This window comes from Carlito syrichta, unplaced genomic scaffold, assembly GCF_000164805.1.
Source record: "Carlito syrichta isolate Samal-C Ts95f unplaced genomic scaffold, Tarsius_syrichta-2.0.1 Scaffold308266, whole genome shotgun sequence".
NCBI lineage: Eukaryota > Metazoa > Chordata > Mammalia > Primates > Tarsiidae > Carlito > Carlito syrichta.
Window position 1 is genome coordinate 255397 of NW_007252362.1, and position 72089 is coordinate 327485.

Consider the following 72089-nt stretch of genomic DNA (forward strand, 5'->3'; position numbering starts at 1 on the left):
GCGACAGAGTGAGACTCCAACTCAAAAAAATAAATAAATAAATAAAAGTAAATATAGAGAGATAGAGAGAAAGGAGATTCACCTCCCAAGGTGGGGGAGGGGGCCAAAGACAGGAAGCATCGTGACAGCCATAGCTCAAAGTGCAGATGGCCACACCATTGGATATAATTGACCCTTTTGTCACTAGGAAACATTACCAAAAATAATCTTTTTAAAATTTTTTTATTTTGAAGATGTGGGGTACAATTCAAGGTTAAGTATACAAATATTCATTACGCCGATGTGCTTGTTGATGAGGTGTGCCCTCTCCCCAGCAGCTTTCAACTACTGCCAATCCCTTTCTTATAGTTCGGTTATGAGTGAGAACATGTGGTACTCAGTTCTTTGTTTCTGTGATAGATCATTCAGTGTTATAGACTCTAAGTTCATTCAAGTATCTGTAAATTTCATAATTTTGTCCTTCTTTATGATTGCATAATATTCCATTGTGTATATGGACCGCATTTTTTTATCCAGTCCTCTTTCAATGGGCAGCATGTTTGGTTCCAGATTTTTGTTACTGTGAACAATGCTGCAATAAGCATGCGTGTACAAGTATCTTTTTCATAGAATGATTTGAATTCCTCGGGGTACATTCCCAGTAAGGAGATTGCGGGGTCTTAAGGGAGATTGATTTTTAGATCTTTTAGGGATCACCACAGTTTTCTACAGATGTTGTCCTAGTTTACACTCCTACCAACAGTGTAGAAGTGCTCCCTTTCACCACATCTTCTCCAGCATCTGTTGTTTTTTTTGAGTTACTGATGATGGCCATCCTAACTGGAGTTAGGTGGTATCTCGGTGTGTTTTTAATTTGCATTTATTTGATGAATAGTGAGGCTGAGCACTTTTTCATGTATCTGTTGGCTGCTCGTATGTCTTCTTTTGAGAAGTGTCTATTCATATCTTTTGCCCGCTTTAAATGTCAATTAGATTCTATAAGTTAGCAATGTTGTTCAAGGCTTCTATGGAACTGTTTGCTTTTTTCTTTTTGTCATATTTGAGTTCTTTGTAGATCATAGATGTTAGGCCTTTGTCAGATATACAGTTGGCAAATATTTTTTTCCCAGTCTGTGGGCTGTCTCCCCACTCTCTCAATTGTTTCTTTGGCTTTGCAGAAGCTTGTCAGTTGATGAGGTACCACTTGTCTATCTTATTTCTTATGGCATGGGCACTTGGGGTTTGGATCAGGAATTTGTTGCCAGTTCCAATTTCCATAAGGGTGGCTCCTGCATTTTCTAAGGTTCTTATAGTTTGAGGTTTTACATTTAGAGTTGATTTTTGTGTATGGCGATAAGTAGGGATCTTGTTTCAATCTTCTGCATGTGGTCAGGCAGTTTTCCCAACACAATTTACTGAATAGGTTCTCCTCTCCCCATTGGTTGATGGTGAAGGCTTTGTGGAAGATGAGTTAGTTGAGAAATTGAGGTTTGGCTTCTGGAATCTCTATCCTGTACCATTGGTTTATATGCCTGTTCTTGTTCCAATACCAGTCTGTCCTGATTATTGTAGCTTTATAATGAAGTTTAAAGTCTGGGAGCATGATACCTCCTGCTTTTTTTTTTTTTTTTTTTTTTGCTGAGGATTGTTTTGGCTGTTCATGGTTGTTTATGTCTCCATATGAATTCCTATATTGTCGTTTTCAGGTCGGGGAAAGAATGCTGCTGGTAATTTAATGGGTATTACGTTAAATCTTTAGATTGCCTTGGGTAGATGGAGATCTTAACAATGTTGATTCTTCTAATCCATGAGCATGGAATATTTTTCCATTTGTTTGTGTCACCTTTGATTAACTTTAAGCAGCGTTTTGTAGTTTTCATTGTAAAGGTCTTTCACTTCTCAGGAAGATACCAAAGTATTTCATTTTTTTGTGTGGGAAATGTGAATGGAATTGGGCTTTTTATTTGGGTTTCTGTTTGTTTATTGTTGGTGTATAGGAATACGACTGACTTTTGCACATTTGTTTTATACTCAGAGACTTTGCCAAAGTCCTTTATCAGTACAAGGAGATTTTTGATAGATTCTCTTGGGTTTTCAAGGTATAGAATCATATCATCTGCAAAGAAGGTTGACTTAACTTCCTCTTTTCCTATTTGGGTACCCCTGATTTTCTTCTCTTGTCTGATTGCTGTAGCTAGGACTTTCAATACTATGTTGAACAAGATGGGTGAGAGTGGACATCCTTGTCTTATTCTGGTTTTTAGGGAAAATGGTTCCGACTTCTGTCTGTTTAGCAGTATGCTGACTGTGGGTTTCTTGTAGATGGCTCTTACTATTTTGAAGTATGTTCCATCTATGCCTTGATGTTCAAGGGTTTTTATCAAGAAGGAGTGCTGGATTTTATTGAAAACTCTTTCCGCATCTAATGATATAATCATGTGGCTTTTGTTTTTACACATGTTGATGTGTTTCATTATGTTTATGGTCTTGCAGATGTTGAACCAGGCCTGCAACCCAGTTATGATGCTTACTTGGTCATGGTAGAAATGTTAATAAGACCACCTTTTAGTTCTTAGTCACCAAGTATGGCAAGTCAGGCAAAATTCTTCTCCTGGAAATGCCCACCCCCCTTGCCTGTCAAAGGCAAAGAGATGGCAATCTCTCCACAGTGGTTACCTGTGCTCCACTTTCTTTAGCATATCAATTGTTGTGAAAATATATTTAGCTTTTATATAGTGCAAAGGCACAGTCTTTCTTTTTGACAGACTTGCCTGTGCTAGCTCTCTTTCTGGCATAAACTTCCTTCCTTTCCTTTTGTACTTTCACTGGTAAACACTGTTTTAAAACTTCATTGGCTGCTCTGAAATTCTTTTCAGTGTCAAGTTAAAGAATCCATGTGTTTTGCACCTCGACCCACCCAGAGTCACTGATATCTACTCTTCTTTTTCCCAATCCTTTTCCTCCTTGATCTTTGGGTGGATGATTTCTATTGATTGAACTTCTAAATCACTGAGTCTTTTGCTATCACAAATCTGCTATTGAATCTACCCAGTAAATTTTTTAAATCTCAGTTATGATAGTTTTCAACTCTAAAATTTCCTTATGGTTGTTTTTTGTAGTTTCTTTTTCTCTGCTGAGATTTTCCATTAATTAACTCATTGATTTTCTATTTCCCTTCAATATTAAAACAATTTTTTCAAAATATTTATAAAACTGCTTTGAAGTCTTTGCCTACTAAATCCAGCATCTGGGTTCCTCAGTCAGTTTCTATTGACTTTTTTCTGACTATGGGTTACATTCTTCTGTTTCTTTGCATATCTAATAATGTGTGTGTGGAAATTAAACATTCTAGATAGTATATTGTAGCACTTCTGCATTCTATTGTATTTTTTATGGCTCATTGTTGTTTTGTGGTGTGTGTGTGTGTGTGTGTGTGTGTGTGTGATTTGTTTCTTTGTTTTAGTAGCTTGCTTGTACTCTAACTACATAATATTTATTCCACACAATTTGAAACCAATGTCATTTTTTTGCTCAGTTTTTTTTTTCTTAGTCTTACTTCCTTGGGGCCACCCTTGTGTCTGCATAGTTTAGTGATCAACCAATGATTTCAGCAGACACTTCTGAAATCATTGGTTGTAAGTTATGTAAGACTTTCCCATCCATTTCCTATTGAGCTAGTGTGGATTGAAGAACACATTCAAAGTTGTAGCCAGTTCTCAAGTCCATTTTGGCTTTCTTTTTTTCAAGGGCACCCTTGAGTTTTACCCACAACTTGCAGTGTTTAGAAGATAGGTGGGAATGTATGAAGACCTTATCTCAGCCCTGATATGTCTCTTACCATTAAATTTATTTCTAGTGGGCCATTCATCCCAAACCAGATCTACAACTTTGAACTAGCAAAACTGTGGTCTTTTGCTGTTCATCCTGAATGGAGACAGCCACTTTCAGCCAGCAATGCACGGGTTTTCACATGTTACCCTTGCCTGACTTTGAATCAAGTATGCCACTCTACCAAGCAATGAAGAGTGCAGGACAAAAGAGGGGAGGGAGGGAGAATGAGAGCAGCCCAGGCCAGAAGGACATGGACTATTATATTCTTGCCTGGAACTGTAGCAATTTTCTAAGAATAAACATTTCTCAATGTGTTATTTGCCTTTGGTCAATTTCCAGATAGTTATTGTAGTCATTTTACCCTCAGTTTTCCATCTGTTGTCTGCTAAGGAAAATCCTATAACCTCTTCATACCACCATCACCAGAAGACCTCCCTTCACTTGATTTTTAAAACAATAATTTAAAAATTATTCTGATTAAATTCTCTGATTAAAAAAATACAGAGGTCGAGCTCAGTGGCTCAGCCTGTAATCCTAGCACTTTGGGAGTTCAAGGCGAATGGATTATCTGAGGGTTCGAGACCAGCCTGGGGAACTTGGTGAGACCTCATCTCTACAATAAATCAAAAATTAGCTGGACGTGGTGGTGCACCTGTAGTTCCAGCTACTTGAAAGACTGAGGTGGAAGGATCACCAGAGTCCAGCAGGTCGACACTGGGGTGGCCGTGAGCATGCCACTGCACTCCAGCCTGGGAGATGGAGTGAGACTCCAACTCAAAAAATATATATATATATATATATATATTACAGAGAATTTGATGACAATTTTTAAACATGATAGTGGCTACATATTTTCTATATAACTATTGTCTCTATAATTAAATCTTTATCTAAATATATATGTATACCTAATCCTTCTTGTAAGCCAATTATCATTATGATCAATGTTGAAACACCAGAAAGATTCCCAATAGTAAGGGGTTGTCACTTTTTTATGAGTAGATCCTTACTATTTTCTCAACTGCGTGAGAATTTTTCTGTTTAGACATCTCTTACAGGCACTTTTTATAACTTATATTTTTCTAAAAATCATACCTTTCAACTAGGGCTTCAAATATAGTTGCCTGGAGTTAAACAAAGCATACTTTTAATCTTGTCAATTTCCTTTATAAATTACATTTTACTTTTCTTTTTTCTTGAATTGGGATCTCACTCTGTTTCTCAACCTGGTAGAGTGTAGTGGCATGATCCTGATGATCACAGCTCATGGCAGCCTTGACCTCCTGGGCTCATGCGCTTCTTCTCCCTCGGCCTCCTGAGTAGCTGGAACTACAGTGCCATAGTGCCTGGCTAACTTTTCCATTTTTTTTTTGTAGAGATGAGGTTTCACTATGTTGCCAGACTGGTTGTGAACTCCTGGGCTCAAGCAATCCACCCATCTTGGCCTCCAAAAGGGCTGGGATTACAGGCATGAGTCACCATACCTGGCGTTGCTTTCTTATTTTGCATATTTGTACTTTCCCATTGTAACTAGTTTTGGACAGCCGATAATTTATCTGTTTCAATATTGGGTTCCCCAAAACATTTGTTAGTTGGAACATTTTTTTGTCTGCTAATTCATTAATGATTGATCTTATTTCGATTAATTCCTATTTTTTTTAGATTTATTTTGTAGATCTATACAAACTTATTGAGTTGGGTGTTTAATGCACTGATTTAATTGTTTTTTATTTATCATGGTCTTACAGTCATAAATTTTCTTCTGTGCTCTAGTTAAACCATAGCACATAAATTGATAGCACAAAGAAGTCCCATATGCCCTTTATCTAAATACACCAGTCATATATATGTATAATTTACTCTGTCTTCCCTCTTTTTTCTGTGTATGTAATGTATTTGGAAGGCGATTGTAAATTGCAAAGATGATGCTTCTTTATCTCTAAATCCTTAGTATATATTTTCTAAGATCAAATACTTTTTATTCCATAAGTACAGTACCATTATCAAAATCATAAAATTTAACATTGATATAATACTGTTATTTACCTGAGTGTCTGTATTGGAATTTTGGCCATAGTCCTGATAATGTTACTTATAGTTATTTTCCCCTCATAGCTTGGGATCCAATGCAAGATTATGCTTTGCCTTTACTTGTCACGTCTCCTTAGTCTGCTTTAATCTAAAACATTTAATCAGCATTTCTTTGTCATTCTTGATCTTGGGGTGTTTTGAAGTACATTTCAATATTTTGTATTATGCCACAGTTTGGGCATGTCCAATACTTCAAGATTAATTAAAGTTTGCAATTTTCAAAATCCTTCTCAATTCACTATATTTGGAGATATATGATTTTGGTTTGTTCCATTACTGCTAATATTAATTTTGATACCTAGTTAAGGTTATATCCACTAAGTTTCTCTACCATGAAGTTAATAGTTTTTTAAAAGTTAATAAATAATTTGTAGGGAGACATTTTGAGACTAGGTAAATATCTCTTTGTTCCTCATTCACCTAATAGTTTGGTAGCTACTGGTAAGATTTTTCTGGCCAGGCTCGGTGACTCAGCCTGTAATCCCAGTATTTTGAGAGGCTGAGGTGAATGGATTGTCTGAGCCCTCAGGTATGAGACCAGCCTGGGCAACTTGGCGAGACCTGTCTCTGCAATAAAACAAAAATTAACTAGGTGTGGTGCACATGCCTGTAGTTCTGGCTACTTGGAAGGCTGAGGTGGAAAGATCACGGGAATCTAGCAGGTCAATGCTGGGGTGGCTGTGAGCGTGCCACTGCACTTCAGCCTGGGTGACAAGTGAGACTCCAACTCAAAAAAAAAAAAAGAGATTTTTCTGAATTAGTTACTAATTTGATTGTTGCAAAAATGGTAGATTCTCTAACTCCATCATTCCTTCCACAGTTTTTAGTTGGCATTCTTAGAAACAGTTTCCTCTTTTCATTTACTCAATTGTTTGTTTACCAAAATGAACTCATAGATTCTTATTTTTTTCTTTATTCTTAGTGTTTTCTAAAGTAACATTTACTAAGATATACTTCAGATACAGAAAAAATTCACTATTTAAAATTTTCCTCTTACAATTTTCCTTGTGTTCTTTTGTAGTCAGTCTCTAGCCCCCAATCCTACTGATCTCATTTCTCTTCCTATTCTAATTTCAATTTCTGATTGTTTGTTACAAGTATAAAAAGTAAAATTAATATTTTTGTTTATTAACCATGTAGCCTAACGTTCTGCTACACTTGCTAATTACTTCGAGGGGGTTTTTTAATTTTTATTTTTTTGTGGATTCTGTAGAATCATGTCATCTGTAAGAAAGTTTTACATCTTTATTTCTAATTTATATGCATTTAATTTCTTTTTCTTATCTTGTTGCTTGGGCTAGAACCTTTGGTAAAATGTTGAATTAAAGTGGTATGAGTGGATATCCTTGTTTTGTGCCTATTTTAGGAGAATAACATTTAGTATTTCAGTATTAAGTACAATGTGAGTTGTAAAATTTTGTAAGTATTCTTAATTATGTTGAGAATGTCTCTATTTCCAGTTTCCTAAAGTTTATTTCTTTTATACTCATGAATGCACATTAGAAATCTGTCAAATTGTTTTTCTGCCTTTATTGAGATGATGACATGCTTTTTGATTGTTTCATTTTAGTCTGTTAATCTGATGATTTACACTGATTGATTTTCTAATGTTGGATTACCTTTATATTTCTGGGATAAAACACACTCGATAATGATATATTATCCTTTTACTATATTGTTGGATTAGCTTGTTAAAATTTTGCTAAGAATTTTTTGAAATTTCTGTTTGAGGGATAATCTGTCTGTAGTTATCTTTTTATGTAATACCCTTGTCTGACTTTGTTACTAGGGTAATACTGACAACATCAGCATCTAATACTAACTGAGCATTTCACATCTACTAGTCACTAAGTAATTTAAATATATCTTTAATCTTTTATTTGGACATAATTTCAGTCTTCACCAAACAATTGCAAGAATAGTACAAAATATTCTTATATATGGCATCTCTCAAGTAAGCCAGGCCCTGAATGTGGGAGGAGACCAGGAGGTAAGAACCAGTTCAACAGGAAGAAAAAGCTGCCAGATCTAATATTTCCTAAAATATATATTTCATAGCAGCAATTCTGCAAAATGTTTCAAAATAAAGGGATGTTACTCTCATGTAATATATTTTTTAATACTGCATGGTATATCCTTATCCTGAGAAGAGAAATTGCATATTGGCTAGGCTATGATAAATCCTATAGTAAATAAATCTATTTTACTAATCAATTTGTGTTCTAATCAATTGTGTTTCAAATAAGAACAAAATTTATCAGAATGCTTAGCTTTGCTAATAGTATTTCTCCTACAACATTGCATAGAAATCAGTATAATGAGGCAAAATTATTGTCTTTTGTAAAGCGTGGATACTTAAGATTGTCACATGTAGGAAAATTGATTATATATGCTATTAGAAATTTTCTTTGGCTGCTTCTAAATTTTTTGTTATCTATTCTTTTATTTTAGTGTTTAATTTGTCAAGAATTCTGGTCCTATAAGGCTCAATAAGTGTAACAAAAAATCAAAGAATCTTATGCCAAATCTATGCATTGTTTATTGTTTTTAACTAATTTTTATTTTTTTATCTGAATAATTATGCTTTCTGGAGGGCTTTATAGTCTAAACTCAATAAAAATATGAATCATCAATATAGTCCAATGAGATAAATTGCAACCTCATAACTGATTTTGAATAACACATTTTAAAATAGCATAATTGATATCATAAGTGGTCCCTCCCCTCTTTCCTCTTATAAAGTTATTTGCTTACTTTGTACTAGCTTCAGTATGACTATAGAGTGATTTAACAGAATAAAAAATTACAAACTGATAAGTTCTGTTACAATAAAAGAAAGGTATTCTAAAGAGCCTTTCAATAAAGATATGTCTTTTTTTCTAATTATAAAAGTAGTGTGTGTTATTGTAAGTAATTTAAACAATAGATACATACATTTATAAATATATTATAATACCTAGTCAACAGTTTGGAATCCTTTGGAATATATATATGTATATGTATATTTATATATATATGTATATATATAAATATATATATATGTATATGTATATTTATATATATATAAATATATGTATATATTTGGAATATATAATATATGAAAATATGAATCATCAATATAGTCTAATGAGATGCAATGGCAACCTCATAACTGAGGTTATATATATATACATATATATACATTATATATATACACACATACATAAACATGTATCTTTTTATATATATACACATATATATACTCAGACATAAGTAAATGCATTATAGTGATAAAATTAATTCTAAAAATAATAGATTATAAAAAAAGAGGTCTGAAAAACTGGGCCTCTGTCTATACTCTGTGGCCCATTTTTCTGAAACTCTGAATGGCAGTTGCCATTTTGACATGTTTTTCATTTTCCTTTGGCAACAAAACCCCAATTTTGTTGGCCTTAGGCAATTTGACAGGTGTCCATGAAAACCTCCCCCCCAAAATTTCCTATAGCATTTCTAACTGCTTCAAGTTGTTGGGACATTTCTACTTAGTCTAGCTATTTTCTAAACTTTATTTTGATAACCCATCTCATTAAAAAGTACTACAGAGGCCTCATGTTTATTTATTACTTGAACATTGCTCCTGAAGTCATAATTGAAATCTCTGAATGCACTCACTAATATATTTCATAACAAACATATATCTACAGGCATTTTTGTGTTCTGATAATGTCTCCATGTGCTCAGCAATCTATAGTCAATGAAAAGTTTTTTTCCTGACAAATTTCAAATATCTGTGGAGCTATCTAATGTTCAGGCATGGACCTCCTAGACAATCTTGTTATATTTCCCGATTATATAAGTCTATGGAATGTGTAACATTCCATAGATCTGCCACTGTTTTATTTATTCAATCATTATGAGAATAGCTATTGAGACCTACAGTGTGCCAGGCATAATTCTAGGTTCTGGAGTTTTAATGATGAATAAGGGTTAGGAGTGGGGTTAGGGTTAGGGTTATTTGAGTTTGTGAAAGTATTGTCCAGAACACTTATATTAGACTATTGTAGCATATAAAATATTTGTATGTTTTTAAATGCATGTGGAAAATCTGCTTGTTAAATGCAGATTCCTGTGCTTCCTCTCAAATACTCTGTTTCCATAGGGCTCAGGACTGTAAACGAGTGCATTTAAAGCACTCAAGCACACCAGCACCTAAGACTTCTGATATTGAGACTCTGGAATGGCGATTGAGAGTTGGAGCTTGTTGCCAGGTGAATCCAGGTAGGGCAGAAGGACCCCGCCTAGGGTTGTCAGGAAACAAGGCAGGCATGTAGTCTCCTGGTGGGATAATATACAGAAGCAACCCACACATAGTAAGTACTCAAAAAGGATTAATTTTTTCCATCATGTCTTAAGGAAAACACAACAGCTGAGCACACCCAAGGGTTGCTTATTCTCTGCTTATCAGATTAGTTTATTTTACTTTGTTTCTGTGTGAGTTAACTCATGGGAAGATAACTGAATTCTCTCCAGAAAGGGAAGATCCTTCCTAGTTTAATTCATACTTTGATTTACTTATTTTTCAATTAGACTCAGGTATTGATAAAAATTCAAAGCCAGAGTATGGAGGTGTGTGAGATTTTTCTTCCCACGTTACACAATTTAAGTCTCCTGTTTGCAGATCAAAACTCTAGAAGCCTCCATCACCACATTTCCTGTTTGTAACTGAACAAAGTACACACAAAAGACTTTAAGAAACAGAAGAGAAAAAAACCCTGAGGCACCGATAAAGATAAGTTTTACCATCATGCTGCTTCTGACACAACAGAACAACATTATTTAGAAAAAAAGTTTGTGGGAGCATTTTAATCCATACATTTGTTTTATGGCTATATAAGGATTTCTCTGACAAAAGAAGCATGTCAGGTAAGTGGCATCTTTAGTTCTTTTGTTCTATTCCTATGCCTAAAAATTCACTTAATAATTTCTAAATCCTAAAAAAAGACCCTTAATATTTAAAAAGTAACTAGTTAACACTACCATTTTTAAAATGAGAGATGACTTTTAGTGTAATCAGAATATATTTTGAAATATATTCATGAATATACATTGACTCTTTTCTCCTGAAAGAAAAAATATGTGGCAGTGTTTTATAATATAAAGCTGTTGTCTCTTTTCAGTAAGTGTTCATTGATAGTCATGTCATTTGAAGTACTTGTTATTTTTAAGGGAGCTTTTGTTGACCATGCATATTTCTCTTTAGTTTAGTTTAGATATGAAGCAGGATAGGTGCAATTCTAATTCTACATTCTAATCCCTCAAAGATTAAGCACTATAGTATCTTCCCAGCAGTCAATCCAATTGTCAACATTCAGAAAGATGACAATTGGGAAAATGCCGGTGAAAATTCAACAAATTGTGCAGTGGATTGTGAGGGTTGGATCCATCCTGATTCTTTGTTGTGAATCCACCTTGTTGGTACATCCTCTTGGATTCTTTTATGTACTTTTTTCCCTTAAATAAACATCTTTTGAATGTAAGGGAAAACATGCATATTTTATGCAAAGTGGGAGAACTGTGAAATATATATATAAATCTTACATATTTTCTATCACCTTAAAAAATATACAATATTATGTTGTATTTCCTTCCCATACATTCTGCATAGTTTGTTCTTCATAACTGAAATAATAATCTACATATGCGACTTTTTTTATTAAGATTATAACAAAACAATTTCCCTTTTTATTATAACTTCTGCCTAGTCATTTAAGATGAATGCACAAAAAAATGACATCTGTTGGGTTAATCATGGCTTACTCAGTCATTTGTTTACTGTTGGACATTTATGTTGTACCTAGTTTTATCTATATTTTAAATGACAAAAGGATGAACAACCCTATATCTTTATTAAAAGTTATTTTCTTAGGAAATATCTCTAAAATTGAAATTATTGAATAAGAGGTTATGAGCATTCTCATCATTCTGTCTCATCATTGCCAAATTGCTTTCCCAAGAGTGATGCCAACTCACTCTCATCCTAGCAGTGTTTTCCTTTAACTGACTGGTCTCATTTTAAAAATCTTTACTAATTTCCTAGACACGACATGCTAACCCACCGTTTAATATGCATTGCTTTGATTATAATGAGGTTGAACATTTTTGCATGGGTTTGTAATTCTATCATTCATGAATTGTCTGATTAGATCTTTTGCTTAATTTTTGTGCTTATAGTACTTGTAATATCCATTGGTACGGGTCATTTATAGAGAGAAGATTTTATGTATTACAATTTCTGTGAATTTGCTTCCTATGTTTTGATTGGTAGATCTTAACACCAATTGATTAGACAAATCACAAAAGAAGCATGAGACAACATATGATTTTTATACCTCTCCTTATTTTTCCTAGTTCATGTGTTAGCAAAGCACAAAAACAGTTGTTCCAGTGTTGGTAATAGTCCTATATACAATTGCCATGAGCTAGTAACGATGGACAACTCAGAATGTGTGAGAAGGCTAAAGGAAGTGAACGCACTTTTAACTATTTTCAGGACAAATTAATTCTAAATTTAGAAGGAATATAATAAAATTTCCTTCATACCATTTTGCAGTTGAGAGTTCTCCTTCAGGTATAATACAGGAGCTCTTCTATTGTCAACTAAGGCCCTTTACAATTTCACAAAAGAGATGCAAATATGAAGGACTTGCCCTCAAAGCCTCATTGATATTAAAAGCCGAAATAAAACAAAATTTAATTTGAAAAAAGAAGAGAATCAGATGATAGTTTTTTCTTTATATTTAGATAGGTAAAAGAAAAAAGAAAAAAATTGAACACACAAAATTATTTCAAGTTAAACAATAGAGAAAAACAAAAGCCCAAACATTTTCTTTTTTTTCTATCTATATGTCTGTAGTCACTGCATCATCAACAAATGTTCTGGTATTATAATTCCTACTGTGTTTTTGCATTTATGTAAAATTAATATCAGCTGAATCAAATGGTGAAAACAATGCCTTTAGGCTATCATTACTTAATTAATTTAATATCTATAAGAGGGTATGTTATTAAATTAATTACATATAATTAAATTAATTAAATTAATTTAACTATGATTTACAATTTAGTTTACACATTGTTGCATTTTTGTTTTTGTTTTTTAAAAAGGAGTCTCATTGTCTTTACTCAGTTTTGCTTCTATTGGAGTTCATCATTTTTGAGAATGATGAAAGCCTTTCGCAAGAGACTGGATAGAACTAACCTACAAGTCATCTTTGAAAGTAATATGGGTCAAAAACAATGTTAACGATGGGTCAATGATAATGCTTCTCCATTAAATTTAGGTAGTATTTGGCAATTATTTTGGCAGTGATTTTTTTTTTTAAAGTCAGTTCAGGAAAGATTATCACTTAAAGATCACAGCTCTGAAAAATAAATGCCCACAAGTTGCTAGTAAATAATAGATAACATCATTGGGTACTTTTCTAGTCATTTTTTATTTCATTCAAACTTCTCAGCATTCCTGAATTAAAAGAGACCCAAAAAATGAATTAAGTCCTCTTGAAATGGTAAAAGAAACAAAGTAGTTCATTGGAGAAATGATTCCACACAACAATGCCGTCTTCAAAGCAATTTTCTAAGGTGTTTCTCTAATAAGAAACAATAAGTACATATGAAAAGTAGAGTAGCTAATACAGATAGAGAGAGGTTCTGAAATGTTGGTAGCACTTTAACCCCAAACGAATTTTGGAAGTGTACCAATCTCCTTTAAAGTTTAATTGTAGAAGCAACAAGGAGTCTAGCATTGGAACGATCATAATATACTCCCTTAAAAATCTGTCTTTCACCTTAGTCCCATATGTATACTTTCTTCAATATTAAATTCAGTTAGCATTGAGAGGAATCATGATGTACTCGAAAGAGGTGGCCTGATGTCTCACAGATGAAGATCTGAACTCGTTTTATTTAGTGAAGTTTAGTAATTTGCCCACAACCAGCCACACATCTAGTGACTACTCTCATTCTCTTTCCCCACACTGTCTGAAAACAGACATTCCAAGTCATTATTGCTATTTTTCCCTCTTCTCATCACAACCCACTTCCCCAAATATACCATTACTTCTCAACAACTCTCTGTTCATGAGATACTCATTTAAGGTCTATGGATTTCAAATTTGCCTTAACAACAATATAATATTTACCCCAAAGCCTGGAACTGATTTGAGAGCCCTCTCCCAGGTTAATATCTATGATTCTAATGCCTTTTATTGATGGGGTAATGGGACTGGATAGTGGTGATTGGGACTGTGGGAGTAGTGATGACTTGCCACATTCGGAAAATCATCAAGAGTGTGCTTTGTTGAGCACCAAACCATCACCATATTAAGAGAAGCTCATTTTACAGGTATACCTATGGGGATCATAATACCATTACTTTTCTTTGAAACTTCTGGATACCTAAAATAAATATACGCATTCATGCAATGCAAAGAGATGTTCACTGCTCTGACAGAGTTTACCAGCCAAGCAAGCCATTACAAGGAACTATATGTTACATACTATAAACACTCACACTTACCTCAGTTAACTATAGCCTGAAGTAGAAACAATGAAGCCATTATATTTATTACTTTTTTCCATTGTTAATTGTTTAAGTAAAGGCTTCTGTTTAAGTCAAAACTGCCAGCAGAAACACATTGTATTTGCTTAGCTGGGTTTCCTTCCAGAGCATATGTAATTGTGAATTTCAAATATGTAGTGCCTGCCAATTATTGTTGGCTTTAAGGGAGTCAGATATCTTATAATTAAACCTACCACTATTAGCCCCTGGAAGTTGGAAGCCAGATAGAATCTTAAATCATGATCTTCCTAGCTGTCATTGCCTTACTAATAATTTCTGAGGACTTTGGCTCTCCCTAACAATGTAAATAGTAATAGCTAAATTCAAATTGTGTGGAAGGTCTTTTAAAATTGGATAAAAGCTATATAGATTAAAATAATTACAATGAATTAATAATGATACCATAGGGTGCACTTGCTGGACAAGAATTTTAAGCACTTTGTGCATACAATATTATGAGGTGCTGTCCAAGTAGATACCTACATGGGTATGGCAATATTTATACTGCATATTTATAATTACTAGGTAAGGAGAGGTATAGAGTGTGTGTCTATGAACATTTAAATAGATCTACCATTCAAGTTGAAAATTTCCATCATTTGGCTGTGCTCGGTGGCTCAGCCTGTAATCCCAGCACTTTGGGAGCCGAGGTGAGTGAATTGCCTGAGCCTCTGGGTTCAAGACCAGCCCAGGCAACTTGGCGAGACCTCGTCTCTACAATAAATAAAACTTAGACAGGCGTGGTAGTGTGCACCTGTAGTTCTGGCTACTTGGAAGACTGAGGTGGAAGGATCACCGGAACCCAGTTGGTGGACGCTGGGGTGACTGTGACGGTGCCACTGCACTCCAGCCTAGGCAACGGAATGAGACACCAACTCAAAAAAAAATCCATCATTTAGCTATTTAATATCTAGTCTCTTTATGTTTGTTTATTATTGGTGATCAAAAAATTATGAAAGATATTAAGAATTTCAGTTTGGAAACACAAAGCCTCTGAATAAAATTCTTCTTATTTAAAACTTAGTTCATACTATAAAAGGGAAAAAGTTCTTAGTAAACAGAAGTGTTAAGAATTATAGACTCCTAAAATTGATGACTGTGAAACCACCCCACACACATGCCTAAGCCACTTCCCACATATTAGAATTTAGTTTGTGTTTTAAAAGGCCTCCAATTGGTTATGTTTACAGTAAATGATAAAAACACAGCCCTCAAGGAATGTACAATGTGGCCCAAGTTCTTTCCTTAATGTTGCTGACATATTTCATGAAAGTTATTAGAACTTTCAAACCTAAAACCTTTGGTGTACAATGTAAGCTTGTGATATTGATTTGGTTGTTCCTTTGTAGCTAAGAGCAAAATGATCTTCTTATAGAAATTAGTGTACTAATATAACTATTTCAATTCTCTCTTTAATTGGAAAGAAGAAAGCAAATCTATTTGAAATATCATTTTGTCCAAATGATAGGATGATTTATAGCTGGATTCTGTGTAATTTTAACAATAGATCAAGTCTTTCTGTTTTCTACTTTGAAATATGACTGTTTATATTGTGCTATGTTTATTACCCAAACCATAACAATTTATTGAGTCTATACCACATACTACATGCTTTGGGAAATGGCGAGGAAAAAAACACTAAGCAGAAAGGAGATTGATTTTTATTAGTTCTTCCAAGGATGATAAGCCTAGAGATTTATTTATTTTCTATGTTTTTATTTGCCCTCTCCCAAAAAGAAGAGTGTTAGAAATAAGTAAAACAGTATAAAAGATAATCAAGTAAGTCATGGTAAAGGGAAAATAAGGAGTAAGGGATACGATTAGTTCACAAAAAATGAGTATTATATAATTCTCGCTTGAAGTTGATTATGCATCAAAGACAGACAGATGACCTTATAGTTAAGGTACCAAAGGATGTATTAAATAATATCTCCTACTCCATAGTATTGCTAAAATTAATAAATTCAATGAAGAGTTTCATACGACTGGTTTCTTAAAACATATTTTATTTTACCCTGATAACAAAGGCAGAAAATGAGGAAAATGGAAGATAAATAGAGCAACAGAGAATTTTCATTTTTATGTTCTGACTACAACTTGAAGTTCAACTCACTGTTGCCATTTTAGGGCCAATTGTGTGCTTTAATGGTCAGTGAGATGGAAGCAGTTTTGACATTTTCCTAAGAAATTTTGGGACAAATCCCAGAATAGAAAGTCATCAAAGTCCACCATGCTTCCATTCATTGATAGATCCAGGTGGTTCACACAGGCAGGGTAAAAAAAAATCCTTCCAAAATCAATTTCTCATCCTTTCAGCACGTGACAAGTGAATGATCAGCATTCTAAAGTATATGCCATAGGGATTTAATACAACAATTATAGCCTGGACTATTTCCAAAGCAGGGTTACCAGTCCAAATTGGCCAAAGGTAAATTACTAAGACATTCATTAAATGTTTAATTTTAAGCAATGCAACTTTCTTGCCAATTTGATAATGAATTAGCTGTAAAATATGTTCTTAGGGAAGTTATACTATACCCTATTATGCTATACTGTATAACATTACTATATTATAGACAGTCATGTGTCACAACAATGTTTTGGTCAATGACAGACTGTACATATGATGGTGGTGCCATATGATTATAATGGAGCTGTAAAATTCCTATTGTCAGTTAACACCATAACTGTTGTAATGTCATATTGTAATGTATTACTCACATGTTTATGGTGATACTGACCAAACAAACCAACTGTGCTCCCAAGCATATAAAAGTATAGTACGTACTGTTATGTACAGAATACTTGATAATGGTAATACATGACTATATTACTGGTTTATGTACTTTCTACACTATGATTTTATCATTAGAGTGTACTTCTACTTATTAAAGAAGAAGGGAACTATAAAATAGGTTCAGTCAGGTCCTTTGGGAGGCATTCCCGAAGGCATTATCACAGGAGATGACAGCCCTCTGTGTGTTATTGCCCCTGAAGACCTTCCAACATGACAAGTTGTAGAGATGGAAGACAGTGATATTGATGATCCTGACCCTGTGGAGGTCCAGGAGCAAGAGAAGCATAATTAACTCTCCACTACACATTCATGGGAGCTTAAATGGTATGTGAAAAGCTTCCTGTGGCAGTCTTAACAAAACCGGGTTCCTACGATTCCAGAATTAATGTTTTATTCTAACGCACATTATTCTTTACTGAGATTAATGAAAAGACACAGGTGTTTTTCTGTAATTAAGAAAACATGTAGGATTATAGTTTGAGGATTAGAGAAAGGGAAAAGTATAGGCAATTAGGGTTACTGATAATCTGGATGTCTTGGGTTTTAAACAAAAGTTTTTATAATAAGTCTCTGCTTGTTATCTCTTAATAGCTAGATTTTAAAAAGTCTTCCATTTCATAAAACCCAAGGATGTGGGCAACTAGTTTCCCTTTGTCCATGCTGAATTCAGGGACTTATCTCCAATACCCACTTTGAAATCTGTACCAAGTTAATTAATTTCCTGGCAAAGAATCTGTCCTTCATTATCAATAAGTGCAGTGTTTTTAACTGTGGCAGTAGCCAGATCAAAACAAATGGGTATGCAGCTATTACTTTATTCATATGTCTACTTTTGTTTCCAGGAAACTCTGGATGCCCCTTTTTTCTCTGGGGACTTCTAGCCTTCTTGGGTTTGGCCCTGCTTATATCTCTGATCTTCAATATTTCCCACTATGTGGAAAAACAGCGACAAGGTAATACATTTTGACAAATAGTCATATGGTACCTGTTTGAATGGAGACTGTGGAATCATTGGAAAATCTGTGAGAATAAAAAACTTAATGAAATGTCATTCAATAGGATATTTTTATCTGTAGAAAATCTTTGTTTTTTTACCCTGAGGGTACTCTTAATTTAAGAATGCAATCATACTAGATATGTGGGGGATAACATCTCCCAAGTTTAGCTTTATCTCTGTTTTAGGGCATAGAGCTGGAAGGGCTTATCCTGGTAAACGTGTTTTTCCCCCTCCAATTGAACAACCAATGAAATTGTAGTCACTTTTAGAGTAGCCATCAAGGTACTCTCTGACACATGATGAGAAAAGGGAAGACTAGCCCTTTAAGATTGTACTCAGGCCTAGTCTTTTTAGGATTAGTTGGGTGTCTCAAGTGCAACAGTCAAGAATGGGCTCAGAAGGGTACTAGAAACACAGTAGAGAGAACCATGGATTTGTTACCAAACTCTCCCCAGTCCCGGGAGGGTAGGTCAAGAGTATCTGCCACTGTCAGCTTTGCTTTTTCAACACTGGGCATCAGTTTTCATCATTTGACTTTCACCTACGTGTATCATGACTGAAATAGATAAGGCCACTCATGCCTGTCAAGGGAGATGTCAGGATTCCAAGAAACAGGTAAAACCCAGCAATTGGCACAGCCTTGTACACTGTAGGCATCCAACACTTCCATATGGAATTCATATGGATGAAGTATGGCAGAATGAAAGTTCAGCTTCTGCTGGACCGTGTCTTAACACCAAGAAACTCTTAGAGGCAGGGCATTTAAGTGGTGATAAAAGAACAGAGAAAAAAGGGTAAATGCATTGTCATTTAACAGATGAAAACAAATAAAACTAAGTTAAGAAAATTAAGTTAGGCACACGTGTCCAGGAAAAATTGCATGGAGCTAATTTAGAACAATGGTCAGATTGCAGTAAGTGTCCTTGCTCCTCTGAGGAATATCTTACGTGTTGATCATAGTAATATAAAATATGAAAAAGAAGGCATTATGTTGTAATGCAGGTTTGAAAGAAAAGATAAGTGGCATTAGAAAATGAAGGGGCATAGCTGAGTTCACACATCTATTCAATAGCAAAATAAGGATAAGCGTCCAGTTTTTCTAATTCTCTGTGCAAAATGGTTTCTACCAGCACATGCTACATTTACATTGTTGACCAAATGTCCTCGGCCAGAAATCCAACACTCTTTTAGGTGCTCTATTATATCAATTCTATGCTCAAAGTGAAACTTCAGGCAAGCAATGCTTTTTCATTAGCAATGCTGTCAGCAATTATTTTAAAAATCAAATATATTTTCAAACAAACTTTTAAAGTCAGATGTATAAGTGATCCATCATCATACATCTACAAAGTTTCCTTCTTTTATAGAAAAAAAAAACAGCTCAGAATACACTTTTCTTTATACAATAGTTTAAGCTGAGTATATTTAAATTTCCTCATTAACATATTTTATGAAGGCAGATGACATTATCACCTAAATTATAAAAAGGTGAATTGGTATCTAGAAAAATAAAATAATTTGAGGTGGAATCAAGGACAAGAAGAGTCATCTGAACTAGTATCTTGCTCTTATTGATTCCATTGGTAAGCCTCTTAAGATTTTTGTGAGGCCAGATAACACATAGACTGACATGTTTAGCTTGAGCCCAACTGCTTAACTTAAATCTCATCTAGCAAATATGACCTATTTACTTTCAACATAACTAGCCATATTTTTAGCCCTAGGATTACATTAAATTATGGATATTAAGAATCACTTTTTATCAACACGACCATGATCAGGACCAATCTGACTTCACTGACCTATTATTACTTCTATCTCAGAAGTATCTGGTTGCCCTAGTCTTTTACAACCCAATGTGAGCAGATTTTACAATCTCACTTTTGGTAGTTTATGCATTGGGACTTATTTATCTCCATCTATACCATTTTCCACCATGTCAACTCCTTTTTAGAGTAGTTTGCTTATAATGGTAAGTTGACCACTCCTGAAAGACCATGGGCTAACTCAAAAAAGCCACGCCTTTTCATTTTGTTTTTTCACAACAGATTTTTTTTTTCTTTTCAATTATACAAACTCTTACTGCCCCAGGCATATCATAATTACTCCATTGCCTAAAAGTAGTATGGTGAGAAAGAACAACATTCTTTAAAAACGGGAAGTAATAAATTGCATTTATTGATTATGCTTTTTAAAATCAATTTCAGTCCCTCAGCTGTTTTTAACAGCATACCTTTGAAGTCAACCTGATATGAATTAGAACTCTGCTTTTAATATTTAGCTGGGAGAGGTTATATGAGTAATGCAGGTTCTCTGAGTCTCAGATTCCTTATCTACAACATGTGGAAAACACCATCTAGACCATAGGGCTCTCATGAGAATTACACACACACACACAAACACACACACACACACACACACACACACACACCCTTTGCACAGTCCTGGGAACTTAGTAGGTCAGTCCTGGACCTGGCACAGCTCACATCACTACACCTTGTGGTCTTGGTGCTTCCTTCCCTCCTTCCACAAGAAATAATTAAGGTCCCACTGTGGCTATATGCCCTCCCATTCCATGTTAATGTCTGTTATTTCAGGGACCATTAGTTCCTCTGGCTTCTTTGCTGCTCTCACTATCCCTAGGCCCTCTAGGTCCTCTCCAGCTCCCACCTCACTTCCTGCCTCCCCCAATCTCTGTGTGCTTTAACACTTCTGTACGATACTCTGAGTTTTAGCAGTAACTGTTGTGGTCATGTAAGTCACGTTCAGGTCCATTTCAGAGAGTTACCCGCAGGCTTTCATGGACCTGGTTCTAAACATTAGCCTATCACAAATCATTTTATTTGAGTAGTAATGTGCCCTTCTTAGGTAGAGCACACAACCCTGGGACTTGCACTTTATTGGTGTGTAATGGATAAAGTGTTCATCAATGCTGTAAGAATTCCCTTTGTTCTCATCTTTTGTCTGCCCTTTCTGTCTGTCCCAACTTTTCCCGACATCTTTTCCAAAGCATTAGTAATAACTCTGTCATACTTTCCATCCCATACAAACAAATATACTATCTTTCTTTTTCAGCCAGAGATTTCAGGTAGATTTGGGATTAGCTCTGCAAACCTTTAGACATCTTCCCAGGCCTCCTGAGGACTCCTTCCTGTCTTGTTTCTCCCAGACAAACAGACCAGAAGAGATTCTATCACAATAGCCAGCTCTTCTGCCACTTAGTCTGTGACTATAATGGCCCTGTATCTGGCCTCATGTCACTTTTTATGTCTGTGCTACTTACTTTTTGTTGCTAAGAAACTTGCAAGATAAGACTCCACCTTGGCAAACAGTCGGTGAATAAGTTTTGCTGGTGTGTTAAATAGCTTACAAAAGAAAATCTCTATTCTGGCAACAATATAATATCTACACATTCAATCAGATAGACCAGATAAGCCTCTCCTTGATGTTTTCTGTACCAGCTAGGTAGCCATGTTGAAATGGAGTTCTGTCATCCCATCTTGAGATAAATCTTTCATTTTTATGTGATTCTTCATTCAAATCTGTTCTTTAGGAGCATTTTACTTATTTCTTTTTCCGATAGGAAAGCATTAGCCTTTTCTTCCTTTCAATACAAAGAAATATTCTTTATCCAACTCTTTCTTTCTGCTTTGAGAAGGGGAATGAACAAGTGTATGGTTTGTTCAGACATCAAAGTCCTATCAGTACATCTCTTATTTACTAGAAAATTACAGCACATTTTTTACATTGAAAATGTATCAAAAAGATTTTATTGTGGAGTTTCAACCATATGCTGTTGTTTCTTGTTGTGCTGTGCATAGAAGGTAAATACTAAAGGAGAAAACATAAAGGCAAATATGTTTGCATCACACCCTTGACTACGAACCTGACCGCAAGTGTTTGCATCTGAATCACAGGAAAGGATTATGAAAACTCACTGGCTTCTTCCCACACACAGTCTTGCATACTTAATTGCTTTATAGCAAAGCGCCCACGTTTGAAGTTTGCTAAATCTCATTGAACTCTCCAGGCAGCTTTTAAGTCATGCTATTTATCTTTAAATAAACGTATGAGGCCTTAGGACAGAGCAAATGCTTCAGGAGCCTGAGCTGGCTGACCTTTATTCTTAGCTGTAACCTCTGAACTTTATACTCCTACTCCCCACTTAGAGAGGTTATATTCTATCAACCTTCTTCTAGGAAAAATTGTAAAACGAAAATGACCCAAATACTGATCACTTGACTCCGAATTATACATTTACAACTTCAGGGTAAGCATGGAACGAGGTCCCTTGCACTGTTTACTTCCCAGTTCAGACACTCCCTTACCCATTACTTATTTTCTCATTTTTCTCTTTGGTTTAGTCCTCTTTCCTTCCATCTAAGCATTGCATTACTATGTTGTGCTTTTTTATATAGTTGCTTCTATTTCCTTTGTTTCCTGCACAGCTTTTTTGGTCTTACTTTTTTTTTTTTTTCTGCTGATAATACATCCAATATATTCCTTTCCATAGAGCTAGCTTTTTGCACGTGACATTAGTATACTTTCCAGGGACCAACTTTCATACTTCAAACACCTCTAATTGTGAAATTCACATTATCTTTTTAAAAATATGAGTCTGCTTAGGGAAATGTTTTTATTCTATACATACTTGTTATTAAGAAATGACACTATTTTTATTTTCAAATTCTTTCGTTTTTATATTTTCTTTCAAATTAATGCTCAACCGGTGGCAATCCTTTTACCAGAGGTGAGATGTTGATACATTCATTCCAAATCAAGATTTACTTGTAAATCTTTTAACTTTAAAATATCATCTTACAGCCGGGCTCAGTGACTCAGCCTGTAATCCCAGCGCTTTGGGAGGTTGAGGTGAGTGGACTGCCTGAGCCTGCGGGTTCGAGACTCACCTGGGCAACTTGGCGAGACCTCATCTCTACAATAGATAAAAAAAATTAGCCGGGCGTGGTAGCACGCACCTGTAGTTCCAGCTACTTGGAAGGCTGAGGCGGAAGGACTGTACTCCAGTCTGGGTGACAGAGTGAGACTCTGAGTCAAAAAAAAAAAATCATCTTACTAATATCAACCTGTTTTCAACTAACCCATGTAATGAAAAAACTTCCTGACTCAAATGAGCACAATTAAATTCTGGCTTGTTATATAACATGTATTTAGGATGTATAATATTACAACAAGCTTTGTCATCTAAAAATGTTTTACAAAAATTATCTTATTTATCTCCCATGTCTACTCCAAGATACAGGCATTATTGTCCCTACTGTGTGAATAAACTGAAAATCTGAGTTGTAAAGTAACATGCATGTTATCACATGGCAAATGCCTTGCAAAGCTGGTATCAAATCCATGTCTTCTGATTCCTAACCCTAAATTTGTTCCATTCTACATCAGGCTACAGTTTGACTAAATTCTTGTGCATGCACTTTAATTCCAGGCGAATCTGAAAAATAATTAGTGACCCGAGTATCAACATTTTCTTCATAAAATAATAAGTCAATGCTTTATATTGTGTCTTATTTTCCAGTTTACAATTTTCTGGGCTATATTAACTAATTTTTCTTTTTATCTTTGTGATATTCTTTACATTTCTTGGGGTTTTTGATTTTGCTGAACATCCCTTACCTTGTGGCTATGGTTGCAACATCTTTTAGACCTCTCTAGACTTTTCCCAGCATTCGTGCACATTCATATTCACAAGACTAATCTGAAAGTAGTTGAAAATAACTGCATCTTTTATATGCAGTTCATGGTAGGACATCTCCTCTGGGCTAAAAGTGTATTTCTGACATATCCCAAATGACTTACATCCATCACTTTTGGTCTCGCAGCAGCTTAGTGCATATGCTCTGCAAAATCTTCCCTCATTTGGTTCTTCACAGAATTCTTCCAAACACATTGACAGGTGACATGTCCATTTCATCCTCCAATGTGATTATTTTCATAAAGTGTTCCACTAACATTTCTTTAATGGTTAATAACCTCTCTGGAGAATAACTCAACTCAGTTACCCATACATCTAACTAAAAATAATTTTTGCAGTTGTTTGGTGACTTACTCAATTACTTGAAAATGTTATTGCTAGTTCTTCACACAGTGTTTTTTGTATGTTAAAGCAAAATATTCTCATTCAATTATTGTTGTTTCTGGGTCACTATCAGAGTCTTACATAATATTGTTTTTTAAAATATGAATAGCTTTTGCAAGGATTTGACTTTTATTTAATGCCAGATTAGGCAATTCAAATATAATAAACATCATGCTATGTATGCCCATCTAGTTTAACATCAAAGAAAATTTATTGATGAATGGGTAATACAAATTCCTCCATAATATTGATCTTAGTTATCAAAACTGTTTTCTGAATATTCCTTAATTTTTCTCAATGATTTGTTATGAACCTATTGCCTTCACTATCAAAAATTTTAAAAGTACAACTTCCAATAGCTTTTGGATTCATTATATTTAACTAGAAGTAAAAAATACTTCATTTTATTTGCCCTTGAACTACCACCTATAAGGTTCAATAATGAGTTACTTGCTGAGGTTGGGTACATAATTTTTTCATGGTTTTGTTATCCCACATCACATCTCTCATAAGTCTTGTCTCTGCATAACAAAGAGAACTATATATTTTTAGAAACCATTCTACTGTTTTGATTAATTTTAGAGACAGTGTTCTAGCTTTTTCGCGGTCTCTTCTCCCTAAGGCCTTCATTTCTCCTTACTACTGTTTGCACCATGTGGGTGAAATGAAAGCATGGCCAGAGCGTCTTAACATCATTTCTTTAACATCATTTTTATGTTGGTGCTCACGTGCCAAGAAACAGAAAGAAAGAAAAAGAAAAAAAGATAGGCAGACAGGTAGGTAGGTTGGTAGATAGATAGATGATAGATTAAAAACAAAAAACAAAAAAACTGCCTCCTAGAGATTTTTTCTCTTCTTTTTCTTTCTTTCTTTTTTTTGGGGGGGGCTGGGGGTAAAGGAAAAGCCTAATCAAAGCAGCATGGGTAGAGATGGAAACTTACCAGAAGAATACAGAGGTGTTTTGTGGAGTCCAAAGGCAGAAAGTACAATCAGGACCCACAACGAACTAGAACCACAAGGGAGGCAGGAATGAAGGTTACATCTTCTCTACTTAATTTTTTTTGTGCATAACATGACCATGCATCTGGGCTCTACATTACTTCCAAACTGCACTGTTTCCATTCCTGATTACCAAGAGAGAATCTGATTGGCCCAAATAGAAGGTCTTTATCTCTAGTTCAATCGGTGGTCACCTGAAGGGTTTGATCAAAGATATTAACTGACACTGAGGTTAAACTCTCAGAACGCTCTGTAGAAGATTTTTTTTTATTTTATTTTAAAGATGTGGCGTACAATTCAGGGTTAGATGTACACATGAGCATTAAAGACCGAACAAAGCCACATTTTCTTTTAATTTGCCTATTTTGGATATCTTTCAGATAAAATGTACAGGAACTCTGATGACTACATTCCCAGGTATGTTAAAATTTAGTCATTATTACAGTTCCCAACTAATAAAAGAAAGTAAAAAACACTATATTGCTATCAATTTGGCTCAGGGATGTCACACGGGTTAAAATAAAATGAAAAGTGAATTTTATTTACTCTTACTCCCATCTGAAGATTAGAAGCTGTAACATTATTATCTGTCCTAGTTATTTACACATTGTTGAGTCAATGAGAGAGCTGGTCAAAGGATGGAGTGAAACTTACCTGGCATCTACAAAACTCTCACTGACATCAGAAGCAAGGATCCTAGATTATGATTCAGATCAGACTGGAAAACATTCAGATCAGATTGCCTAATTATGTATAGAATTGTACTATACTTTAGAAACCAGAGGAGAAAAAAATCTGGCAATACCTAATAAAATGTAAGATATAATATATACACACGTACACCAGAAAATATTTTTTGGAGAGTCAGGTCCCTTGTAGTACACTCGGAATTTATTCTTCTGGATTTAACAATCAACCAGTTTTGTTTTGTTTTTTGAGTTGGAGTCTCACTCCATGGCCCAGGCTGGAGAGTGCAGTGGCACACTCACCACCACCGCAGCCTTGACCTGCTTAGGTGATCCTTCCGCCTCAGTCTTCCAGGTACCTGGAAGTATAGACACACGCCACCACACCCGGCTAGTTTTTGTGATTTATTGTAGAGACGAGGTCTCACCAAGTTGCCCAGGCTGGTCTTGAACCTCCAGACTCAAGCAATCCTCTCGCCTCGGCCTCCCAAAGCGCTAGGATTACAGGCTGAGCCACTGCACCTGGCCAAACAGTTTTTATCTGGAAGTTTTGACAAGGTTGTGTCATGATTTGTGAAAAAAATATCTTGAGTTGTGGCAAACAGATGACTGGTTCTTTCACCCTGACAACACACCTGCCCACACCGTGCTGAAATGTTCAGCAGTTTTTGACCCCCAAATGGCATGACCCCTGGGCCCCACCCTACCTATTCACCCTATCTCATCCTGAGTGACTGTTTGTGTTTCCCCGGATGTAAAAAGTCCTCAAAGGGAAACCTTTTGCCCATGTGGAAGAGATGAAACAAAAAATGGCAGAAGCACTAAAAGCCATCAAAACTGACAAGTTCAAAAACTGTTTTGAACAGTGGAAGAAGCAACTCGATGTGTGTATTGCATCAAACGGATAGTACTTTGACATCGACTGAAGTTTCAAATGTGTAAGAACAAATACACAATTTTTTATAAATAAATTTCAGGGTTTTTTGGGTTCCCTTTTATACACAAGATGCTTACTGGTATGTTTTTATAAAGGTAATACCAATCAATAAGGAAATGTGATGAACAGATACTCTAAAATAATATGCAGTCATAGACATAACTTATTCTCTTTAATAGTTATTGAGTTAGTTTGTAATTTGTATAATATCATATTTTTTTAAAAGAAAGTTTATGGCATAAAGCACAGTAAAGAAATTTCGTAAGGATTGACAATAGCGGGAAACTGCAGAGTGGTGAGGGAGTGGGAAGGTGGGATTGGCAGTAATGGGAATCTGCCAGGGGAAGGGGGGGCACACCTTATCAACAAGGGTACCTACACAATGAATATTTGTCAACCTAACTCTGAATTGTACCCCACAATTTTAAAATAAAAAATTTAAAGGTGAAAAAAAGAAATTTCATATTTTTAAATAGTATATTCTGACCCAGATGTGTCATTGTATTGAAGATTGCTGTTTTAGAAGTAAAAAAAAAAAATCTAAATAAAGAGTATTTCCTAGAGGGCTTTTCAAGACCTTTCTGAAATGGTAGACTGAAAGGTCTTTGAAAAACACAGAGCTTTCTCACTGGGTAGGATAAGATTATAAGCCTTTTGGCCTCAAAAAGTTCTTTTTAAAAAATTCTTTTTCATGTAAAAATTTCTCAGGCAGATTTAAGATCTGGGCTGCAGGTGGACCTCTTACTCATAAAAATCTTTATTTTTATGACTACTCTTAACACTGGATACTTTACCATGAGATAATTTTCAAGTCATTGCCCATGTCAAGAGTGATTTGCTGATCACTCTTGTTTTTTTTACAATGAACAACATGACAAAGAAAAATCCTATATATCTATGTAGTAGAAACTAATATCTTTGATCATCAATTTGATACTTTTCATTTGAAAGACAATTAAGATGCAATGTGATAGAAAGTCTTGTGATTTTTATCATTTAGCTAAAGATTGGGTTGGTGCTTTAGGAATTAGGATGGGAAGGGTAAGAAATAATTGGTAAAATAGCTGTCTCAAATCCATCAGGCTCTTATCTTAGGAAAATGTAAAAAATAAGCTGTTCTTTTTGTTGTTGTTGTTGTTTGTTTGTTTTTGAGTTGGAGTCTCATTCCATCACCTAGGCTAGAGTGCAGTGGCATGCCCACGGCCACCCCAGTGTCAACCTGCTGGGCTCTGGCAGTCCACTGCCTCAGCCTTCCGAGTAGTTGGAACTGCAGGTGTGGTCTACCATGCCCAGCTAAGTTTTTTTATTTATTGTAGAAATGAGGTCTCGCCAAATTGCCCGGGCTGGTCTCAAACCCACGGGCTCAGGCAATCCACTCACCTGGGCCTCCCAAAGTGCTGGGATTACAGGCTGAGCCACCGAGCCCAGCCAGCTGTTCTTTTATAGCACTCATTCACTCAGTAAATGTTCACTCAACAAATAAGTTCTATGCTAGACAACGCAAAACAAGTTTTCTGATTACCAATCCTAAGGGAGGACTCCTGTTACAAGGAGGATAGCAAAGATCATTACTATGCCAAGCACCAGGAATAGGAGTTGGAACACTTCAGCCCACTGCATCTTGGGCTGTACGTCTACTACTTGCCTGAACCTGGTGAGGCGGACCACTAACACACAATGAGTTATGTAATGTGAGCTTATTACTTTCAGATAGCAATAAGGGACAACTGAAAGCCTAGAATTCATTGGCAGCTGGTACCCTCCAGGCTCAGGAGAGCTGCCCAAGGTAGCCGGAACCTTATCTGCATGTGTTCTACTTGCTGCAGCTGACGACCCCAGAAAGCAGTCCACTTTGGGTTTTATACCCTGAGACCAACGTGACACACAGAGCTAAAGCATGGAAGGATATTCTGTTTCTGTGGGAAACTGGAATAAAACCTGGGCTGTTCCAGCCAATTCCTCTTTACCCCAGAATGTTGCATTTCCAATACATTCTACAGTTTCTCTTAACAATTACAAGCGAGAAAGGGAGAATAACTGGGCTGGTCCAAGGACACCCAGAGAACTGTCCTGTAGCAACAGAGATGCAAAGATGGAAAGGCACAGATCATCCCCTAAAGATTTAATCATATATTGTCTATTGTAATAAGTCTGCATTTAGGCATAGTTTGAACATACAATGCAAACTTTATCTATAGAGAGGGGTTGGTATATAATCCATAAGTCCATGTATATTCTTTATAACTTCTCTATTTCTCTTCAGTATGTGGTTTGTAAACTAAAATCACTTTTGTAAAGGATCATAAGTGCTCCAGGAAAAGACAAATAAAAAACTATATAAATCCATTAAAAGTTAAAGCAAAGTAAGTGAAGATAAAGTCCATCTCTCTAAAGCGGGGCTTGAATTACTGATGCTTCTTCAGTCACAACATGATTTGTAGCTATAGAAAGAAAACAAACTTTTCCACCACACTGAATTCGCTGTTGCTCTCTCTCCAACCCGTACTCAATATCAGCTTAGGTGGGAAGTATACTGAAAGGGAAAGAAATTGCTTCTCTGATATTATCTTCCTACTTCCCCAAATCCTTGCCCTTCCTGCAACAGTAGGTCAGAAACATTATCACTTTAAGGAGAACATAGCATCTGAATCTAATAGAAAGTCAAATATATTTTCATTTAAAATATAATTCTACATAATTCTTGTCTTTTTGTGTTTGGAAGATAATGCAGAGGAACTATCATAGTTTTGAGATCCAGACAATTCTGGATTTTAAGCAAACTCTTGCGATTAGTAGTTTTGTGGTCTAGGGAAAATGATTGTGCATGGGTGAATTTCCGTTTTATCATCTGGCAAATACAGAGTATAATGTAATACTTTTTGTACAGAGAGTAGTTGAACAGAGGGTAGCTGCTGCCTTACTGAGTGAAAATTAAGGTCGAAGAAAATTCCGGCCACCTGCTGTATGTTCACCCCGTCATTTAGGAAAGCAGTTGAGGTTTACAGTTATCATAATCTTATTGTGACGCCTCAGTTTTCAGTGTCTCTCTCCAAAAGCTTAGGATGAATTCCCAACAGCTTCTCACAGACTGCTTCAGGGTGGCACTGCAGGTGCTTTGATCACAAAACATCATCTCAGCCCAGCTACTCTTCTGCTTTCAGTTGATTTCTTAAATTTCTGGACCTCTACAGGGTAGGAATCTTCTCCATTTCTCTTTGTTGAATATGCTCATTAAATCTAACAAGTGTCCTGGTGCCGATCTTTGGTGCCAACTACCCTCTTGACCTGTTCCCAGGATGAAGAATCCTTATAATAGAACTGTTAGTTCTCCTCGCCTGACATCTCAGACTTTCAACTGGGTATGAAGATGAGGCTCCACTCCGTTCACTGTCACACTTGTAACCATAGTTGTCTCTAAGTCTTCTGACTTCCTGTTTGTTTTTTTTTAATGTACAAATAACCATAGCCCAAGCCCAACCCTGTGCAACTGCAAGATGTCAGGTCCCTTTCTTTAGTACTTCAGGGTATCCCTGAGAAGTGGTTCTGTGTTCCACAAACCTTATTCTTGGCACTCCTAGCTCTGTCACTGCTCTTGAATTTGTCTCCATCCCTCTAGAAATCTTCATGCTGGCAATTCTTTCCAATCTCCTTTTCCCCAGACTTTGGCAAAAGACCTTCCTTCTTAAGTGCTCAAAAGTACTGCCAGTATATACTCTTTGAGCTTAATAGACCTTACAAAGAAATGAGCATATTAGAGTAGAACTTGAATAATGATCAAGAAAATGAATATAGTGTTAGATATCATGACTCTGAGTGTTCATGGACCATGCCTCTTCACAGGCAATGCCACTGGATTTGCTTTTCAGCCTCCAGTCACACAAAATGTGTGCCTGGGGGTTACACTCTTCCCATGGATCAAAGTTCTATCATTGCTGCCCTCCTACTCCAAGTTCAAGACACCTACAGCCATATCATAATCCCTCCTAAAGAAAGCAAAAATATAGGAATCATATACTCAGAAATACACGACTCCAGCAACTTTCTGTTTTTCTCCTGCATTGTTGCTTTTTCTGTCCTTTTTGTATCATTCCCCCAATATATAACTCATATTATGTATATCTTAAAATAAAATTTTAAAAACTCCCTTCAGACTAGATTCCTTTGCAGCTGCATCTCCATTGTTCTTTCCCCTTTGCAGTAAAACTTGAAATATCTGTCTACGTTCTGTCTATATTTGTTGGCTTCTCTTCCTCATCTCCTCTTCTTTCTTTCTTTTCTTTCTTTCTTTCTTTTTTTTTTTTTTTTTTGAGTCAGAGTCTCACTCCGTTGCCCCAGCTGGAGTGCAGTGGCACACTCATGGCCACCCCGGTATCAACACGCTGGGCCCGGCTAATTTTTTTCATTTATTGTAGAGAGGGGGTCTCGCCAAGTTGCTCAGGCTGGTCTCGAACCCCTGGTTGGAATTATAGGCTTGAGCCTCGGCGCTCAGCCTCTCCTCTTCTTTCTTGAACCCACTCTATTTGATTTGCTGTCCTCATTAATCCACTCATTCAGCTCTTGCCAAAGTTACAGTGAATTCCACGTGGTCAAATCTCTGTGTTATCTTCCTGGGGCCATCTGCAGCACTGGACAACACATCAACCCTTGAAACGCTTGCTTCTCTGGGTTTCTCCTTTTGGCTTTCCTCTCCTCTTCCCAGCAGTTTCTTCTTTGTTGGTTCCTGAACCTTAAACATCACAGTGCCCAGGGCTCATCTAGTGACCCTCTTTATCTATATTCATTTCATCCATAATTTCATTCTCTCTCATGACTTTAAATAACATGCCAATGGAACCCAAACATATACTTCTGCCTATTCAATGAAATATCTATTAAGCAAATCAAGGAAATAATTACCAAACTTCTGATAAATCCCTAAGCTTGTTCTTTCCTCAATCTGACAAACTTCCAGACCCTTAAAATAGCTTTACCTAGTTTTGTAAAAATGTCTTCCATTTTTCTTTGGATGTTGGAACCCTACATTTATATCACAGAATTTGAGAGTTGAAAAGAACAATAGGAATCAATTAGTTTAATGACTTCAATATGTTACTTTAGAAATAAGACAATTGAAATACAGAGAACTTAAGCCCAGTGTCATCCATGAAGAAGAAATAAATTTTTTAATTGAATTATTATTTAAATTGACTTATAAATTATTTGATGATTTTTTTAAAGAACATAATTTTTTAATGTAAATTAAAAATTAAAAATAGGGACTAGAAAACATATGAATAGAAGCACAAAATTTGGACCATAATAAAAGATACAATTAGTATTTTTGTAAATGTGCTTATTTGATAGAGGATCATTTTGGACACGTTCAGAGCAATGGAGAGTCTGATTTGTCTTAAAACTCAGGGGTGCACTAGCCTCTCAGATATGAGCTCAATTATTAACTTATTTTTTAAAGTAATTAATCTTCCAAATAAAACACTGCCAAACATTTGTTCTTGACGTTTATTACATATTTGCAAGAGGCTGGTGCTATTTGGGGTTGCTAAGTAAAAATATATATTTTAAATTTGTTTTTTAGGCAATTGCTCCTGAATAATAGTTTATTTGAGATGATTAATCATTTGAGATCTGCCTGTAGACACAGGGCGCTGCATTATAAATCACATCTTATTTTCATTCACAGGGAATGAAACGATATTCATTTTTTGGACATGATTTATCATTTGCAGGTTGTATCTGCTATCCATGCGGGCTAGGAAAATGGATGAATTGTCTTATTAAAAATTCTTCACCTACTGCTATTATATTCTTTGCATAGCCAAAGAAAAAGTATGAGCAGGGACTACATCATATCCCAATATTAAGCTGTGTTGAATTACGGGATGTAAAGAAAGGTTACAGATGAGTTTGTTTGTTATTAGATAAGCAAAATACAAGCCCACATCTGGGCTTTTCAAGCCATTCCATACAGGTATGATTTGAACTGTTTTTTTTTTTTTTTTAAGGAACGCCTACTTATTATTTACATACTGTGTCTTCTTTCAGAAGCATAAGGAGTAATACAAGTGTTATACTTTGTGATAAGCTTTCTGTTTTCTTTCGATGCAACTTTTCTGGCTCTCAGTGACATGTAATCTCAAAGTTAAAATAGTTGGTACTATTTTATGAAATGCCACTCTTACTGCCTGATATGTTCCTCTGTTCCCAGCCCACCATTGTGAAAGCTGGTCACTAGGGCCATCACTAATAGTAGGATGACAATCTGGTGACAATGGTGGGGTGTAGTATAATCCTAATAGTATCACTCTCATGAGGCTGAAAGAAAATTTAATTAACCAGCAAAACAAATAGCTATGTATTCATGTCAGTTCTCTTGGGGTGGGGGTGGGGCTCAATAAAACTATGGTCTCTGTGTAGTCTCTAGACTGTTTCCCGACAGCCTTTGAGTTGTATCACCCTTCATGTAACTTTCTCGTGATGCAGATGGAGCACAGGACTTTAAGATCAACCCCGCATTACAATCCTAGCACTGTTGCTTACTGATTTTGCGTCTTTGGACAATTTTTTTTTTTTTGAGTTGGAGTCTCACTCTGTCGCCCAGACTGGAGTGCAGTGGCCGCTCCCGGCCACCGCAGCCTCGACCTGCTGGGCTCCAGCGATCCTTCCGCCTCAGCCTTCCGAGTAGCCGGAATTACAGGCATGTGCTACCACACCCAGCTGATTTTTTGATTTATTGTAGAGATGAGGTCTCGCTGCCCAGGCAGGTCTCGAACCCGTGGGCTCAGGCAATCCACTCACCTCAGCCTCCCAAAGGAGCGGGATTACAGGCTGAGCCACCAATTTAATCAACCTCTATGAGTTGCAGAATCCTTATGTACACAATAAGAATACAATTATGCATTTCATATTATTGTCCCTGGGGTTGGATGAGCACTGGCATACAGAAAAGTTTTCATATTTGGAAGTTATTACTGATATTATAGATAAACCTGGGAAAAATAAATTAATCTATCTAAATCTCAGGTTTCTCCTGTGTAAAGTAAGGAAGAATAATACCACTTTTGCAGAATTTTCTTTCTGGTTCTTTAATATCATGCATGTAGAACATCTGTCTTCCTGAGTCTGTAATACTTAGTAAACATCATTTTAAGGGGTTGTTCAGAGTAATATTCTGGTTAAGTAAAGATGTAGTACCGTGTAGACTTAAGAGCACAGATAACCGAGTTTCTAACTCCAGCTGTTATTTACTACTCTTGTGACCTTGAGCAAGTTCTATAACCTCTCTGGGCTTGATCCTTATTTATAAAATGGAGATGATACGTTTCTTACCCATGGGAAGTGTGAGAATTAAAAAAACAAATAAATGAAATGCACTTGAAGTAGCACCTGATGCACAGTGAGTGTTGAGTATTATTTCCTATCATTATTCACTGAAAGAAGGTCCCCAAACCAACTTTTTAAACTTACACACATGTACTCATGCATTCACTCACTTGCACAAGAACACATCTACCTTGGCTGGTTGAAGCTGAACAGAAGCATGCAATAGTTCACTCAATATTGAATTTAGTCAAGAAATTAGTTATGAGCTATGTGTAGAGTTGACTCTAATAAGGTCAATTATTTTCCTTGTTATAGGGTTAATGAATATTATATTGAAGACACACCAATTTATGGTAACTTAGATGATATGACTTCAGGTAAGTTTTATTTTTCAATAAATTAAATGTATGAATTAAGTAAACCCCACTTAATTGACTAAGAATTATAAGTGGTGCTTTTTGTTTATCACAATCATCATTAAATAATCCAGTGGAAACCCTAAGATCAAGTATATGTAGTATATTCATTAGGCTATATTTCCAAGCTGCATATTGTAAATAGCATATCAACATCCTGTTTTTCTGTATTCTCTTCATTTCACTCTAATAGTAATGAGAATACAGGAAGACTCTATTACCATGAATTTTGACACACAAAATTCTATGAAATAAAGCTACATCTGGAACAGAAAATGGTCCATAGAAACCATTTTGTGTTCTGTATACAAAAGCAAATCTGCAAGAATAACCTAGAATAATATATACTTTCTCTTGTTTCTTGTATCTTAAGCAGAGAAACTAGGGCTGGATTGATGGCAGGTGGAAGAAGGAAGAGCCAAATTGTCACTGAGTGGCTTATACATTTTTGTTCTTAGGTAAAAAGTATCCTTCAACTACTGGCACCCCTCATTATTGTACCATACCCACAACCACCTAACAACAAAACACCCCTAAATTCCTCAAAACAGTCAACCTTGGTCTGATCCCAGTGTTCTGATGAGAAATACTGCAAGCACTCACTCAATTCATTGTAGGAGATTCAGGGGTTAATTCCTGTTGATCTTCAAGTAATGTACTAAAATTACCTAAAATTTCAGAAAGTGCAGAATCCTAAAGTTGGGAATGTAGGAATTTTATTTTATATGATTCAATAATTTAATGCGGTCTTTCCCTTCATTGTAAAGTGCCCTCTAATCTCTGTTCTTTAAGGAATCAGAAACTATTTTCCAGGAATATGTTATTAAAAATAATGTGCCCTCCTGTTTCACTTTGCAGAATTATGGTGCCCAACTTTAATATTTGAGTACTCAAATTCTTATGAATTCTGGTGGCTCCAAGCCCTCCACATCTGTAAATTCTATACCAAAGTGAGCCCAGTTGTCACTTGCACAGATTCTGATTTAGCAGGTCCAGGATAGGGCTTAGGAATCTGCTACTTAACAAACATTGTAAGTGAATCTAATGTGGATTTTCCACAGACCATGATTAGAGAAACTCCACTCTATATATCCTTTCTTCGTGTTGCTTTCAGAAAGGATTCAACGATGATTAGGTCCCTTTTGTTATAGTAAATAGATCTTTTCTTCCTCTCTGCGGTCAAATTGGTACAATTGACATTTCTGCCAGGTTATTGGTTATCCACTACCTTTCTTTACTCCTCTTTTTAAATGGGCATATCTGGGGGAAGAAAGGTACGAATGACTCAATACACATGTTCCCACATGATGAAATGAATAAGGGTCTGCTTGCTGTTGGACACTGTGCAAAAGTCCCAAATACTAGGTGCCAGCATTGTACAGTCCCAAGACCCTTAGGCAGCCTGGCTGAGATGTCTCATCACTGGTTGACAAAATAAAAGTTATAATCTAAACCGGTTTTCTCAAAAGTGAGATGCTGGGTTTAAAATACTTTTTAGTAAAACTTGTTACTCATGGAACAATTTACAAAATGGTGATCACTGGTGTATATGCAATGTGCTTTATGCTACTGTGTACCATTTGCAATTGTACCTAAATAGCAGAAAACAAAGACAATTCTTTAGTTTATGGGATCTCAATAACTTTTTTTTTTTGAGTTGGAGTTTCACTTTGTTTCCCAGGCTGGAGTGCAGTAGCACACTCACAGTCACTCCAACATTGGCCTGCTAGGCTCTGGAGATCCTTCGGCCTCAGCCTTCCAAGTAGCCAGCACTACTGGTGCTCACTACTACGCCCAGTTAATTTTTCATTTTATTGTAGAGACAAGGTTTCACCAAGTTGCCTGGGCTGGTCTTGAATCCGTAGCTTCAAGCAATCCATTCCCTCAGCCTCCCAAAGTGCTGGGATTATAAGGCTGGGCTACCGAGCCCGGCCTCTAAAGTATCTTAATGGTAACTTAAGACTTTCATGACACACAATGGTATAAAAAATTAATATGATCTAGTCCTCATGCCAAGGGCTTTTTTTTTTTGTCTTACCATTTTTTTTAAAGCAGAATTTATTGAGAGACAGAAAAGCTCCCACAGTGGGAGGGGACCCCAGAGGGCTGCCTTGTTTTATCATTAATGCTATGGTACAAAAGACTTTACCACCTGATTTGCAGGTAACAGATTGTGTCTCCTACCTCTTTGCATCACCACCAAAAAGACTAGTTAAGTGACTCTTGGGAGGTTTATATGGAGACCAAATGTTGTTTGGATCAAGTATTTTATTCATACCAGTATTTTTTACTTTTCCATTGTAAATCATAATCTTTTTTAACTCCCAAGAACCATTGGATGAAAATTGCTATGAACAAATGAAAGCCCAACCAGAGAGATCTGTAAATGAAATGCAAGAAGCTAGTTCATCTGCACAGGTGAGTTTTGTTTTCTGTATCAAGGGTCAATTTCAGTTTAGGGAGAAGCACATAATGCATGTTTCAAGGGTATAAGAGAAGTACATTTTGATAAACATCTGAAGTAGCCTGCTAGAAATTTTGCAGTCTAAATCAGGTGTCAAGTTCTGAGACAAAAGTTCTAAAGGTAAGGGGTAACTAAACCATACTCAAAGAGTCATAATTGTATATAATCACAAAGGCAATAGATTTGAAAGAAAAAATGTGGAATTATTCCTAAATAATCAATTAAGCTTTTTCTTTCAGATTGAAAAACTTATATGTATCACAGAGACAAATAAAAATATTGACAAGTATGACGTTCATAAGAGCTAGATGTCAGGAATTCATAAGATGGGGTGGAAGAAGGAAGAGAGAGACGTTTAGTAATAATATAAATTAGTTGAATATAAAACATTATACCCCTACTTCAACAAGGCAAGTGACTGTAAATTTTAATCCAAGTTCTATGGCTGTAGTCTAAGGGCAACAGATTGTGATATATACACACAGCTTATGTGGAGAGAGGTAGGACAAAAACCTAAGCAGAAACATAAAAACCTAAGAAGAAATGAATAGTTTCCCCTTTTCTTACTACAATCAGCTCAGCCTCCTCAGATTTAGCATTAACTTTATTAAAAGCCATTCAAAATTCTTAGCCTACATGCTCCTAAACTGCTATATACAGGAGGTACCCCCCAAAAGTATGCACATTTTAAGTATGACATTCGCTCAAAAGATGGAGTTAATCAAATGAATGCTAGCATCACCGTGTAACAGGTGGGACAGCCAAAGAAAGAGGCAGAAGCACCGTTGAGCGAACATCATACTACACATGGTTATAGTAATTTAATTCAACGTCAAAAAGTAATACATAGGTAACCGATTAAAACATGTATACATTTTTCTGGCACCCCCTGTATTTCAGTTAAAATGGTCCTTCTTCTTCTTGTAGATCTTGTTTCTTCAAGTATGCCCCTTCTCACTACTGCTTAGAAATAGTAATTGACCAGCATCTCCCCAATTATTATGTGTTAGGCCTTGCATTATGTGCTTTATATGCAATAGCTCCTTAGATTCCTATAAGGGAGGCAGCGATATCATTCTCATTTTGCAAATGCTTCCAAAGGATGAAAACCTTGCAGTACTTATGTTCTAAGTAGACATACCCAAACTTAGTTCTAACAGAAAACATTCTCTTCCCTAAAACGAGTCATTTTTGAAAACTTTCCAGTAAGATAACATTTTGCTCTTTTTCTTTGGTTGACTCCCCTAAGAAATCAGACTTTTGGAACCTTATTTTTTTTTGAGTTGGAGTCTCACTTCGCCCAGGCTGGAGTACAGTGTCAAGCTCATGGCCACCCAGTGTCGACCAGCTGGACTCCGGCAATCCTTCCACCTCAGACTTCCAAGTAGCCGGATCTACCAGCATGTGTTACCACGCCCAACTAAAATTATTTATTTATTTATTTATTGTAGAGAGGAGGGCTCACCAAGTTATCCCTTCTGGTCTCAAACCCACGTGTTTAGGAAATCCACTCGCCTCAGTCTCCCAAAGTGCTGGGATTACAGGCTGAGCCACCAAGCCCAGCTGGAAAATTTTTTAAGAAACAAAGATGTGGTAAGGTTTGGGAAAAATATAATCACCAAATTTATCATCTGATACTCAGATAATTATTAAAAAAATACTTGTAAAGTATTTATACGTATAAAGATACTTCTAAAAATTAGTCTTTATTCTATTATACTATTCTCATAAATTTAGCTTCACAAATTAGAAATAATTCTTTTTTTTTGCTCATTTGTATTTTTATTAGACTTATTATTATAACAAATGCTACCCAGTTTGCCACTACAATACTTAAACTTTGTTACTCTAGTAAATTACAAAAGCATAATCAATCTACATTATGCCTAACGTTTCATGGATAAAGTGTTTCTTTGTTGGCAAAAATATAAATAGGCTTCTTACCCTTTGAAAATTATATGTGCAGTTCAGAAATTATAATTTTAGTATCTCAAACTTCTATTAACTAGGAAGAATTAACCGAAAACCCTAATAACAAAATGCATTCACAAGAATTCCCTTATCCTAAAAATTATGAGGGATACAAGTGCCAGTTTGCGCCTCTTTTTCCCTCTTATGTCAGAGGCATCCTCTCTCCTTTCCAAAGTCAGTACTCTTATCTCATGCTCTTGATCATTTCCCCTAATTCTTTCGAGATCTTGCATCTTCAATTAATTTTCATTTGAAATTTCAAAAAATTATTTAATTTTTCTCTACTTTCCATTTTTTCTTTACATGAATCATTACTATTTGCCTACTAATATGTATAAATCTACCCAATATTTAAAAACAACAAAATGCTACTTCAACCTGTTTTGTCCTTTAATTTCTAAACGGGTTACCTTTCTCCATTGTTTCCATTTTTCTTTCCAGAAATACACACCCTATTGCCCCTGGCTATAAGTCTTCCACCCATGCACTCAACTGAAACAGCACTGTGGAAGTCTTAAGCATACAATTTGTGTTCATTTCCAGGATTCATTTTTAACTTTGCAGCCCTTGCTAAAGTTGACTAAGCATTGACCATATATGCATTATTTGGAATGCGTTCAGTTACAAATGCAGAAACCAAATTTAAAGCAAATTAAAAAAAAAAACAGTTTGGAGACATCATGTGGGATAAATGGCAGTGGGAAAAGACAGTGGGAAAAGAACATGGATCCAGCAGGCAGCTATTGTGTCCATTTCTTTCAAGAAATGATAAAAGATAAAAAGCCAGACAAAGAAACCAGGAAGATGGGAAATAGAGCCATCTCTTCTGCCTGGCAAAGAATATAGGGCCTTCCACTCTTAGCATGAAAATGAGTGCCAAGGGAGATGCTTACCCATGCATTAAGGATTTTATTATCCAAACACAACTTCCTCACCCCACAAATCAATATAATTTTGACCTAATCTTAAAGGTAAACCCTTAATAAAGAAATCTTTGATTTATTCAATGGCTGTCCCAAAGTTTTAGTCTACGACTTCTAATAATTACAATGCCACCTTACTTTTGGACGGTAGTTATAGCTTCCATATACATGATTTCTATTTACCAACCACAGAAACACTGAGATAGGTATTACTACTCTCATTTTATAGGCAAGCAAAATGAGATTTAGAATAGCTTTTTAAAAACTGCCCAGGGTCCTATGATCAGTATACGACAGAATTGGAATTCAGTCCTGGGCTTTCCAACACCCAATCCATGGTCTTGCCTTCAGCTTCCCTAGATATCCTAGTTTCCTGTCTTTTTTATCCTAGTATTAACCAGCACTAGTCCAGGAAAGATCACAAGACTCTCTTGGACGTGAATAGCTATCTCTAAGGCCAACCTACAACAAGCTCAAAGAGGATCTTGGGAGAGGCAGACAAGAAGAAAATAACAGGAAAATATAGAAAATTTAGGCTTGTTTTTTCTTTGCCAGACATACATCATATAAGTGAATATTGTTATCTTTATATTCCTGAATCTTGAAAATGTAGAAATATTGGGGACTTCTGTGGGCCAATTATTAAGTACATGTAAAGTAGACCTTGTGGTTTGGTATATTCCTTCCTATCATGCTTGTTCTCACTTTAAAAACTTGGTGTGTTGTTACTTGGTAAGAGCAACATAGGGCCAGAGCTACCTGACACGAAGGTGGAGGCAGAGTTAGGGGCAAATGAGACACAATCTAAAACATTCACATACATTTTGAGTATAAGAAAAAAATTAAAATCCAGGAAAAAGCTTCATCTAAGCTTTTTTTTCAACTCAATAGTCTTGAATGATTTTTTTTGTTGTTCTATCATCTTAACTGACAAATTTGACAAAATGAGGTAGCCAAAGCCCAGAAAACAAGTAGTATGTTTTTTATAGGCAATAGAAATTTCCAGAAGTCAAAGCTAAAGAACAAGTTAACAATGAAAAATTAATATACCTTTCTTTTAGGCAATTGCTGAAACACAGACGTGTTACGCCTCACTTGATCACAGCTTTAAGGGGAAGCGCAGAAAGCCCAAGAAACAGAAGAATCATTTGTCAAACAAGGATGAAAATGAGCAATTACATGCAATGGATGTCAATGTTTCTGAGACTGCTTTGGTAGACAGCTTTTCCCCGGAAACCCAGACGATAGAGGAAAACATACATGATGATCCCATCAGACTGTTTGGATTGATCCGTGCTAAGAGAGAACCTTTAAACTAGCTGGACTATGATTTAGCTCACTAATTTGACTCTTATTCAAGATGGTTGATAAGAAAACAGAGCTATACAGGACACAAAGGGCCTAGCAAGGTGATGATCTGATCATTTGTTGGTTTGGTGACTTGCCTCTCATTAAGAGCTTACATTCATGCACCAAATGTAATGCCGTGAACACCAGTTATTTCAACTTACTTTGAAAAAAATACTTAAGCAGTAAAATGTAAAATAAAATCTAGTTTGCAAATTGAGCCTGATAAAATTACAACTTCACAACAGTACCTAATACTCAGGGAAATTAAAAAAAAATTTAAGCATAAATGTGTTCTGGAACATGTTGAAAGAAAAATAAAAGCCAATGAGTTTTGTTTTTTGTTCTCACTAATGAGAAACACCCATAATTGGAAGAAATTTCTGATTGAAAAGTATAGGAGACATTAAAATACATTACTAAGAGAAATGGTATACTATTAGGGGATAGGTTTTTCAAATGAAAATAGTTTTGTTAGTTGAAAAATTATTGTAAAATTAATGCATGCTCCTTGCAACAATAAACAAATATCAAAAAGGGTTTAGAAATTTCACAGCCAGAAATAATCACATGAGAAACTTTCTATATATTCTTTTAGATATTGTCAGTTGTTTCTTTTTTAATACAAAAATAGAGGAGAGGATTTTTTTGTTGTTGTTGTTGGAGTCTCACTCTGTCACCCAGGCTGGAGTGCAGTGGCACATTCACAGCCACCCCAGCATTGACCAGCTGGGCATCAGCGGATCCTTCCGCTTCAGTCTTCCAAGTAACCAGAACTACAGGTATGTGTTACCACGCCTGGCTAATTTTTGATTTATTGTAGAGACAAGGTCTCATCAAATCGCCTGGGCTGGTCTCAAACCCGCGGACTCAGGCAATCCACTCGCCTTGGTCTCCCAAAATGCTGGAATTACAGGTTGAGCCGCTGAACCCAGCCAAGAGGATTATTTTATGCTTATTATTTAAACTTTCTTCACTTATCAATGTATGGTGGATTTATTTCCACTTATATTTATCTATATCTAAATACATTTTTATGCCATAATTTTAATATCTGCATAATGCCACATTAATGACTACATCAAAATTTATTTAAATAATTTTGAATAACTTTTTAAATCATTTTTCATTGATGCATAAAATGTATATAGTTTTGGGGTACATGTGATCCTTTTAATACAGTCTTATAATTTGTAAAGATTAACTCAGTGTATGTGGAATATCCATCACCTTAAACATTTGTATTTTCCTTATGCTACAAATATTCAAGTTATTCTCTTTTCACCTTTTTGAAATGAACAATAGATTCTTGTAAACTATAGTCACCCTACTTATGAATCAAACACTAGGTCTTACTGCTATCAAATTGCTTACTTGTGTCCGTTAATCACCTTCTATTCATCCTTTCCTTCTGGCTACCCTTCCCAGATCCTGGTAACCATTAATCTACTCTCAATTTTCACAAGGTTCATTTTTTTAGCTTCCACATATGAGTAAGAACATGAAATTTTTGTCTTCTGTGCCTGACTTATTTCAATTAACATAATGACTTCCAGTTCCATCGATGTTGCTGGAAATGACAGGATTTTTAAAATTATTAGTATTTAATAATATTTCATTGTTTATACATACATTTTATTCACTCATCCATTCATGGACACTTAGGAGGATTCCATATTTTGGCTATTGTGAATAGTGCTGCAATAAACATGGGGGGAAAATTTTTAAGATTGAGTTGACAACGTTCTTTCAGTAATTTAAAGACACTGATCAACTGTCTTCTCATTTGCATTGTTTCTAATGAAAAATCAACTGTAATACTCATCTTTGTCCCTGTATATGTTATATATGACTTTTCTCTGTTTTAAGTTTTATCTTAGGGCAACCCCTTCCGGTCCTCTCCCACTGTGGGAGCTTCTCTGTCCTCTCAATAAATCCTGCTTTCTCACAAAAAGAAACACGAAAAAAGATTTCTCTTATCTCTGTTCTTAATTAGAACATAATATGCCAAAGTATCGTTTTTTTCATGTGTCTTGAGTTTGAAATTTATGGAGCTTCTAGAATCTGTGTATTTATAGTTTTCATCAAGTTTGGGGGGGAAATGATGAATATTTTTTCTATACCTCCTGCTTTTTTCAAGCTTTTCAGTTACCTGCAAATTATCCTCCATTTTACTGATGTTTGTCTTTTTAAAATTTCATTTTGATTTGTTTTTCTTGCTACGCCTTCAAGTTCACAAATCTTTTCAAATGTCCAATCTGCCAACATTCTAGATAAGATATTTTTCGTCTCATAATTTAGTTTTTATATTTCCATAAATTCAGTTTGAGTCTTTTGACTTCCATCTTTCATGTCTCTATCAAACATACTTTTTTCCTCTTACTTCTTGAGCCTATGGAATACAGTTATAACAACTGTTAATTTTTCTATGTACTAATTCAATCATCTCTGTCATTCTGAGTGAGTTTCAACAGATTGATTTTTCTCATTTGTTGTATTTTTCTGCTTCTTTAAATGTCTGATAACTTTTTTATTGAGAAAATATTGTGAATTTTCCTTTGTTTGGTGATAAATATTTTTGTATTCCTATAAATATTTTTGAACTTTGTAACTGAAAAGTATCAAGTTATTTGGACACAATTTGATCTTTCAGAATTTTGCTTTTAAACTTTGGTAGATGGGACCATCTTTCAGATTAAGTTAAATTTACTACTGAGGCAAGACCCATTCTGGGAAAAAATATCAATGCCCGTGAATTATGTGATTTTCCACTCTGGCTGTTGAAGACGCTATTTTCAGCATATGTGAGCTATGGGCACTGTTCTCTCTATTCTTTTCAGCTGGGTCTTTCCCCAGATTTGGGTCATTTTCTCATTTGCATGCACTAACCAGTATTCCACTGAACTCAAGGAGTTTTCTCTATATGCAGCTTTCTCCTCTCCAGTACTCTGCCGTTTTTACTTTTTTGACCTATAGCTCCATCTGCTAAGTTCAGGAGATAAGTTATATACGTAGACTCCCTCTACCCATTCCAGGGCCTGAAAATTTTCTCCAGACAGTATGATAGAGCAATAGGAAGATTTACCTCATTTATTTTCCATTTTTCAGGGATCATTGTCCCTCATTGCCTGAATTTCAATGTCTCAAGTGACATTACTATATATATTTTGTCTGGATTTTAATTGTTTCAGCTGGGGGATTATATTCAAGTGGGAGGGTAAGTCCAAGATGTTATTCTATCTTGATCAGAAGCAGAAGTCCAAGGCATTCCTACCACTTTAGTAGAATTCTTTAATATATCCTTAGTATAATTTGGTATAAATCCACAAGCTAACTTGTACTCTATGAAATGTTAATAAGTTATGAATCACTGACCATTGTGTAATTATAGAAATATATATTTTCACATGTGGCAGTTCTCAAGGCTTATGTTCCAGAAGGAGTACAGGTTAATTATCACTTTTTCGAAGTGCTTGGGACCAGAAGTGTTTCAGACTTTGAATTTTAGAACATTTGCATATAGATAACAATATCTTTGGGATAGAATCTAAGTCTAAGCACAAAATTCATATATGTTTATATGCACCTTATACATATAGCCTGAAAGGAGTTTATGTCATATTTTCAAATAGTTTTGTGCACCCGTCACATGAAAGCAGGTATGAAATTTTCCACTTGCAGCATCATGGAGCTCAAAAAGTTTTACATTTTGAAGCATTTCGGATTTGGAGTTTTCAGATTTGTGATGTTCACCTTGTATTATTATAAATGCTTACATTTTAACGGAAAAAAATGTACAGAAGAAAATATAAAGAAAATTTGTGACTAGAAAACAGATGAATTTCAAAATCTAGAGATTTTCACTGACCATGTCTTAGAGTTCAAAATAGTTGAACTCAAATCTCAAGAACAGGAACAATAGCTCATTTCTCTTTGGTATTAAATGGCTTATTTTTGGCAAGGTAAGTGGAGGATGATTAGTTTGGACATATGCTTTAAATCTCTCTGAAGTTTTGCCTTCATTTGCTTATGAGAACAATTTATATGAAGACAGAAAAACAGAACATCAAAATTGAGAGAAAGGAACAAAATAGCATATAAATTCAATAGAGGTGCACTCCTAAATGCTGTTCACCATTCCTTTAACCTCTTCTGAGGGAAATTACATTCACTCACAACTCCTACTACCCAGAAATTCATGGCTGACTGCATCAAGGGAAGGTGTCTGAATCAAGACATTAGATAAATAATCATTTTTTTTTGCATTTCAATAAAACTCTATTTACAAAAACAAGTAGGCCAGGTGTAGTCCAAGGGCCATAGTTTGCTGCCTCCTGCCAAGAGCATTTTTTTCATTAAGTGTCTTGTAAAATGCTGGTAGTCTAATCTTGTTATTCCTTCTTCATGGATTAGTTACAATACATTATAAGGAGAGACAGTAGATTCATCTTCTGAGCTAATCTATATGCAAAAGATTGGAAAGATCACTATCATAGAGGGTAGAGCCAAAAGAATACTACTGATAGAATTGGCTATTGGGAAGCAGAGTAAAATTACAAGGGGCAGAAACTAAGAGTAAGCACAAGAAGATGGTAGAGACAGGAGTTCAAGACTCCATTACTAATCAGATTAGTTAGATAACAATCATTACAATGACAAGTAATATTTATTAAGTACTTGCTAGTGCAAGATACTGTGATAAGTGCTTGCCTGCATACCTAATTTAATCAGATAATACCCTAAAAGGTAGATGCTATTATAATCCTAATCTTACAGACAAAGAAACCAAGACTGATAAAGATTAACTTGCCTAATGTCTCATAAATAACTGCAGATTCAGGATTTGAACACAGATAAAAGTCTAAGTCTAAGCCTATTCTAGGACTAGCTCTGTATAGTAGCTGATCTCTAAAGCTGTTTCCAAGCACTCTGAGGCCCTGTTTTTGAATTATCCCTATATCATACCTATTTAATTATACTAACCTCACTCTTTAAGTGCGCTGCCTGAGGTTCTATTATTTAAGATCAAAATAGGCTAACTAAAACAGGCTGAAAAAAATCTTAAAAGTAATAATTTGTGGTAGTTTTTACAAAGAATCCCTCTAGTTTAGGAAGAATCCAACTATAAGTCCACTTAAACAATAGTCTGTTGCTTTCAATAAACATTAAGACTTACATCTACCACATTATTTTCATATTAAAATATTTTAAAGGGAAATACTTTATCTATGCCGTTTGCTTTAAAATGACTTAACTTTTCTGTATCCGTCTTGTAGGAAAAAAATAGAGGTCATCCTTGCAGTGACCGTGGATTCTAAGGCCATGTTCACATAAAAAACAAAACCCCAAACTAAACAAACAAACAAACAGTGTGAAAGCTGAAACCCAATTTTGTGACCAATTTTGTCTCTGGGAGATGAAAGTTATCTCATTTATAATTAGGGAAGCATTTGTTATTTAGACCAAAATGGAAGGAGAATGGAATAAGAGTCTCAATCAGTAATATACTTGGTATAAACCAAATATAAAATCCTAAGCCCCCCAACTGACTGAATTGATCCCCTGTTGACCAAGGGAATCCCAGAGAAACCTAAAAACAATTTCTGCCATGACAGGAAGGGAGGAGAGACATGTCTCAAACTCCCTCCCTTATGAAGTTCAGGCACAGCTGACCAGCATTAACATTAAAATAGAGATTATAAGACTGACAAAACAGACTCTGTGGCAATAAGATACTAAGTTCCAACTCTGACTCTGTAGAGCATCACATGATAGATAGCAAGACCTAAAGAAAATCAAAATATTTTACCCCAAAATATACTTTTTTGGCATATTTTGAAATGGTCCTGCAAGCCTTCTCTTGTGGGGAGAGTTTTCATCTGTAGAGAATCTCCTGTCTTTTCTAGGTCTTTCCTGATCTAGAGGAGATTTAACTTAGAGTCTGACACCTTTTAAGTTCCACTAAAGAACATTTTCTAACCATTCTCCCAGAAGCCTTCTACTTAGAGGCTTCAACTACATAACAAGAATTTTGGCTTCCATAATTTTAACTCAAGCATTTTTTCTATTGACTTCAAACTCTTTAGACAAAGCTTAACTTTTTCAAGCAATTGTCAATCAGAAAAATTTTTGAATCCACCTATGCCCTGCTGGAGACCTTTCCAGGTTGAACCAATGTATAATTTACATGCATTTTTTTTTTTTTATGTCTTTGCCTATAACTTCTGTCTCTCTAAAATGTATAACACCAAACTGTAACCCAGTCACTTGGGGCACATTATCTCAGGACTTTCTTGAAACGGTTCTTCAGGCCATGGTCATTCATTCATATCGGCTCAGAATAAATCTCTTTAACATATTCTGCAAAATTGGCTTTTTCTTTAACATTGTCCATCTCTAATACAATGGTCAAGTCTCTTAATATATCAGTATCCATCATAATACAGGAGACTTAGGTTTGGGGAGCTTTTCCATTGACATTGATTAAGAAGGTAGTTGGCAGATTAATTGTAAAAAGTGGGTCAAGTGAGGAATAATTTTTTAAAAGTACAATAAACATTTTTAACTTAAAATTTATAAACATTTATCTATCAATCTTTTGACCTAGGACCAAGGTCTCTTCTTGAGTAGGTCTATGATTGCGTTCCATGGCATTTTTCTTATATAAATATTATTGTTCATAAAACGCTGTCTACTGTCCCAGTTTTAGTTCAAGTAAAATAAGAACTTAGAACCATTGTAACAAAATCTAACTGCAGCATCCCTCTAGATTTTTGACTTTTAGGATTTTCACAATTATTTCACCCCCACCTAAATTGGAAGAAATTTTTTTTAGCAAGTAACATTTATTGATTCTTTGCAAATCATTGTGTAGCAGGAAAAACAGAGAAATCGTGACACCGAGACTATTATAGGAAGTGGCACTTTATTATGCTGGCCATTCCAGTGGGCCTGAGAATTTAATGTGTCCAAATCGAGCGCCCCAGAACAGAAGAAGTGGGTCTTATACCCTTGTTTAGGTAAGGGAAGGAGTCGTGTTGAGTGATTACATACTTCCTTTGGAACTTTGCAAGGCTGTACTCAGCAAAATCAGATTTTTCAAAGAACAAATGGTTTCCAGGTACTGCAGGCTTGTAAACCATCAACTTCAGAAGGGGGGCTTTAGATAAGACTCTTTTCCATTTCCATGAAATGACCAGTTTCTGGGCCATTTGGCCTTTCTCAAACAAAACCTGCCCAGAGCCTGGCTCGTCTTTACAGTTGCAACTTGCTTTTCAAAAGGAAATACCTCTAACTGCTACCACCCCCTTTCTGCCACTAGGCTAGTGGGAGTCATCCCTGGTGATTGCCATGAGGCCAACTGCTGATCCCAAAGCAGCTACATGCGTTTATTCACTCAATTATACAAGAAATATATTTGAACATTTGCCACATCCTGCCACAATTGAACTTAATTGTTATAGAAAAAGTTCTATTTATATCTATATTTTATTAAGACACATAACTATTAATTATCTTAGTTATAATAACAAGTAGAACTTGTATAATCAGGTTTAGGGATAATTGCCACATATTCTTAGACAACATACAATTCTGCTGGTGGAAGATAAGGTTCTAAGGGTAGTCTACTGGCCACCAGTGTTTTTCATACTGTAGTCAGAATTCAGAAGGTTAATAGAGAAAGAAAGAGAGGCACACATAAGTGGAGGTCAGTTAACAACACTTCTACTTTACAAATCATTTTACGGAATGAATTTTTAGAACACTGGAAGCGTCTTCCACATCCACAAATATTTTTTACCACATGAGTAATAGTAGTACCTGAAATTCTACCATTAGAAAAATCAGTTTTCAATTAAACATTACTGAACATCTGTTGTCTTTCTACAAAGAATTAAGAGAGAAAAAGTGCTGAGTGAACTGGGACAAATCAGCTGTCTTTCAATTTCTATTCTCCCATTCTTCCCAAGTATAGAATCCTTACTTTTAACTGGTGATCAGGAGGGCCTTAACTTCTCCTCAGCTAGACCAAACTTTAGACAGATTTCTTCCCTACTATAGGCCCCTGACACTCCTTTTCCTAGAATATTTACTTTAAAACAAACAAACTTGTCATTGCAAGTTCTTTTTTTTTTTTTTTTGCCCCCTTTGAAATGTGCAAAAATCTCCTTGAAAGCCTCTTACTAGTTTGATTACCCCTGGAATGTCTTTCTCAAAAATATGACAATCATCTCTTTGAAATGTAAACTCTGAAAAAAGATAGTGCCTTATCTCCCAGTCTTTGTGGGAAGGCAGAAGCTACTTGCAGTGAGTGCATTGTGATTCACTTCCTGTTATGGAGATAGAATAGATTGTTCTTTCTTTTTGGTGAAACTATTTAGCAAACACAAATGGCCTGCCAAGCCCCCATCCCAACTCTTAAAATCTCTCCAGCCCTTTGTTTAGTGCAGTTGAGTTCAGTCTCTCTCCTCTATTGCAATAGTCTTGAATAAAGTCTTTCTACCAGTTTAACTTTGTCTAGTGCATCTTTTTGCTTTGACACCAGATGCATAGCTGATGGAACAATGTTCCTTCCCTCTGCAGCCTGGTATATCCTCCTGGCTCTCATTCCTGCTATCCAGAATAAAGATGTGATGGCTAAAGTTTAAGCAGCCATATTAGATCATAGGAAAGAACACAGAGGCTGAAAATGACAGAGAAACAAGACAAAAAAGAGTGAAGTCCCTCACATATGGAACAGCACCTCAACCTGGACTGTTAGGGTGCGGAGGGTGTGGAATGGTGCAGCACCACCAGAGCCTGCATGCTGGAGGTGCACACTGGTAACCTGAGATCCGAGTAATGCAAAGATTTGCAACACACAAAGAGGTGAAAGAAGAAAAGATTTATTTAAGAAAATTTCACTTCCTACAGACAGGAAAAGGGCCAGCATTCTAAGATGAGTGGGGTACTGTTGCCCCCCGAGCCCCCGGCTTAAATCCTTTCCCCTGTGAAAGGACAGACTGAGAGTGGGAAGCCATTTTTCATCTTGTTCGTAAACCCTGACACAATGATGAGAAAGTAGAAGCTATGTTTTGGGAGAAATGAATACTTTAGGTAAAATTAACTTTGCCGACTTTGTCTTTTCAGAAACAGACTTCCTGACACCAGAGGTATCTCATAGTGGCAATCAAGTTTGCCTAGAGAAAAGGGAATTTACAAGGCCTAAGACATCATGCATTGGACAAGTATTGTAAAAGTCATGAAACTTGTAATTACGAAAGTTATGACAGCTCAGAGGGAAAGCAGGTGGGGATTTATTTTCCGGTAAATTGGGCCCTATATACTGGGAAGATAAGGATCCCCCAAAGCGACCCACTGGGAATGTATAGGAGATAAGGGGAAGTGCACCCTCCATTAGCTCTAAGGAATGTCATTCAGGAAGGTGCAGGAGAATTAAAAACCTTGTCACGTCCTTCTCCTGGGGCCATGATAATGTGCGTGGACATTAGTGGGTCTCTGTGTCACAGGTTCTCCAAGACATCCACAGGTGGTCAATAAGGAAGTCACAGCAGTCACATCTACCTGATTGCAACATCTCCAAGGAAAAGAATTTAAGCCAAGACTGGGGTGGGTTGGGGGGGCTACAGTGCCACACTCATCTAGAGTGTAGGCCTGCTCCCCGTCTGTGGGGGGGTGAACTTCTCTTAAATACATCTTATCTTCTCTCACCTCTTTGTGTGTTGCAATTCTTTGCATTTACTCGGATCTCTGGGTTGCCAGCATGCACCTCCAGCTTGCCAGCTTCAGCAGTGCTGCGCCTCCCTGCACCCCCCTTGCTCCCTCCATCCCTCCACCCTCACCCTATCCTGCCCTAACAACCTGTAGATGTTACCATCAAGGTGTCATGACTCCCTTGTTTACCACTTGTGACTGTCTTGGAGACCCTGAGGAGGGGGTTCTCAGTCATCAGGCACTGAGTCACAGGCTCCCACCACTTCCAGTCTATTTTCAGATTACAATAGGCCAATGCCAGTCATGCTTGAGGGGTCTGTGTTTCTGGAAAGACAAAACTAGCAAAGTTAATCTTTACCTAAAGAATGCATTCCTATAGGGCATAGTTTCCACTTTTTCATCATTGTGTTTGGATCTCGGAACAAAACAAAATGGCTTCCTGCTCGGTCAGTCCTTTCACTGACCACCCATCTCCAGCCTTCTTTAATGTGAGAGAGAAATTTCTGTTTTATTTAAGCCATTGTTATTCTGAATTTTCTGTTAGTCAAAGGTGAACCTAATCGAATCTAACTAATGTACCCACAAATACATTGGTTTTATTTTTTAGTTAACATCTCTTAACAAGGTAATGCGTGCTAAAATGATATCATTTGGGGTGACGTGGGTTTGGCAGAATAAATTCATTGGTATTTTTCCATGGACTGAACTTGCTTCAGAAGACTCAGAATTTTCTTAGTAGTAAAAGAAAAACCAGTTTCCTGTAAGATGAATATAAAAATGTCTCACAAATGCAGACAACTGTTTCTTCTCCATTAAAATTTAGAGTATTTTATATACAACTGTGAAAACTAAATGTGTATACAATTATTGGTATATTGGTAATTCACAAGTTCAGAAACAGTACAATTAAATACAATCAAAAGAATACAATTGTAACTTAAGGAGACCACCAGATATTTAGTAAGACTTGAGGATATTTTAAACAAGGAGTTACCTATTTTTAAAAGAGTGACAACAAATCCCCTGGTTATTTATACTTCATTTGCTCTCTAAATCTTACAATCAAATTTGTAAGTTCAATATCACTTTATTTTTAATTACTAAGTTGGTATCAGTCTGACCTAATTTATTCAACCTCAGTAGGCCCTAGGAGACAAGGTTCAGACAAAAATATAAATAAAGTGACCTGCAGAGTTCAACTCTGAGTACAAGTTGGGAATAGAGAATGAAGTGGGGCCTTCAGATTCCAACCCCAGATTCCAAGAAGCTGCAGCCTCTTGTAGGGGACGTAGAGAGCAGGGATACTGTCCTCTGGCCAGGAGTGCTATGGTGTCCTCTGTTCTCTAAGTTTCTAAACCTTTGATTATTTTAAGAAAGAATACCTTTACCTGTGCTTGTTGACATCATTTTGTCAATTTTGCTACTCTTGTGACAATAGCACATTCCTCATTTGCAAAATCAGAATGTGGAAGATTAATGCCATATGTGCCTTCTTTCACTGTCATTAAGTAAAATCCTATTCATCTTTTATTCTGTTTCTGCAAATAAAAAATGAGGTTTTTAGGCCTGATTTTTACTTTTTATGCTAAGTAATGAAGTTCTTGAGCCTGGCCTTAAAAAATTCAAATCTTCACAATTAACAAAAAGAGGCTAAAGAAATGAAGAGATGTCCCCTTTCTCCTGAAGTTACAAGATAAAGAGAGCTTTCTGCATCATAAAACAAATTCAAATAGTCTGGTTTGATAAGGAATTAAATTGAGAACATCCACAAGAATATCAATCTTGTTTCTGTGCAACAAGGAGACTTGTGTGAATATTCATAACTGTTACTAACTTGTACTGTTCTCTCTGTTAATATAAATTTGTCCTTGGAAGTATCATTGGAAGAAAAAGATTCTTCTAAGACTTTGAAGACTTTAAAGATTGTTGCCATGCCCTGTGATAATAACTAAAAGAAATCTGCAATTCTGGTTTGTTCTTATTTGACCTGGTAATATTATTGCAATTGGCACCTCAGTTTTTTGTTTGTTTGTTTGTTTTTTGAGTTGGAGTCCCGCTCTTGTCGCCCAGGCTAGAGTGCAATGGCACGTTCACGGCCACCACAGACTTGACCTGCTGGGCTTAGGCAATCCTACCACCTCAGCCTTCCAAGTAGCCGGAACTACAGACGCATGCCACCACGCCCGGCTAGTTTTTGTGATTTATTGTAGAGACAAGGTCTCACCGAGGTGCCCAGGCTGGTCTCGAACTCCCGGACACCTCAGTGTTTTTAATTTAAACAACATAAATACTCATAAGATTAGTACATCATACCAGAAAAGAATCATTGGCACGTTCTCCTTTTCTGATAGACATGGAGAAAGTTAAAGCCTATGACCACAACTCGATTTATTTTAACAAAGAGATTGAGAGTTGAACTAATTTTTCAGGAATAAAATCTGTTAAGTCTACTGAATAGAGCTATTACAAAGAGCAAATTGGGTAATGAAATGAAGAAACAAGCACTATGCAAAATATGAGGGGCTATTATTTTCCAAATGACCCTGTAAGGTGTTTTTCTTACAAATGTTTTTGTGAGCCTACAACATGCTAGTCACTATTCTGGAGTAACTCAGCCCCCACTCTGCCCTTCCTGTTTTGTTTTGTTTTGTTTTGTGTTTCAATAACAATTTCTGGTTTTGCATACGTTCCCCACCCTCTTTTAGCCATTTGCCTCACAGGAAATTGAGGCTTTCCCCAGATGAAGAAAGGAAATCAAGGCAGGACATAATCAGTTCAAAGGTATTTTTAACAGATCTACAGGAAGAAATAGTTGCTCTCCTCTGAGCAATTTTTCATCTGATGTAACACTCAGAACTGCTGCATAAAGTTATCATGTTACCACTTTGAGGATGAAGCTACCACCAAGACTGTGAGAGCAGAGAGGTGGAAGAATGCAACCAAACACCTGGGGCAGTTTACTCATCTCTTACCCTTGCCTCTTATTCAATTAAGGGATGAAGTCCTGTAGATTTTATTACTACATCCATTTCATTTTCCTTTTTCAACTTCCACCAGGTTTGTGACATCTCTCATTTGACCTACCACAATAGCCTCGTAACGTACCCCTCTTTCTCAAGTATTTTGGTTACTATCAGAGTGTGTCTAAGACAGCTCAGTTTTATATCTCTCCTCTTTCAAAAACCCTTATTGATTCCTATTGCTTAGATCAATTGTTCTCAAACTTGAATGAGGATTTTAGAATAACATGGGGATTTTGTTAAGAATGCATACACGAGTCATATACATCAACGCATATTAGTTGAATTGAATTCTGATTTATGGTTTGAAATCATTGAATTCTAATTCATAGTTTTCTATCAGAGCCTAGAAATTGGCTTATTAACCTATAGCCCTGGTGATTCTTATGTAATATGATGCTTGAATCATCATTTCATAAGCATTAGTTTAGATATAAAATGTCACACTACTTAACTAAGCATCTTATGCCTTCTCTGTCTCATCTCCAAATTCCTTTCAAGTTTTACTCATCCATAATGTTTCCTGTATACCAACCACACTGGACTAGTGGTTTCTAAGCATGCCACACATTTTCAGGGCTCTGTGACTTAACTTCCCTTGCTTAAGGGGAAAAATAGTTTTAAAGATTTTTCCCATCCTTGAGGTTTAACTTAAATATCATCAATCGCTTCATGAAGCCTCCTTTGACCTGCTTTTCAATGACTTTTGCACGATTTCTTATCTTTCCTATATATTATAAAATCGCATTACCTAGTCTTCTATTTAGCATCTTTGACAATATATCTCTCATAGCCATTTTTGAATCACCAATGAAGTATAACCACTTGATGTGGGGTTTAATTTCATTAGTCTGTGTTAAAATTTCTCTTCAGATTTTCCAAGATATTGGAATTATCAGGTACATGTTATATATAGCTCTGTTTACATTTTTAAAACTAAATAAGGGGACTGAGAATATAAAAAGAGAAGAACACATGAACAAACTTGACCGACAAAGTTTGAAAAAAAAAAGAGAACTTTTAGTAAAGAAATGTGTAGAGATATTTGATATTTGAAATTAAATAAATATTACACATAATATCTGATATTGAATAAGCTAGAGGAGATAGTGGTTAATAGACACTGAGGAAATGACTCAGTATAAAGAGATAAAAAATATAGGAGAATACTAAAAGACCTGAAGAAAAAAGAAGCTTTATGCATATCTAACTAAAGTTCTTGGAAAAACGATTAAAATAATGGGGGATTTGTAATATTTTAAATACCTGAGAATTTTCCAGAAATGATATTAAACCAATACACATATTTTAAAAGTCCAATGAACCCATACGTAGATAACTTATATTGAAATTACAGAACACCAAAGACTAAGAGATGATCTTAAAATATCCAGAGGAAAAAGTCAGATCACTATAAAAGAGTCATTATTTGGATCGTTGACACATGTAGCAACACAAACCTAAGATAAAGGAATAAAACCTCAAAATGTTGAGATAAAATACTACTCAAACTGGAATTGTCTATCTAGGTGAACTATTTTCCAAAAACAATGTTGAAGATATTTTCAGAAAAATATAAATTTAGACAGTTTACAACTAATAGGACTATTTAAAGTAACTTCTATAAAGAGATTTCAGGAAGAGGCAAATTGATTTCAGAAAGATCTGAGTTGTAATAACAAGTATGAGCAAAGAAAATGGTAAGCATGCATAAATTGATAGCAAATATTGAATTAAACTATAAAATTTTTAAATTTCTTGATTAAAGAAAACCTGAACCAGCCAGGCACAATGGCTCATGCCTGTAATCCCAGCACTTAGGGAGGCTGAGGCGAGAGGATTGCTTGAGCCCAGGAGTTTGAGACCAGCCTAGGCAACATGTCTACAAAATAAAAATAAAAAAATTAGCTGGGTGTGATTCCAGCTATTTGGGAGACTAAGGCGGAAGGATCGCCTGAACCCAGGAGGTCGAGACTATGGTGAACCATGAGTGTGCCACTGCATTACAGCCTGGGTGACAGAGTGAGACCCTGACTCAAAAAGGGAGAAAGAAAACCTGGATAAAAATAACATATGTCAGAAAGGAATATTTTAAATCTTTATATTGTTCAAATGAATATAAAGATACTATCTTTACACTAATCTAAACATGATTATTAAATTTCTAAGATTGCGAGTATCATTGAGAGTATAAAACTTTCAAAGAAGTCAACGACAAAAAAGAGAAAAGCAGAAAAAACCTCAAATAAAATAAAAAACTACAATTTCTCCCAAAAGAAGGGGGGGCGTTTTTTAAGGGAAAAAAAGTTGAAAAAAGATATATCAAATAACCTAAAAGAAAACTGTCTTAGCTACCGTAATGTCAGCTAAAACGGAGCCAAAAATGAAGTACTAGAGATAAAGATCGGCCAGGTAGGTGGCTCATGCTTGTAATCCCAGCACTTTGGGAGGCAGAGGCAAAACAATTGCCTGAGCTCAGGTGTTTGAGATCAGCCTGAGCAACATGGCGTGACCGCCTGTCTACAATAAATCACCAGCTTGGCGTAGTGACCCATACCTGTAATTCCAGCTACTTTGAAGGTTGAGGCCGAAGGATTGCCTGAGCCCAGCAGGTCAAGGCTCTGGTGGCCGTGAGTGTGCAACTGCACTCCAGCCTGGGTGACAGAGTAAGACTTCAACTTAAAAAAAAAAAATCATTATAATTTATAAAGTTAGCATTTATTAGGAGTGCATAACAATTGTGAGTGTATGTATGTAATACCGTGTGTGTGTATATATATATATATATACCCAAATTTATAGACCCACAAAGAGAAACCATAAGAATAAGATACTTTAATGTAACTCTGTAATTAATAAATTAATACACAAAGAAATCAATGAGGATTTAAAAGATTTGGAAAACACAGTTAACAATCTTGGCCCAATGTAAAATTTATAAGTTACTGTGCTTTGGCAAACCGTTGTACTTTTAGGCTAAAAGACCGTTCAGATCTTAATAGCTAAAAGTGGGCTGGATGTCTTCTACCTAACATCACTCTCATCTGACCTCAAGCAGCCTCATTCATTTCCTCTACCGTGACATAATACGAAAATGTTTGAGAAGAACTGAGATAATGGACTTGTACAGAAGACTATATTAAGCACCTGGGCATCATTTTCAAGAACACATGTAACATTTATGAATGTTATTGTCTACGATGTAAACCATAAAATAAGTCTTAATTTACATCAAATAATCAAAATTAGGCAGAAACATTCCTTGACAATTAAATTTTTTAAAGATAAGTTAAAAACCCATACATTTGAGAATGATAGATACTCATGAAGAAAAAAAATAGAACCAAAATATAATATCACCTACTTATAGATTACAGCTAAATGATACTTAGAGGGAAATGTTTAGCCTTAAATACTTATGTTAGAAAAGAAAAAGGGTGATATATGGAGGGGGACTAAAAAAACACTGGAATTCACTGCACTCCAGCCTGGACAACAGAATGAGACTCCAACACACACAAAAAATTGTGGATTGATTCTTACATGTTTAAACTTCAGTCATCTTCAAAGTACTCTCCACTTGATGCACTACATCTGTTGAGATGCTTTTTTCACTGCAAAGGTTTTTCAATTTGTCAATTTTGATGCTTCTGCCATTTTTTGTTTCACCTCTTTCACAACGGCAAAACGTTTCCCTTTGAGGACTTTTTTTCATTCAGGGAAGCCAAAAAAAAAAAAAAAAGTCACTCCAGGGAGGGAGGGTGGAGCACAGGTGTCAGACCATTTGGGGTCAAAAACTGTTGAACACTCAGTGCCGTGCGGGCAAGTGTACATCACGAAAGGGTCAAAGGTGTTGAAAAAGAGCTCAAAAAAAAAAAAAAAAAATTCACTGAAGTCAAATGCAGCCTCTCACAACAATGCTTACTGGTACACTGATTCCAATGGGTTTTTTTTTTGGTTCCCCCCCTTGTATTAAATAGCAAGCATAAAAAGTTAGGAAATAAACATCAATACGTCAAATTAGGGGAAAAAAAGGAGTAACAATTAATTAAATAGAAAAAACAAACAGAATTAACTAAGCTGGAGACTTTTTAGACAGATCATACTGCCAAACTTCTAGATCAGCGGTTTACAACTGACAGCAATTTTATCTCCCTCCATCCTTGCCCTGTTCCTCTTTCTCAAGAAATACTTGGCAATGTCTAGAGGCATTTTGTGTCTGGAGACACAACCTGTGGGAGGGGTTCTAGAAGCATCTACTGGGTAGATGCCAGGAATGCCGCTCAACAACCTACAATGCACAGGGCAACCCATTCGAGAAAGAAGCTACCCCTCCATGAGAAAGAAGCATCTGACCCAAATGTCAAAGTTGAGAAACCCTGTCTAGATAGATGGATCAAGAACAGAAAGAAGCTACAAGCAAACAATATTAAGAATGAAAAATGGGCCATGACTGCAAGTACAGCAAAAATTAAAAAAGAAAATAAGGATCTTATTAACAGTTTTATGCAAAAATGGATGAACAATTTAGATAAAATGGATACATTCGTAGAAAAGTTAAAATCATCAAAATGAACTCAAGAAAAAACAGAAATAGGAAAAGGTTCTATAACCGTTGAAGAAATGGACTCAACTTAAAATCTTGGTGCAGAAAACAGGTGCTCTCCCACGCGGCTGGTAAGGAGTGTAGTATAGTCCACACGATGAGGGGGAATTGGCAGAATTATAAAAATCACCAACTCATCTGCTCTCTGCATTCCTATAATTACAGCAGTATATATCTGACATGTTATTTTATAAGCATATTTGCAGCATGATTTGTAATAGAAAAAGTTTTTTTTTCTTTTAATTTTTTTTATTTTAAAGATGTGGGGTGCAATTCAATACTCATTATGAAGGTACCCTTGTTAATTCATTAATGAGGTGTTAATGAGGTGTGTCCCCCACCTTCCCCAGGCTGATTCCCACTATTGCCAATCCCACTTCCCTGCTCCCCTCCTGGCAGTTTCCCACTACTGCCAACCTTTTTGTTATAGTATTACAATAATTGTTCAAGGTCTGCTTTTGAGTGAGAACATGTGATACTCAGTTCTTTGTTTCTGTGGAAGATCACTCAGTATTATAGACTCTAAGTCCATCCAGGTTGCTCTGAAGTTCATGATTTTGTTCTTCTTTATGGCTGCGTAATATTCCATCGTGCATATATACCATATTTTTTAATCCAGTCCTCTTTTGATGGGCAGCGTGGTTGGTTCCATGTTCTTGCTACTGTGAACAATGCTGCGATAAACATATGTGTGTAGGTATCTTTTTTATAGAGTGATTTGAGTTCTTCCAGGTATATTCCCAGTAGGGGGATTGCATATGGAAGGTCGATTTTTAGATCTTTTAGGAATCACCACACGGTTTTCCACAGAGGCTGTACCAGTTTACACTCCCACCAACAGTGTATAAGTGTTCCCTTTTCACTGCATCCTCTCCAGCATCTGTTGTTTCTTGAGTTATTGATGATAGCCATCCTGACTGGAGTTAGGTGGCATCTCAGTGTAGTTTTAATTTGCATTTCTTTGATGACTAGTGAGGCTGAGCATTTTTTCATGTATCTGTTGACTGCTCGTATGTCCTCTTTTAAGAAATGCCTATTCATATTTTTTGCCCACTGTGTATTGGGGCTGTTTGTTTTTTTTCTTTTCAGCACGTTTGAGTTCCTTGTAGATCCTAGATGTTAGGCCTTTGTCAGACATGTAGTTGGTAAATACTTTTTCCCAGTCTGTGGGCTGTCTACCCGCTCGCTTGGTGGTTTCTTTGGCTTTGCAGAAGCTTGTCAGTTTGATGAGGTCCCACTCATCTATCTTATCTCTTATGGCCTAGGCACTTGGGGTTTTGATCAGGAATTGGTTGCCAGTTCCAGTTTCCATAAGGGTGTCTCCTGCATTTTCTAAGGTTCTTATAGTTTGAGGTTTTACATTCAGGTCTTTGATCCATTTAGAGTTAATTTTTTGTGTGTTGTGGTAGGTAGGGGTCTTATTTTAATCTTCTGCATGTGGTCAGCCAGTTTTCCCAGCACCATTTACTGAATAGGTTCTCCTCTCCCCAGTGGTGGAGGCTCTGTTGAAGATGAGTTGGTTGAGAAATTGAGGTTTACTTCTGTAATCTCTATCCTGTTCCATTGGTATTAGCAAAAGTTTGAAAACAATAGGAATCTGGTTAAATGAATTCCGCTATAGCTACTACATGGGATACTATACAACTATAAAGAATAAGGATATACTGTGTTCACTGATATGGAAAGGTCTCAAGTATGTGTGTTAAAAATGTAAGAAAAGCACAGTGCAGAATAGTATAGTATATCATGTATGCTGCCTTTTGTGTGAGAATAGTAGAGGTGGAGGAATAAGTATATACATATATTTGCATTTACTTGTATTTTTGTTTGTTTGTTGGCTTGTTTGTTTTTTGAGGTGGAGTCTTACTCTGCCGCCCAGGCTGGAGGGCAGTGGCATGCTCATGGCCGCCCCAGTGTCAACCTGCTTGGCTCCAATGGTCCTTCCACCTCAGCCTCCCAAGTAGCAGGAACTACAGGCGCACAGTACCACGCCCAGCTAATTTTTAAAAAACTTTTCGCAGAGACAAAGTCTCGCCAAGTTGCCTGGGTTGGTCTCGAGCCGGTGGGCTCAGGCAATCTATTCACCTCGGCCTCCCCAAATGATGGAATTAGAGGCTGAGCCACTGAGCCAGGCCTATTTGCTTGTATTTGTATTAAGAAAAATCAACACACACATACAACAAGGAGATGAGTGAATATGGAGAGGGCTGGGAATGTGACTTTTCAAACAGAGAAAAGAACCTTCTCCTCAACTCATTGTATGAGGTTATGATAATCTTGATGACAAAAACAGATGACAACAATAGTGTAAGGCTAGAAAACACAGTCAGCCCCACTCAAAAATATTTAAAAATTCCCAATACAATCAAAGTCAACACAAATTCATCAAAAATAAACAAATCAGGAAACCGAGTCTAAAAGAAATGTTGCTTAACAAAGAACAATAAAAAATTACCTCGAACATCACACATTATGGTGAAACATTAAAAACATAAGCATTAAAATCAAGAGCAAGAGAGTGATGTCTATTATTGTTGTTTTTATTCAACATGATTCTGTGAATCCTTTATCCGCACTATAAGAAAAAAAACAAACAAACTGAAGGAACAAAACCTGTAACTACCCACGTGCTATTATAATATACATTAAATCCCAAAGAAATTTTAAAATATTAGAATTAGAGTTTATAAGGAAGCCAGACATAAAAACCAATATGCAAAGGTGATTACATTTTACACAACAATAACACAGTGCAATTTAAGATAGTTACCATTTATAAATAAATAAGTGGCACCTTGATGTAAATCCAGCAGACGTGCACACTATTGAAAAACATTAAAGCTGATACAAATAAATGGAGAAAAACACCACATTTGTGAATAACAACTCAATGTCGTAAAGATATCATTTCTTCCCAAATTTATTTATAGACTCGGTGTAATTCCAATCTAAATTCCAATAGGCTTTTTCATGAAAGCTGAAAGACTGATTCAAATATTTCTATAAAAGTGTAACAGGCCAAGAATTGCCAAAATAACTCTTGAAGGAGAAGAGTTCTCAGCGTCAGATTTATTAGGACACTGCTGTGTTGGTGCAGTGATAAATAGATCAACAGCACAGAATAAAGCCCAGAAGAGATCAGGGTAGCACTGGGTGAGTAGGGTGGCTCATCAGTGGTGACATTATGGCCTATTATGTATGTTGTGTTGGCACAATTGCTTAGCCATAAGGGGGTGAGGTGGGGGGGACGGAACAAAACATAAACACAATTTCTTTTCCACATGGATCACAAAAATCAATTCCAGATGAATTAAAGTCATAACTGTTAAAGGCAAAAACTTACAACTTTTAAAAGAAAATATGAAAGAATGTCTCTCTGTCCTTAAAATATGGAAGAGTTTTTAAACAAGGTACAAAAATTTTACGAACCATAAGGGAAAAGCTTGGTAAACTTAGTAAAATTAAGTATGTTTCTTTATCCAAGAACAATGAAAAGATAGTCACAACCTGAAAAACTGTCCAGAATATTTAAAGAATGTATTTGAATTAATAAGGAAGAGACAAATAGCCCAGTAGGAAAATGGGCAAAAAGACATTCTAGCTAACAAATATATTAAATCTTCAGCTTATCAAGACATATCATTTAAAAATTTAAAAATAAAGACTAGGAACAGTTATTTGCAACTCATGTAACCAATATGGGATTAGAATGAAGGATATCTGAAAATTTCCCAAACATCAGTAAGGAAAAGATAAACCATATGCCAAAAAATGCATTAAAAGCATGGATGGGTTATTTATAAATATACAAACCTTGATGGCCATATGGAATGATGACCAACCTCACTATATAATCAAGGAAAAGGAAACTGAAATAATCAGATACATCTCGCACCCTTCAGATTGACAAGAGTAAATATGTTAACACCTGACAAGACCCATTTTGTCTGGAATTGGAACCGTTAAAACACATGTGCTGCTGGTGGGTTTGTATTTGTCACTAAGACTTTAGAAAATCACCTGACAATGTCCAGCTGAAGATGTCTGTTGAAGGAATGCATATCTTTTTAAAAAGCCATATCACTCCTAGGTTCATACCCTAGAGAAAATCCCAAACATGTAAACAAGAAGATCTATACAAGAATGTCCACAGCACAAGTGTTCATAAAGGTAAATAAATTGAAAACAGCCTAAGTATCCTACAATAGGAGAGTGAATACTATCAACTATTAACTCCTACAAGGCATAAAGAACTTGCCTGAACATCATGCTAAGAGACTTGACCAAATTTTAGCCTGGCTTTCATTTGCACCAGGCTGTGTTCTAAAGGTAACCCCAGCATGAGCCCAAGGGTGGGATTGGTGCAGCTGCAAGCCATGGCCAGGGTAGAGAGGGAGGGAAGAAGGAAGAGGGCACATGGCAACACACTGGGTACCTGGTTCACTATCAGGGAGAGAGAGGGCCAGCTACCAAACATCACCTACATGTAACTCACTTGTACCCCACAACACTAAAATAAAATAAAAATAAAAAATCAAGGTGACCCCAGCTCTTAGGCTGAGTCTTTGCTCAAGAAAATGCAGTACTGCCAAACTGCAAAATGTTTATTGTCCTGCCAAACTTGGCAAACCATGTTCAGTTATTCTCTGCCTAATTCCCATTCTCTAATGTCCACTTCCACAAAGCTCCTTGGTCCTTTTTATTGTTCCCCTTTTCCACTCCCCAATGGTTTTTTTTTGTTGTTGTTCTCTATATGTTCTTCCCTTAAAAGCCTCAGTCACCATCATCTTACTTGGAGTTGAGCTCAGTTTATATTGCAGTCTTGTTCCCCTGCTACAGTTGTCTGAATAAAATCTGTCTTCTACATTTAATAAGTGTTCATCTCTGTTATTCTTTGGGAATACAAATTTATATTTTATTTCTATACTGAAACACTGCACAACAATGAAAATGAATAAATTAGAGCTACACTTATCCAGATAGATGTATATCACAAATATAGTAATACTGGGAAAAAAGTTGCCAGAAATACAGCTTATTTATATTTAGTTTAAAAACACATGAAACTGTACTATACATTATTTATAAATATATACCTAAGTAGTAAACATACATAGAAATGAAAGAAAATGATAACACCAGATTCTGGGTGATGTCTACCTTTGAAAGAGAGGGAAGGTATGAGGGGAGTGCATTCAAACAACATGTACACAGGACATGGGGCTTTGACTATATTGCTTTTGTTTTATTTCTTAAGCTAAGTGGTGGGTACATAGGTGGCCATTTTATTAAGCTTAATGCTTTCTTAAAAATATGAGAGTTTTCATAATATGTGTAATACTTACAGTAAGTCCCCTACATGCAAACCTTCAAGTTATGAACTTTAATGATACATACTTGCACTTTTTTAAGGTATTATTTCTCTCTACCAGGTGTCAGTATAGCCTGTTAAATACATACAGTACTATATAATATAGCCAATTGTGTTAGTTGGGTACCTAGACTAACTTTGTTGTACTTAAAACAAATTGGACTTACAAATGCAGTCTCAGAGCAGAGTGTTGAGGACTTTCTGTGGGTTATTCTCAGGTTAGGAAAAATTTGTCAAACTGATTGAAAGTACTAATGTTGGTAAATTGTTGGGAGCCAACATCTATAGCTACATGGCTGAGGCCTGTAAAGGCCCATCTGGAAGATCGCCTCTGACATAGGATATCAGTTATACCTATGATATTGGCGTGTAATTAGTGACCAGTGTGCATACATGGCAGTAAAACTTATAAGTAAATCTCTATACACCTGATGGAAAGTTGCACAGCAGAATTATTTTATATGACCTTGTCCCTTCTAAGTTGTACTTCTTTCTAGACATTTTTAAACTTCTATTTCCTGGTAGACTGGTTAGTCAGCTCTTGCTTCTGAAAGCAGTTTCCCCTAGGGCTAAAATTAGAAACTAAATAGTTTTGTCGCCCTGCCCCTAGCCAGGCAGAACCTTTTCTTTTGTTTCGTTAATTACCGAAACTCTGTCTGCTTCAGCCCATGGCCAACGTCATGGCAGCCATGCATTTCCTTGTTCAAGAGTGTGACAGCTACTATTTGATTTTTAGAGTAGACTTGTTAGGATAAAAAATATTCATATACACTCATAGTTGCGTAAATTTATGCTTGCTGTTTTGTTTCCTTTTGCTACATTATTCAAATATAATAGTTACTATACGATTTATAAAAGAATTAATGATGAGGTATTAGCTTAATAAGATATAGCATAGTATTAAAGTCCAATCACTAGATCATATAAGAATTAAAGTTTAGACATATGAAATTCACATGAATTATAGTAAAGTTTGGTAGTTTAAGAATAAGTTTTAACTGAGTTATAAGGCATTACATTAAATTGTAATAGGATAATAGTATAACTAACAGCTAAGTCATTTAAGTAAACTTATAGATTATAGTATAGTGTTAAGTTGATAATATTAATCGTTAAAAAATATTAGGAGTCAGTGAACTTGGATTGAACCTAGAGTTAACTTAGAAAGTTTTTTGTATTAATCAGGGTTTAGAACAAAGAGTATAATATGAATGATTTATTGAACATTATGGAAAACACTTTGAACGATCTGTATTGAAATTGTGCACCTGTGACCTTAATGTGGGTTTTGTGAAGCACGACAGGCATCATGGAATTCGAATTGTTTGCTTGGAACTTGCAAATCTCGTGGTGGTCTTGTGATGCATAGTTTGTAAAGCACGGAACTTGTACGCCCCCAGCAAGTGATTATCACACTGCTGGAGGGTATAGAAAATGGTATATAAGTTGGAAGGAGTCCGAATAAAATTTGGCTTCAGTCCTGATCAGACTGTTCCCAGAAGAACTGCCTCTGAGTGGTCTCTTCTCTCCGTCCAGATTCTCCGGTGCAGTCCTAACCCTCCCTCCTAGGTCGGAGCCGGAACTCCGACAGTAAATATACAAGATGTCAGTCAAAGTGGAGACAGAATTAGATTAGCACTAAAGGCTAGAAAAAAGATGGGACAATTATGGAGCATGACCATCAAAACCACTGTAGAGATAATTTCCTGACTCAGGTCCAGGTTCCGAGGTTGCCATTTCCCTGTTACTGAAACTGTTGTATCAAGCTAAGAAATATAAAGTACTTACTTTGACCTGACTCCATGCTCATCAAGTGACATCATCATTTGATCTCCCGAATAGATGTCTACAGGAAGAGAATTTACTGATCAGGTTCTAATAAGTATCTGGTCTAGTTGTAACTTTTATTTCCAATTTCAAATTAATTGGTGGTCATTTTGACTCTTTTATTAGAATCTTATTGACTTCTACAGTATGATTCAGCATCCAAGCTCTGAATCTTTTCAGATAAGGGCCAGGCTTTGAGTCACAGTGATTATACAAAGAAGCTAATGCTATCTTGAGTGTCTTATTTATGGCTGGACAGTGGACTTCACTGGTGAAACCTGACCAAGAAACACTTTCCATCTGAAGCCAAAGCAGTAACAGTAACTTGTTTCCTATATAATTTATTAAAATGTTAGTGTTACGCTGTTGCTGCCACAGTATGATTGGAGGCATTTTTACTTCCTTGTCCTATGAAGGAAGGTGAGTACTTCTCTCCTGAGTCTGAGTTCCTTTGTCTCGAGGGCTTGTCTACGGCATTTGGCCTCAAAGTTAGAAATGAAAATTTCAAGTCGCTGCTACCACATTCTCCTATTTTCAGTTGTTCCTTTGGAAGTTGAATTATAGGTAGGCACAGAAAGAGAAGTTGGTGCTGGGGATTGAAGAAGCAGTTTTTGATACACAGAAAAAAGAGGGTATTGCAGGGGGGAGAGAGTGAGTGATGGAAGCAAGGAGGGAAGGAGAGAGGGAGAGGGAGAGAGAGAGAAAGGGAAGATAGGAGAGGAGAGGGAGAGAGAGAGGGAGAGGCAACGTGAGCTCTTTCAAGTGTGAGGAGATAATGGGTGTTTAGGGAGTGTCTTCAAGGGACAGATGCATGTGCCCCAATTGATTTTGGTAGGCCAGATTGGGTATTAGCTGTGACATCCATACAGGCAGACACTTTAAGAGGTGTGTCAACAGCCTCTGTGGCAGAATCTTGGAGAGGGCTCCTATGAGAACCAGATCAACTGAAACATGCAGCAGAAGGTGCAAAGATGGGGACAGCGACCTCATTTTCTGGGCAACATATAAGACTACCTCAGCCAGGCTCAGTGGCTCAGCCTGTAATCCTGCGCCTTTGGGAGGCTGAGGTGAGTGGATTGCCTGAGCCCGTGGGTTCTAGACCCACCTGGGCAGGTGAGACCTCATCTCTACAATAAATCAAAAAATCAGCCGAGCGTGGTAGCGCGCGCCTGTAGCTCCAGCTCCTTGAAAGGCTGAGGTGGAAGGATCACCGGAGCCCGGCAGGTTGAGGCTGCGGTGGCCAGGAGCGGCCACTGCACTCTAGGCGACAGAGTGAGACTCCAACTCAAAAAAAAAAAAAAAAAGACTACCTCTAAGAAGGTGGAGGGGCCTCCTAAAACAGATTCCTAATTGCAACTCACACAACCTTGACAAATGGGGCCCTGACATCAGAATTAATTTGATTTACACAAAACAATGTAAACTTTCTTGTACTAGAGTGTTGTAGAATAATTCATACTTACTGTACTACAATGGCGAGTTAATGTTTTCAGTAATTGCTTGATTTCACATTATCTCATTTGAAGGCCAGTCCTCCTTTGGAGTTTGCAGATAAGAAGCTTAAGAGTGAAAGAGGTTAGTATTTTATCCAGGATCATCTAGTTTTACCTGTTACTGCCCACAAAGAACCATATTTAGGCCACCCAGTCTACTTAGAAACACTCTCCCAAATGAACAGGGCATCTTTTGCAGAAATAAATGACGCCATGTCGCGAACCCGCGGGCTCAGGCAATCCACTCACCTCAACCTCCCAAAGGCGCGGGATTACAGACTGAGCCACCTGGGCAGCGAGACCTCAGCTCCTCAAAAAATCAGCTGGGCGTGGTAGCGCATGCCTGTAATTCCGGCTACTTGGAAGGCTGAGGCGGAAGGATCGCCGGAGCCCAGCAGGTTGAGGCTGCAGTGGCCAGGAGCGGCCACTGCACTCCAGTCTGGGCGACAGAGTGAGACTCCAACTCAAAAAAAAAAAAATGATGCCGTGTGATTTCTTACCACTGCCCTGTTTTCCAGCTTCCTCTCTTGACATAAAAAAGATATCCGAGGAGAAGACTGAGCATTACAATGAGAAAAGTAATTCATTTCTATATGTATTTGCTTTTGCCGAATTTAATTGCTTGCCTACAATGTAGCAGGCACCGTTCTACCCACCAGGGTTAGAAGAGGTACGAAACACAGTCTGTATCTTCAAGAAACTCTGGATTCAGTGCAAATACATATACTTTGCATTGCTGAATTTTGTCAGAAAAGCCTCAAAGTCTTTCAGTAGCAGCAGCTGGCAGAGTCTGCAAGTTTTATTTGTCAGGAATTTATAGCCCTGAAGTGTTGTTAGAGCCATGGGGAAGGGGCCATGGCCAACTTTCCCTTTTAAGACTTGAGCTTAATGATTGCCCCAGATTCACCATGGCTCAAATGGCTCTAAAAATACGCTAAATATTTACAAAGCAATACAATAAAGTCGACTTTTTAAATGTTGACGTTGTGCCCTGATTATTTTACTTAGCTGCTGTTTATCAAGGTTAGCTGCGCTAAAATGATACAAATTTCTGTCTTGAAAACTTTATTGGCCTCATTTTCCACCCATGACAATTAAACAAGTAAAGATAATTGGGCAAATAAAGATGAAAAAAACATGGTAATCACTTGTCATTCTATTCTAATCAGCAGATAATTCATTTAGTTCAGACATGCTGCTATTCAATCTACCTCCTTTCAATTTGGGTAATGTTGCACTCTAATCAGGAGAATTAACAGCTCATTCAATTATAAAGGAATGTTCCATGAGGTGGAAGGACAGAATACCTTGTGTTCAATTAAAAAAAAGAAAGAAATGATTCTGAAGTAAAGTGAAAACAACAGTCTCTGCCAAGATTTGAAACTGGTCCCATTTCTCCAAATTAAATATACTCATATCAAATCATTCCACTAGTTCTTTGTGCTTTAATAATTTTATCACGGTTTACTCATAATAGCTTTTTTCTTTCATCTCTAGATATGAAGAAAAAAAGTCCACCAAACAACATAATAACAAACAGCTGTTGGAGGTGATAGACATTTCCTAGAGAAGAAAATTTACTTAATATTATTTTTTTCATCTTTTTGTTGTGTTTTGAAAGCTGCTTGTCATGGAACAGTTTGTTTATAATGTATTTATCATGTTATATAAAAAGTGAGAGATTATACAATGAACCTAATCATGTCCTGCGAATCAGAAACAGTTTCTTCCTGAGTAGGGCCAGAAAAGAATTTCTATCCAAAATCCAAAATCTATACCAATTCTGAACTGCTGTCCATTACCTGTCATGCTGGGCAGCAGTTGGTTCTGACATTTTTCTTTTGTTTTTGTTCACTTCCAAGAGAGCTCAGAAAAGCACTGTAGTGGAGCCATAATGTCTAAATTCCCCCCATCCCCAGGAACTCTCAAGGGTCTTGTGGGGTCCCTCCAGGATAGGCTTCAAAGCAAAGAGCTTTGTCACTTTTCTGACAAAACATTAAACCCAAGAGGAAAGCCCTTCTGCTTGTTTTATATTAAAATTCAATTTTGCTTCAAAAATAAAAGTTGAGGTGAATAAAACTATTTGCTACTTACTGCATAGATTTTTAAGTTCTTCAAGAAGCTAAGGCTTTTCCTGACTAGAATGTCTAAAAGGTCAGGGATCCGTTTTGGTAAATGTTGAGCATGATTCTGTTTTTATTTTTTAAGGTATGGGCTGAATATCTTGAATACATATGTAACTGTTAAAAGGAGGATTTGAGAGCTTTTACATCATAAAACATTTTGCAAATCTACAGAGTTGTGTAGCATCTCAGAGAAGAATCTGTCCTTCTTTGGGCCTCCGCTTTGCCCACTTGCTGCAGCTGAGAGGATTGCAATTTTTTTTTTTTTTTTTTGAGATGGGGTCTCACTCTGTCGCCCAGACTGGAGTGCAGTGGCCGCTCCCAGCCACCGCAACCTTGACCTGCTGGGCTCCGGTGATCCTTCCGCCTCAGCCTTCCAAGTAGCCGGAATTACAGGCATGCACTACCACGCCCAGCTGATTTTTTGATTTATTATAGAGATGAGGTCTCGCTGCCCAGGCGGGTCTCGAACCCGCGGGCTCAGGCAATCCACTCACCTCAGCCTCCCAAAGGCGCGGGATTACAGGCTGAGCCACCGAGCCCGGCTGAGGATTGCAATTTGACCAGCAGAGGTGACCATGTTGGTTTAATGTTTTACCCGTAAATATTAAAAAGCCCTTTGCTTTGAAGCCTATCCTGGAGGGACCCCACAAGACACTTGTGAGTTCTTGGAAGGTGGAGAGAATTCTGTGTCTCAGACATTATGGCTACACTGAACCCATGACAGCACCAAGCAGACACCATGGCAGCTGGCCTATCATGTGATCTGTTATAAGAATTTTGTCATGCGTGGATTGCCTGAGTCCGCGGGTTTGAGACCCACCCGGGCAACTTGGCGAGACCTCATCTCTATGATAAATCAAAAAAATTAGCCGGGCATGGTAGCACGTGCCTGTAGTTCCAGCTACTTGGAAGGCTGATGCGGAAGGATCGCCGGAGCCCAGCAGGTTGAGGCTGCGGTGGCCGGGAGCCACCACTGAACTCCAGTCTGGGTGACAGGGTGAGACTCCAACTCAAAAAACAAACAAACAAGAAAAAAGAAAAGAATTTTGTCAAGCTAAGACCTGGTGGCAAATCACTGGACCAATCAGATTTAATTTTTTTTAATCTGGAGATTATTGAGAAAACCATATAGTAGCTGATAGTGGATTTTGATTGAGAAAGGCAGAAGGAAGCAGAGGAGAAAGAAAATCTAAGAAAAAAAGTAGTATATCAAAACAGGGATTCCGCATATGAGTTCTTTTAAAGGAACATCTAATAGAGTTCATCTTGGGTCATCAGAGCTACTGTCAGTCCAACAACCAGGCTTTTGCTGTATCATGACATATTTCTGCCTCAATGAAGCCTGGAAGGTTATTTATTCACTCAGCAGAGTGGTATTGAGCACTTAATATATGCTAGGCACTGTTTTTAATGTGAACAACACAAATAAAATAGCAGACAACATACCAAAAGTTCTGCATGGGCTGATATTTTAATGGAGAGAGGCAGAAGATAAACAAAATAAATTAGTAAATTGCATGGTATATTAAAAGAGGAAATGGCTATCGAGAAAAATAAAGCAAGAACAGTAACATGGAGGGTAGAGGAAGTGACAGACAGTTGCAAGGTTAAATATGGCAGTTAGGAAAGGCCTGTGAAGGTAACATTTGGGCAGAGATCTGCTAGATGGGGAAGAGCTATCCGTGAGGATTTCTGGGGCAAGAGTGTTCCGGATAAAAAGAGGAAATGCAAACATTCTGAGGTGGGGTAGGGGACATGCCCAACATGTAAGAGGACAACCATGGTTGCATCCAAGTGAGTAAGGGGCAGAAAAGAAGGAAATGAGGTCAGAAGAAGCAAAGGTGGGTGCAGAATTCGTGGGGCCTTGTAGGCCATTGAATGGATTTCTGCTTTTACTGAGAGCACTGGGGAGCATTTGGAAGATTTTCAGCAGTGATCAGACACTCGTTTTTTCAAAAGATCTCTCAAGATTTTATAATGAATACAGCCAGTAGGGGTGGGTGGGGCAATCAGGAGATTATTCCAGTAATTTGAATGAAAAAGGGTGGTGACTTGGACCACAGAGGAGACAGTTATGAAGGTTAAAAGTGTTTGAATTCTGGGTACATATGCTGAGTGTGTCCATCCTCCTTTCTGAGTTATTTAGACTCCTTAATTTACTGAATTCAAGAAGAGAGCATATGTTGAATAAAAATGCATTGATCAAAAAAATTAATTGACCAATTTCAGCTTCTGGGAAGATTGAATAGAAGTATTTCCCTGTTTCTCCTGTTAAGTACAACTAAAACTCTGAATATTAAATATAAAAAGATGACTTGAAAGGTAGAGAGGAAAAGCAGACTAGCTAGGGTCATAGAGGCCCAGGAGACAACCAAGCAGTGAGTTCCCTGGGTTTTCTTTGTGCATCGTATTTCCCATACTTGGAACCGAAGAAGCCAGCCACCTGAAAACATCAATGAACACAGACAAAAAACA

At 36.5% G+C, this 72089-nt stretch overlaps 1 protein-coding gene across 1 annotated transcript; it reads left to right on the top strand.

Moving 5' to 3' along the window:
- Positions 1–10575: 10575 nt before the first annotated feature.
- On the top strand, positions 10576–41661 carry LOC103267805 (T-cell receptor-associated transmembrane adapter 1). The gene is made up of 6 exons (XM_008065389.1): positions 10576–10803; positions 18137–18247; positions 25774–25810; positions 34652–34713; positions 37082–37170; positions 41172–41661. The coding sequence occupies exons 1-6, from the start codon at positions 10797–10799 to the stop codon at positions 41427–41429; spliced, it is 564 nt and encodes a 187-aa protein (XP_008063580.1). The 5' UTR covers positions 10576–10796; the 3' UTR covers positions 41430–41661.
- Positions 41662–72089: the final 30428 nt, after the last annotated feature.

What these genes read in the sequence shown, in the direction of transcription:
- LOC103267805 (XM_008065389.1), top strand. An exon ending in TCTGATGACTACATTCCCAG is followed by an intron (nt 25,811 to 34,651) that starts GTATGTTAAAAT and finishes TCCTTGTTATAG; the next exon opens with GGTTAATGAATATTATATTG. An exon ending in AAGCTAGTTCATCTGCACAG is followed by an intron (nt 37,171 to 41,171) that starts GTGAGTTTTGTT and finishes CCTTTCTTTTAG; the next exon opens with GCAATTGCTGAAACACAGAC.